The 72,089-nt window shown below is 40.2% G+C and overlaps 3 protein-coding genes and 1 pseudogene across 3 annotated transcripts; all 4 read left to right on the top strand.

Annotated features, from left to right (window-relative positions):
- Window positions 1–2,265: 2,265 nt before the first annotated feature.
- On the top strand, window positions 2,266–3,894 carry LOC135699747 (rhodopsin-like). The gene is made up of 2 exons (XM_065220064.1): window positions 2,266–3,169; window positions 3,240–3,894. Exons 1-2 carry the CDS (start codon window positions 2,444–2,446, stop codon window positions 3,645–3,647), a joined length of 1,134 nt encoding a protein of 377 aa, XP_065076136.1. The 5' UTR covers window positions 2,266–2,443; the 3' UTR covers window positions 3,648–3,894.
- Window positions 3,895–19,823: 15,929 nt separating this feature from the next.
- On the top strand, window positions 19,824–21,125 carry LOC135699722 (ceropsin-like). The gene is made up of 2 exons (XM_065220013.1): window positions 19,824–20,636; window positions 20,708–21,125. The coding sequence occupies exons 1-2, from the start codon at window positions 19,923–19,925 to the stop codon at window positions 21,113–21,115; spliced, it is 1,122 nt and encodes a 373-aa protein (XP_065076085.1). The 5' UTR covers window positions 19,824–19,922; the 3' UTR covers window positions 21,116–21,125.
- Window positions 21,126–41,984: 20,859 nt separating this feature from the next.
- LOC135699735 (uncharacterized) lies at window positions 41,985–62,174 on the top strand. The gene is made up of 5 exons (XM_065220040.1): window positions 41,985–42,656; window positions 58,133–58,928; window positions 58,986–59,102; window positions 59,169–59,639; window positions 60,383–62,174. The coding sequence occupies exons 1-5, from the start codon at window positions 42,646–42,648 to the stop codon at window positions 62,150–62,152; spliced, it is 3,165 nt and encodes a 1,054-aa protein (XP_065076112.1). The 5' UTR covers window positions 41,985–42,645; the 3' UTR covers window positions 62,153–62,174.
- A 5,657-nt stretch (window positions 62,175–67,831) lies between these two features.
- Window positions 67,832–68,911, top strand: LOC135699687 (small ribosomal subunit protein uS5m-like; annotated as a pseudogene).
- Window positions 68,912–72,089: the final 3,178 nt, after the last annotated feature.

Raw genomic sequence — 72,089 nt, 5'->3', positions numbered from 1 at the left:
TGACTCCAAATCGCGATGATAAACAAAATACGACGGCCAAAGCGCGATCCCGGAGGCTGTACACGACGATGCTGACGAAGTTTGACTGCGTGGTAATGGACGACGAAACCTACGTCAAAGCCGACTACAAGCAGCTTCCGGGACAGGAGTTTTATACGGCAAAAGGAAGGGGAAAGGTAGCAGATGTTTTCAAGCACATGAAACTGTCAAAGTTCGCAAAGAAATATCTGGTTTGGCAAGCCATCTGTACCTGTGGCTTGAAAAGCAGCATTTTCATAGCTTCCGGGACTGTCAACCAAGAAATTTACGTGAAAGAGTGTTTGAATAAACGTCTGCTGCCTTTCCTGAAGAAACACGGTTGTTCCGTACTGTTTTGGCCGGATTTGGCATCTTGCCATTACGGTAAAAAGGCCATGGAGTGGTACGCCGCCAACAACGTGCAGGTGGTTCCCAAGGACAAGAACCCTCCCAACACGCCAGAGCTCCGCCCAATTGAGAAATACTGGGCTATTGTCAAGCGGAACCTAAAGAAGACCAAACAAACTGCTAAGGGCGAGCAGCAGTTCAAGGCAAACTGGCTTTCTGCGGCGAAGAAGGTGGACAAGGTGGCTGTACAAAATCTGATGGCAGGGGTCAAGCGTAAGGCCCGGCAATTCAGATTTGGAGAAGCGGAAGCCTAACTGAATATTTTTCCTGAATTTTATACTAATTGAACTTGAAAAAGAAATTTAATTTGATTTTTTAAATAAACGATTTCACCGATTTACACGCGTTTTCCCTTGACCAAATTTTGACCGTATCACCCTTTAGTGACCAAGAATCCTCGGCTCTGTAAAGTTAATTCGGTTGAGCCTTATCAAATAAATTAATAATAAATAAAAAAACAAAATTGATTTCAACGATGTCTCCACAAAGTAACCTTTATATCTCAGCATCTATAAGAACTAGAAAGTGTTAGTCTTCAGCAAAGTTGTTCACAGTAATGTTCTCTACAGCTTCGCCGAACACAATTATTTTGTATCTCATCATACTAAAAAAATAAATTTTGCATCTCGCTTTTAGATGGATTAATCTTTAATTTTCTTTTACCATAAGAAGGAGTGTTGAAACCCGAGAAACTTCTCAGAAGACACCTAGTACCTTTAATCATCCATTTCAGCGTAAATAAAAAAGCGCGTGTTTTGATACCCTTGGCACCACTGTGCGATCCGATTGTGGTGGTGTGAATTCTACTCCAACAGTTTCAGGGAAGCAGTGAAGCTTAAAAAGTATTGCGAATTGCGTTATTCGATTTGTTGGATCGTATCGTTGGAAGGAGATTCTTTAATTCCCGTGGATTTCGCGTAAGTGCCTCTGCTAACGGGTCCACCCCTCCGTTTTTGGCCCTTCATACAATACAGCCATATTGTGAATTCAGATCGGTAGCTCAAATTGATCTGGCTATTAAGTGGAGCTGCATACAAGACAAGATCTTCGAAGGGATGGGGGCTACCTTACATACATACATACATACATAGTGATTGAATATGGAAACTTTGGTGCTAAAACGTGTCATGAATTTAACGTAAAATTATTCATGAAATCGGTGGTTGAGACAGAGACAGGCTGAAGCTCAATTTGCAGCAACCCTAACCTAACCGACAAATTATACTATTAACTTTTCGGGGGTTATACGGCCTGGCATTTTGAAGTTTGATTTATCATCCAAATCTACTGTCTCATAACGAAAATAGGATCAATGACGGTTTAGGCGTGCTGAATTGTATTTTTCTTGTATCCTAAATCTTGCCTAGAAAATAAGTATAGGAACACTGCCTAAATTGACGCAAAACATTTCTTTAAACAAATTTTCCAACAGTAGAAAAAGTTCGATCAATGCATAGTATCAGAGCACAAGTAAAACGAATAAATGCTTGCTTTCACTTACAGATGATTAAAAATGGATCGAAAATCGAAGAAGAAAACGAACCAAGAAAACTACGAAAATGGTGCTGGCATCTCCTTTTCCAAATTCCTCACAACCAGGAAGTAATCTTCCGCAGCAATGCGATCCAAGCAGGAACCAAACCATGGTTTAAGACGTAGACTGTAAACCTCGAAGAAAGTGAAACAAACCGAAGTGTTTTTCGTCTGCTTCCGCGCGCTTGCAGCCGTCTGCCCTTAGAAAACGCAACCCGAGACGACATAATCTAATTTACTCTTCTTGCGGAAGGCAACCCGCCCGCGAAAGGAGTAGCAGTATAAATAGTCTATGTATGACATGGTTGGAATCGAGTCGCCCTCGAGATTCGGTAGAGAAGACCCGAAGCATCTGGACAAGTTGTCCCGTGAACCCCGTGAAGCCAAGGATTCTATCGCGTTCCAACTTAGTGCCTCAGAAAACATCCTGAAGGATAAGAAGTTATCTCAGTTTTATTCGTAAAAAGTGAGAATACAGTGAAAGATGTTGGGAGAACCGTCAGCACCGATGGCTTTTTCGTGGAGTGCTGCTTCGGCGGCGGCGATCAGCAACTTGACCGTGGTCGATAGGGTTCCAGCGGAGATGTTACACTTGGTCGATGCCCACTGGTATCAATTTCCACCGTTGAATCCGCTGTGGTACTCAATCCTTGGGTTTGCCATTTTTGTGCTTGCATGTGTTTCGATTTGCGGTAACGGAATGGTTATGTACATCTTTATAACCACCAAATCGCTACGCAGTCCGTCGAACATGTTCGTGATCAACTTGGCATTCTCCGATTTCCTGATGATGTTCACAATGGCGCCACCGATGGTGATCAACTCCTATAACGAAACCTGGAGCTTTGGACCAATGGCTTGTCAGGTCTACGCATTGCTGGGATCATTGTTCGGTTGTGTCTCAATCTGGAGTATGACCATGATTGCCTACGATCGTTACGTCGTGATCGTGAAAGGTCTCTCAGCTAAACCAATGACTTTCAACGGATCGCTCGTGAAGATTATGCTCGTGTGGCTCAACTCGCTCTTCTGGACTTTGGCTCCTATGTTCGGTTGGAGCCGATACGTACCAGAGGGCAACATGACCGCCTGTGGAACGGATTATCTTTCCCAAGATATGGTCAGCGTTTCCTACATCATCGCGTATTCATTCTTTGTGTACTGGCTCCCACTGTTGATGATCATCTACTCCTATACATTCATCCTGAAGGTAATGCTGTAGCATAAATAACAGTCCACTAGTTTGTTGATCATCGAACTTCTTTATTTATCGTTAACAGGTCGTTGCCGAGCACGAGAAGAACATGCGAGAGCAGGCTAAGAAAATGAACGTTGCCTCACTCAGATCTTCGGATGCCGCAAAGCAGAGCGCTGAAATCAAGCTGGCCAAGGTCGCCCTCGTTACTATCTCGCTGTGGTTCATGGCATGGACTCCGTATTTAGTCATCAACTATGCCGGCATCTTCCAGACCGCTCCGATCAGCCCATTGGCCACCATCTGGGGATCGCTGTTCGCGAAGGCCAATGCCGTGTACAATCCAATCATCTATGGCATCAGTCATCCGAAGTACCGTGCTGCCCTGTACAAGAGATTCCCATCGTTGTCGTGCACGCCGGAAGTCGTAGGCGATGATCAGTCGGTCGCCTCTGGAGGTACGGTTGCATCCGACACTACGAACAATGCTTAAGTCATCCTCGAATTAGTTTTCATCAGTCAAACAACAAGACTTTGCGCGTTAACCACTTGACATGTATGTTATAAGCTCATTTTTTTTTAGTTGTTAGTTTAGTGCCATGGAAGAGACCTAATGAGAGTTAATGTCTCTTGTTCCTGTTTCCTGTAACACTGACAGATGATCTCCCGGGAAAAGACTTATGCACTGAGGTAGCAGCAGGCATAGATTGTAGTAATAAACATAGATATTTACTAACAATTGCTTGTTTTGAATTGATGTTTCAATGTGTTCCTGAGGGGTGAGTTTTAACCAGAGTTTAATGATGACGCATGGTGTAACTCCCTAGTCTGAGCATAGCATTAGGCTTGTCTTTGTTTTACGCTTCTTATGCGAGGGTTATACATGAGAGCCTGTGCCTGAGAGCTTGAATTTGTGTATTGTGTGGCAACCATAAAGATTACCGAGAAAATTTCCAATCCTAAAAGTGCTCTAGACCGGACCGGGAATCGAACCCGCCACTTCCGGCTTCGTAACACCGTGCCTAAATTGACTAGGCTTTCTGAGGTTTTACTAGGTGCCGTACACAAATTACGCAACGCTTCTAGTGGGATGGTAATATTTTCAGGATGCGTGACAACTTCATATATTCCCTTGACACTGTAGTCATAATTGCCCAGGAATTCGCATGATTCCTTTGGATTTATCCTATGAATTCCTTCTTCAAATTCCTTTGAAATGCTTATGGAAATTCCCTGAAATTCTTCTAAGATTATCATTTGAATTCCATTTCCTATGAATTTTCTTCAGAACTCGTTTAGAACCCTCTTCAGGATTCTCTTAAACACTCCTCCGATTTCCATGGACTTCCCCTCAGAATACCTCTTCACGATTCCCATGTAATTCATTCTCAATTTTTTTGTATTACTGTTTCTTATTTAGTGAAAACATTCCTGGCGAAGAAAGTTAATTCTTCGGTGCACAAGTCAGTTATATTTATATGTCATGATTATCTGGAATTTTTTAAACCATCTAAATATTATTAACCCGTGTACCGAAGAATGCGATCGTGAAAATGAGCTTTATTTAAAAAGTGCTGGAAGTTAGTTTCGATTGATGCGTCATCAATAATATGAAGAACCACCTTCTAGATCAACGTGAAAAAGGAACATAACAGGCAAACTCGAACAATGACTATAAACACTTATTAATCATGGATTAGTTTGACGTGGATATGCTTTAAATCGAGGACATGGTTTACGGAAGCCGATTATAGTTTTTATTTCACCCCTTCGTATGTTCTCGCGTACACAATCACAGGCGTCACATGGTGCCTCTGAAAGAAAATAAGTATCGCTGGAACACGCACCAACCGACAGCTTAGATTCCCCACTTTCATTTTTTTTCCGCAAGGAAACGATTCTAATTGAAAGGTCCCGTTATTTATACCTTTCGAAGAGTGAGAGCACTCTCCCAAAGGCGTGCCCCTTTTTAGTAAAAATTGGATTCCCTAGCAACAAAATTAAGTAATGACACCGATAATGACCATGTATCCGAAACCTAGTCTTAATTCACCTCAAACTAAAGTACATCGAAAAGAAGATTAACAATAACATAGATGAAGAGACTAATGCAGCGGATACACTTTCATCACAATCTATGCACATGAGCTTTATTTGTATAATAAATTATGAGCAAATCCAAACACTATACAAGTGTGACCATGGATGTTCTCATAATTTATTATACAAGTAATGCTCCTGCTCATAGTTGGTCATACAAGTGTATCCGCGGCATAACTAACTCATTTTTTTTTCCTTATTTCAAGATCATCCTCGGTCTAGGTCTAGGCTTAGATAATTAAAACATAGATTTGCCACTTCGGAAAATAAACTGGCTACAAAAATGTGGCGCCTGACTGAGAAAGGCGTTCAATGGGTGAACTATTTTTTGGCAACATACGGGGGTACAAAATTGAAAACAGTCATTTTGGATGCGTTACAAAATTGAAAGATTTTGAACGATAATAACTCAACCGTCTCTCGAAAGATTTACGAGATATTGGCATCAATCGATTGGAAATATTTCTAGCAATTTGCTGAATGTTTCAAAACTATTGAAAAAAAACCAGAATGATCTGGAAACTATTGAAAAATGGTTAAAAGTAAACCATTGTCTAAAGATGGTGAAAATCGATTGATTTTTTTATATTCTTATACTTTCTCCAACCGAGACATCAAATGCGAGTATCTGACACCTCTGATATTTTCTGTTCTACTATATAAGCGTCCAACAAGGTCGCCCGTTCCATCATTGTCTATCCGATCGTCGACCCAGCAGCAGAGCAGCAGAGCAGCAGAGCAGCAGTACCAGAGCAGCGGAAGCAGAGCAACGGCAGCAGAGCCTGGGGTACTGGGGTGTGGGAACGCTGGAAGGGGAGATGCTGTCTGTCTTCGAACTACCAACATCATTCCAAAGCTCCTCCAGGGCGACAGAGTAGAGCAAACCCAACAAAACGGCCCTTTTCAGGGCCACCAAACTTTCGCAAAAGAGTTATTAAGGAATATTCCTAAAATATAATATACAAATTAAGTACAACACATAACAGACGTTATCCAACGCCAACCCTGCGGTCGTATCTAGTATATGTACAACCCTTCCAACTTTTTTTTCTCCCTGCGCATTTATAACCTTGCACGCTAAGATTAATTTACTTAGATTGCACAAAGAAATTATCTTGATTGGGTGCATAGCGAACAAATCCAAATGGTGTTTATATATGATTTATTTTTATACAAAATTGACATAAATTTTCCCGTGTTTTGGTTCGTCCAGTTTACGCCCAATTTGAGTAAACATAATCTATATACGACTTATTTAGTCATATTGTGCAGAGTAATTTGTGATTAACGTGTATATCTACATTTGCGTGGAGTACCGATTTCTATCTGGAACAGCAGTGATTCATACTAGATATCAAAATTGGGTTTCGACGGTGGGAGTTTCAAAATTGTACCAGAGCTGCTTCCAGTTCAAGTTCAAAAATGTTTCACAAGGTTCTAGTGAAAAACAGGTATTTCCCTAGCTGTTGTTTTTTTGATGAACATTTGAATGATATTTTCTTGGGTTCCAGCTCAAGAGACTTGGAGAAATGGATTAACGTCTGTGGTGTCACAAAATTCTCGAAAGAGTCGGTTATTTGCAGCGATCACTCCCAAGATGACGACTTCATTATTTCGCTTTGCAAAACTTAGGAATTAGCAATAATTGATGTCTATTAATTCTCAATAATATATTATAAACTTTTCTTATCTGTAGACTGCTACCGACAGCGGTTGCGTCTTCAAATCGGAACGTTGCGAGCCAAATTTCACGTTTAGATGGCATTAATGGCGATGGCGATGGATGCTGACTTTCAATTTAGCGAGTCTGAATCGGAATGTATAGAGATTGATGATATTCATGACAATATAGCTGCACATTATCAATATTATTGACAATATTTCTCCACCACTTAAGATTGAACACAGCTAATAAAAAGCAAAACAAAACCGATGTGACTTATAGTATAGCATTTTGTTATCTTCTAGAATGTTACTTCAATTTTTGAGTAATTTATTTGAGTGGTGAAAATTTTTGATTAAGGGGGATATACACTCAGATTAAAAGAAAATAACTTTTTTACGTCTTGTTCAAATTGATAAACATCTATGGAAACATTGTAGATAAAGTCATTTTAAGAAAATTTGTCAAGCACGACTGTTTTCTATCGCTCAAGTGGACGAAGTTATAGGGTGAAAATGAAGTACAAACGGTAGTACCAACAATCAATACGAAACTAACTGTTTTAAATTGGCTCACTACTTGACTAGCCTATTGGTCCCAAGCAAATCGATTAACGTACCCCATTCTAGTTGAAATGCTGGTACTACACTATGTTTGTTTTGATTCTCTATGAAATTTTGACTGATAAAATGAGGGGTTCGTGGATTTTCTCATGTTTCGAGGGGTGCATCGATTAGCTTGGGACCGAAGATAGTACCAGCGCTGAGCCAAAAAGTTGAGCACGTTTCTTCGGGACCTACTAGTCTTAGAGTTAACTCTATGGTAGTACCCCCTTAAAATCTGTTTTTGACCATAACTTTTTTGTTGAATTTTCCATTTTTTTTTAAATGTTCTACAAAGTTGTAACTACTTTAACCCTCCGTTACTCGCGGATAATAGGGAAAATGTAAATGGAAACCGCGAAAACTGTGACCATACTACGTGGGATATCAAGATTCTGACAAGATAGAAAGTTACTGCCTCTGACAAAGTTGTTCAGGAGATCATAACCTAGTCGTTGGCGGACACTAGTTCAGAATTTTCTCACTACGTAGCGCTAGTATACATGTGAAATTCTCGCATGTGATATATCTCGAGATCCTGACCAGATAAAAAGCTACTGCCTTTCACAAAGTTTTTCAGGAGATGAAAGCCTATTGCTTGGTGCTCAATAGTTCAGAATTTGCTCACTACGCGACGCTAGTATACACGTGAAATTCTCATATAAAATATCTCGAGTTCACAACCAGATAGAAAGGTACTGTCTTCGGCATAGTTGTTCAGGATGTCAAGGCTTTTTCGCAGGTGGACAGTAGTTCAAAGTTTTCTCACTTTGCGGCGCTACTATAGATGTGAAACTCTTGCATATAAAATATCTCTAGATTCTGACCAGATAGAAAGTAAATGTATTCGGCAAAGTTTTTCAGAAAGTCAAGATCTTTTGGTTGGGTGACAATAGTTTAGAATTTTCTCACTATGCGGTGCTAGTATATACGTGCCTTTCTCCCATATTCAATAGCTCGAGATCTTGATCAGCTAGAAAGTTGCTGTCTTCGGCAAAGTTGTTCAGAGGGTCAAGACTTTTTGGCTGGTAAACAGTAGTTAATAATTTTCTCACCACGTGGCGTTAGTATACATGTACACTTCTCGCATATGCTATATCTCGAGATCCTGATCAGATAGAAAGTTGTTCAGGAGGTCAAGGTCTTTTGGCTGGTGGACAGTAGTTCAGAATTTTCCCACTTCATGATGCTAGTATACATGTGAAATTCTCGCATATAAAATATCTTAAAAATAACTTTGTTGTAGACAGTAACTTTCTATATGATTAGGATCTCGAGATATAGCATATTCGAGAAGTGTACATCTATGCCACGTGGTGACAAAATTCTTAACTACTGTTTACCAGCCAAAAATGCTTTGACCTTCTGAACAACTTTGTCGAAGACAGTAACTTTCTATCTGGTCAGGATCTCGAGATATTTTATATGAGAATTTCACGATTATACTAGCGACGTGTAGTGATAAAATTCTGAACTACTGTCCACCAGCCAAAACTACTTGACACTCTGAACAAGTTTGCCGAAGACAGTAACAGTAACACGTAGTGAGAATTTTCTGAACTACTCCACCAACGAAAAGATCTGGACTTCCTGAAAAACTTTGCCGAAGACAGTAACTTTTTATATGATAAGGATCTAGGAATATTTTATAGAATTTTACATGTATACTAGTGCTGCGAAGTGAGAAAACGCTGAACTACTGTCCACCAACGAAAAGGCCTTGACCTTCTGAACAACTTTGTCGACGACAGTAATTTTCTATCTGGTCATGATCTCGAGATATATCACATGCGATAATTTCACATGTGTTCTAGCGCTACGTAGTGAGGAAATTCTGAACTACTCTCCACCAGCAAAAAGATTATGATCTCTAGAACAACTTTGCCGAAGACAGTAATTTTCTATCTGGTCAGGATCTCGAGATTTTCCATGCTGTAGCCAATTAAGTCAAATCCCACGTAGTACGGACACCGTTTACGCGGTTTCCATTCACATTTTCTCTATTACCCGCATTTTTGTAGGTTAACTGTGATAAAATTTTAGCTTGTTTAGTTAAAAACAAGGTTTTTAATGAATACCCGTTGGTTTCATATCGATTGGTAGCTCGGCTGCAAAATGGCAATGGAAAACTCACACTGTTGTACAAAGTACAACACGCGATTACTCGTGTTATAAAAGTTGGCGCGAGTAACGGAGGGTTAAAAATGCACATTTTTTCCTAAAGGAAGCAAATCGCTGTCTCATCGTATAGATTCGCCATTTTGACTTTGGAAGTAAGTTTCAACAAAAGCGCTGTCCAATCCATATAAAATCATTAGTTTCCACAGTGTTTGTGAGTTGAGGATTTCTGCAAAAAAAAATGTTTCACTATCGCTTTCCCTAATCAAATTGTTATGGTCATTTTGCTTAATGACGTGTTCGGGGTATCATCCAAACCATTTGTTGAGTAGTTCTATTATTTGGGTTATTGTTATTTTTTTGTATAAAAATTTCACTGTGAAAACGAATGGGGGAAAAATATCGTGACATTTTCCCCACATCATTTCGATGACATTTACCACCTCTGCCCTAGACACCATTTTGCTATCTCTACTTACATTTTTTTTCATCTCCCTGCTAAGTGGATTAATCACGAAACAGTTAAATTTAATAGAATGAGCTAATCATGACACTGTCTAAAATAAAACACACGTTTTAGCGCTTTTAAACCAATGCACAATGGAGATTCAGGTGGCCAATAATCCAAAATTGTCTCCTCGGTGGTCAGATGGGCTGACTCTGTTGGTTTCCAGCTTTCCGCCGGCAAGAGCGTGAGCTGCCATATATGTACCACCAGGCATCGCAACAATGGACAGCCCATCATGATTAAAAATCAAGCAATATCGACCAAAAACACCGTGAGGGTCTTGGGAGTGCTCCTCGATCGGAATTTATACTTTGAGCCGCACTTCCAACAAGTAAAGGAGGACTGTCGCAGTCGGTCCAACCTAATTAAGACCATCTCCCGCCTCCACCGATCCAACAATCGCGAAATCCGCTTCCGCGTTGCTCGAGCCATCATCGACAGTCGCCTACTGTACGGTGTGGAGATTACATGCCTTGCCGCCGAGAACGCCGTCCAGATACGTTCGAACAGTCTCCGGTCGGAACCTGTTGGGCGATGGATCCCCGGCAGCAGCCGCCCTCATCACCTTCCTAAAGGAGGCGAACCTTTACCACAATATCTGAGTGTTCCTTGTTTGTATTTCCGTTTTGTTGGCCCTTTTGGCAGTTTTCTACACCTTTTCATTATAAATGTACCACAGCCAAGATTGGGAATCTCCTTCTGAGAACCCAATTTTTTTTTCTTTCTCATTTTTTCAATCTTAAGAGATGAACTAGCCATATGGCTAAAAATCTCTATAATAAAGGGAAAAAAATTGATTATCTCCGATTCGTGATTTGCGTTTGACAATCGGTAGTAAACTATTCAACGGAGAAACCCCCAGAAGATCAGTTATCTAGACAGTGATTTCCCGTTTTTGGCAACATGGCTTAATCAGCTAATTTTTTCCTAAAATGTTGTGCTTTCTGGACAATTTTTCATGAAATTCTAAGTAGTGAGGATCCCCAAAGGATGGTCAAGAAATATAGAAATAGATTAAAGCCTTAAATAGATTTTCTAGCAAGCAAAGAATACAAAAATCATGTGTTGCCAAAAATGGGAAGGAACTGTACTTACCGAGATACAGGCAATAAAGTCGGACAGTTACCGATTTATGTAAAAAATCAGTAATACATTCAATCTCATGTTTTCCCTGTGTTGAATAGATCTTTTCCTGCGTTTGAATATGTTCCTGAGAGCGTATATTATTAGCTTTTGAATAATCTACTACACAAAAAAAGTTTATCGAAGTTTATATTCGGGACAACCCTAGTAAAATACCATAAACAAACGATAACTTAAATGATAGAACTATTCTACAGATGGTTTGGATGATACCCCTAACATGTCGTTAAGCTAAATATCAAAATTATTATGTTTAAACCCTTACGATTATCCTTAGGATACCTAGATTGTTGTCTAAAATCTAGCTACAACTTTAAAAACAAACATTTAAACTGCTTCTTGGCCTTTAGTAATGTACAAAAAGGCAAAATACTTGCATTATTTAACATATGGACGGAAAGCTGAATATTTGGTCTTAAATTATTTTCGAAGTATTTCTCATCCCTGGGCATTGGGGTGCTTCATTTTACAGAAAGTATTAAATTTCATATAGGACACCCTCCAGTTCGATTCATAACCCCAAAAATAATTAAGATGGATGAAGGTCTAGAGGTCGCGCAAAATGGACCACCCTAGTGCACATCGGCCCTAGTGGTCGGAGCCTTAATCTTTTGACAGCAGTTTGTTTATTATACTTTGACGATTTACTGGTAAAGATTTCTTCAATTCAGATGCTATAGTAATTTTAATACTTTTACTAACTAGGAACCAGATCAAGAGGGATTCTTCTGGTGATCCTGCAGCATAATTTTTTTTTTTTTTTCATGTTCCATGGTCTATAACTTTGAAACGTGTTGATCAAATTTCATGAAATTTTCACCACTTGCTAGTCAAATTGTAATAAAAGAAATGTAGCCAACAATATCTGGGGCCTCCCTTAGCTCAGTCGGTAAAGGCGGAGTTACAAAGCAAGACCATGCTGGAGGTGGCTGGATTCAATTCCCGGTCCGGTCTAGGAATTTTTCGGGTTGGAAAATTTTTCGACTTCCCTGGGCATAGAAGTATGATTGGACTTGCCACACAATCATACCAATGCAAAAATGGTAGAGGCATCGAAAGCTCTCAATTAATAACTGTGGAAGTGCATCTAGAACACTAAGTTGAGAGCACGCAATAAGCTAATATGCGATATGCAATAAGCTTGAAATGTGAAGAAGAAGAAGAAGAAGAAGAAGAAGCCAACAATATCTGGCTCCGACTACTTAGTATTTTTTTTTTTTAATAAGGACATTTTACATCCCGCGATGCACTTAGTACTGGAATTTATACTAGAATGGAGTACGTTAATCGATTTGCTTGGGACCAATAGGCTAGTCAAGTAGTGAGTCAATTTAAAATCGTTAGTTTCTTATTGATTGTTGCTATTAATATCAATGAGCTTACCGAGGTGAAGCAATCGGTTAAGTTGTGTGAGTGAAACCCCTGTCCGATACAACCAGTTAGTGACGTCACTAATTGCGTTTACGTTGATTTTTTGGTTTACTAATACAACAATATTTCACGATCTGCTTCACCTCTCTCTGCACCTCATTGTATTAATATAGCGACTATATTTTGCACTACACTGCTGTAGTGAAAGTAAAATTCAAAACGATACAAATGTCCTGCGCCCCAACGCTCAACCAGCTGTTTGACATATTTATCAAGAATTCCACTTGTAGTATGCTCAAAGCTAACTACATCCTTGGAATAGCACAGACAAACATACATAACTCTCGTAGGTTGTTCATCGAATAAGTATTTAACGGTCAACTTAAATGTTTCTTAGTTGGTAGTACCGCCACCTGTAGTAAATTGTCTTGCGTTTGACGTTTACACTCTATCGCCATCTGTTGATCGTACTGCCCGTCACAGTTAGCTCAACAGATGCGCCGATGCACTATGGGCAAAAATGGGTCCAAAATTACCCAAAATTCAATATCTCAACAGCACGCTGAATTCCGGCCATGAAAAACAACTTTTCCGAAGGGAAATCGTCCGGGGAATCGATTGCACGTGGTTTCATAGACCGGAGAGCCTTGAAGGTATGTGTTTTGCACCATTTCGTCCCATTTTCCCCTACTTTTTGGAGGAAATGTTTTTTCACAGCTCTGTTTTTCGTAAAACATAAGCACTTTATGCATGGTTTTAGAATACTAGGTCTTTAAACAACAGTTCATGAGATATTAGGGGAATACGGGGTACACTTTATAGGGGAGTAAGGGATAAAAGTGAACCCTCGCTAAATTTATTTTTATTCATAAAAATGTTAAACGATGCGATTGTTTGAATGACCCAAAGGTTGCCTGCAATAATAAGTTTTTTTTTCGAAATTTTAAGGTTAATTGGGGTTAAATAAGTTTTAATTTACTGCTATCTGTTTTAAAAGAGTTTTCACTTTTTTTTGTCTGTATACAGCAAAACGATATAGTGGTTCTCAGATTTTTTTTTTTAAAGTGGTAGTTTTGTTCCTTATCGCAATATATTAGACCCGTATTATTTATTTTGTCATTAGGGTGACTATTTATATATTAGAACATTAAAAAAAACGATTCTTTTCAAAAATTTATAACTTTTGAAATGTTTGGCCGATGACGGAACTCAAAATACCAAATGAAAGTTAAAGGGTGATACGGTCAAAATTTGGTCAAGGGAAAACGCGTGTAAATCGGTGAAATCGTTTATTTAAAAAATCAAATTAAATTTCTTTTTCAAGTTCAATTAGTATAAAATTCAGGAAAAATATTCAGTTAGGCTTCCGCTTTTCCAAATCCGAATTGCCGGGCCTTACGCTTGATCCCTGCCATCAGATTTTGTACAGCCACCTTGTCCACCTTCTTCGCCGCAGAAAGCCAGTTTGCCTTGAACTGCTGCTCGTTCGTGGCAGTTTTTTTGGTCTTCTTTAGGTTCCGCTTGACAATAGCCCAGTATTTCTCAATTGGGCGGAGCTCTGGCGTGTTGGGAGGGTTCTTGTCCTTGGGAACCACCAGCACGTTGTTGGCGGCGTACCACTCCATGGCCTTTTTACCGTAATGGCAAGATGCCAAATCCGGCCAAAACAGTACGGAACAACCGTGTTTCTTCAGGAAAGGCAGCAGACGTTTATTCAAACACTCTTTCACGTAAATTTCTTGGTTGACAGTCCCGAAAGCTATGAAAATGCTACTTTTCAAGCCACAGGTACAGATGGCTTGCCAAACCAGATATTTCTTTGCGAACTTTGACAGTTTCATGAGCTTGAAAACATCTGCTACCTTTCCCCTTCCTTTTGCCATATAAAACTCCTGTCCCGGAAGCTGCTTGTAGTCGGCTTTGACGTAGGTTTCGTCGTCCATTACCACGCAGTCAAACTTCGTGAGCATCGTCGTGTACAGCCTCCGGGATCGCGCTTTGGCCGTCGTATTTTGTTTATCATCGCGATTTGGAGTCACTACCTTCTTGTAAGTCGATAGTCCGGCTCGTTTTTTGGCTCGATGCACGGTTGTAGACGATACACCCAGCTTATTTGCGGCATCTCGGAGAGAGAGGTAAGGGTTTCGCTTGAAACTACCGGCAACTCTCTTTGTCGTCTCAGCGGCTTCCGGTTTTCGATTTCCCCCCGATCCAGACTTCCTGGCTGTCGACAAACGTTCCCCAAATACTTTAATTACATTTGTAACGGTTGATTTGGCAACTTTTAGCGATTTTGCCAACTTTGCGTGCGAGTAGCTCGGATTTTCGCGATGCGCGAGCAAAATTTTGATACGCTGCTCTTCTTGCTTGGACGGCATTTTGACAACTGAAGAGTGAATTCCAAAATCAAAATAGGAGCAACATTCTACACACACACACCTTCAAAATGAGGGGTGTTCAGGTTTTTTAAATGCAAAATTAAAAGAAATACGTCAAGTTGATATTGACCAAATTTTGACCGTATCACCCTTTAATAAAAAGTATTTTTCAGAAAAAAAAATTATGATATTAAATAAAAATAAATTTAGCGAGGGTTCACTTTTACCCCTTACTCCCCTATAAAGTGTACCCCGTATTCCCCTAATATCTCATGGACTGTTGTTTAAAGACATAGTATTCTAAAACCATGCATAAAGTGCTTATGTTTTACGAAAAATAGAGCTGTGAAAAAACATTTCCTCCAAAAAGTAGGGGAAAATGGGACAAAATGGTCCAAAACACATACCTTCAAGGTCGATTGAGCCTGTACAAATAAAGTAATTAATAAAAAAAAAAAAACATACCTTCAAGGCTCTCCGGTCTATGAGACCACGTGCAATCGATTCCCCGGATGATTTCCCTTCGGAAAAGTTGTTTTTCATGACCGGAATTCAGCGTGCTGTTGAGATATTGAACTTTGGGTAATTTTGGACCCATTTTTGCCCATAGTTCGATGTTTGGTAGTGTAGTAATCATACGCAAATGGTCCGACAGATATAGGTACTTAAAACCAAAATTGTAGTGATGATAGATGATAGTGGTTTACCACCCATTCTAAGTCCAATAGCAGTGAGCTCTCTTTTCTGTTTGTCTTGATCAAGCTTAATAACCCCTGATTGTCCTCAATATGTCGCTGTATGACGGAAGAGATGAACTAGCCTATGGCTAAAAATCTCTATAATAAAGAAAAAAAAAAAAAGCAACATGATCGCACAATTGGTCAAAAAGACGAGCCCCCTAACAGGAAGATTTCCCAATGAGTGGGGAGAAGAGCCCGCCCTTTGTCCACGAAATTTTATCAACAGGGAATTGGCATTCCCACTCTCCCCGTCCAAATCCCTTCAATCGGGTGCCCTGTTGGACCGTCCCTTCCCTTTCGTATATGTATTCAAATGTTTATGTTATGTAAATGTTATATATAATGAATCATCACTTATGCGAGTCGATTGTTATGATTATTGTCAAAAATGCTTACATTTCGATGAAGATGATGCTACCTATTTTACCTTTTATGTGATACTTATCATCACAGAATCCAACTTTGAATCGTAGGCCAGGTTCATTAACAATACACTTATTCCGAGAAATGTCTCATGGTACCACTCATCCTGTATAGTCATCTTCTTCTTCTTCAGGTTCGCTCACCACCCAGAATGAACGCTCGGTGCGGTTTGTACACGGCGAATGAGAACGACCCAAATTTGAGTTTAGTTCACTCATAATCGCCAAAAGTGCAGGAACTCAGCGATGGGTAAATTTGCCTCATGTTTTCCCAGGTTTTTCCAGGGAAAAATTCCCGAATTTGAGAAAAGTAAAGATTAGGTTCACTCAGTCTATTCGTACTACTCCGAGACTGAATAAAATTTTCGTCAATTTCCTCATTTTCCGGCAGATTTTTTAGGTTTTCCACAGGAAACCATGAGACAAATTTTACTCATCGCTGAGTTCCTGCACTTTTGGCGATTATGAACGAACTAAGCTCAAATTTGGGTCGTTCTCATTCGCCGTGTAACAAGCTTGGGAAAATTCATTCACTCGCGCGAGCACCACAGAATCAAAATAGCCATCCTCACCTACAAACAGATTGCCGAACGAGTGTAAATTCTTCCTTGGTTGACTCTGCAGCTCGACTCAGAACTGACAGCAGTAGAAGGAAAGAAAGATAAACTGAAAGGCAGCCGACATTTTTTCTGTACCGAGGGAGAACCAGATTGAATGCTCAAGATCCGAATGCTAACGATTTAAATAGCCGAGTCATATTGTTTTTGGCTCACTGATTTAAATCAGTTGAATTGGCCACAGCAGTTTTACGGTATTTGCTTGACGCTTATGTTTATGTGTCACAGTATAACCGTTTTCTCCATATTAACAGTCAGTGTTGGCATAATCAGAAATCAATTGATATTTTTCCGCTCTTATGGGCTCGCAATATCACGCGTGATATTGGAACAAAATATCATGCTTGATATTGATTTTACAAGCTCCTTTGATATTGCGAGACTAGTCACAATGTGCAAACATCAAGCTGAGAGTTGACTCGACACAAAAATGATTCTATTGCACATCGTTTTCTTAGAAAGAGAAAGCATAGTTTGCTATCTGTTTTAATCTTTACCGATAGCAGACGCGAAGGGACTGCTGCTGCAAGCCGTCGTAATGGAAGTTTCGGTTGCATTCGGGTGTAAAACAAAAATCATTTAACTCAATCACACCACAGTTTGGTGAGATTTGAAGTTGGTAAGTTTTGTTAGCTTGATATTCCGAGCTGCGATATCACAGCTTGCAAAATCAACCGCAGTTGTTTGCTTGTTGATTTTTGTCTACGAAAATCAAGCGTGATCTTGGGCGTTGGTGAGATTTGATTTTTTTATATTTTCCCAACACTGTATAACAGCAATTTAAATGTGTCAATGTATGTTTAAAGCTAGAAAATAAAAAGTGATTCTTTCTGCAAAATTCTCATTCAGCTCACTCGGCAGAATGCAATCATAAAAAGCTCAGCATGGCAAAAATAATAAAAGAGAAATCTTCCACACTACTACACTCAGAATCATTCATGTTACGCTCAGCTGTCTGTTTTGGTCAATTCTGCAATGCGAATACGAACGAAATCAGTGCGGCTCGCACAAGTTGCTGTTCGTTTCTGATGTTGTATGCGTTTGAGTAAGTAGTAAATGCGAAATTAATCGATTTTTCCCATGCTTGGTTAGTAATATCAAATAGTAGTACATGCAAACGAAAAAGAAATACAACCAGGATTAGTTTTTTAAAGTATTAGTTTCATCTGAATACCCAACTAATCATATCGTATCTCAGTGACATTGACTCACTGTGAACCTACATTTAAAGTTATTTTGTAATTATATGGTTACTTTGACTCAAATGAAATGTTGTGCAAGTACCACAAGTTCAACAACGCCCAGCTATGGACAGCTCAATGCTTATCCATTTTACTCTTTGAATCAGCGAACACCAACATGATTATCTGCTAGGAAACACCAAAGAATATATAGAGGTAAAGCTCAAAAATATAGTTGTAACTGATAGGGGAAATGGCTCTAATGTTGGCCTATGGACCTAAGATTGGGCCCATCGCTAAAAATCTGCTATTTATCAATTTTATCTAGATGAGCGCGTCATTGGGACGGTCATTATCTTTATTTTTGGTCGCTATTGAAAATTTAATCGATTGCTGAATTTTCGTATGGGCCCAAATTAGGGGCATTTTGGCCGACATTACATCCATTTCCCCTAGTACTTTGCGGTAATGTGGGCCATCTGAATGGTTCATCGGTCCCTCAAGCTGAAGCGATACATTCCTCAATGTTTCAACTTTATTCTAAGGTAAACTTAATATTATCACCCATATGCCCGTACACACCCGAAACCCATTCCCCCACAAAATCGAATAAAAAGGTTAATGTATGGTAAACACGCCCGAACATTAACGAGAATATGGGTATACATCTTCACTATCGCAACTACGTTTTTTTAAGATTTATTATAGCGATTTTTAAAGTATCGCAACTACGGGTAATCATCGAAAGTCCTTGCATTTAACTCAGGCACTTTTGAGCCAACTGCAATCACCCTCTCATACTCGAAATGTGCCACGACCAACCTGGCACAACGATGCCCTATACGCTCTTTGATCAAAGCGCAGGGCTTAATACCAAAATTGTAGTAATCTAGAACCTGTTACATTTTATTCGTACATTACTACATTACTCGTACATTTATAACAATAGGTCTTATGTGCAATGCATTGGTCACCTCAATAATCAGAGAACCGGTTATAAAAATATTGCTTTAAGCTTTCGCAATTTGCTGGACATTCAGCTAACAATTTCACAAATCTTCAAACTTTAGAAATTGACTAATCGTAAGTCAGCAAAATGAAGAATAATTACTATGCAATCGTCAAATCAACAAATGCTATAATATTTCTTTACCGAACATCAAAACTGCGAAAGTGTGTATGCAAAAACAAAAGGTTAAATAATCACCGTCAAACATGCCACCGATTCCAAACAATATGATCGAAAAAAAAAAACAAAATTGGCGATAGAAAACAGGAACAGCATAATCATGACATTCTTCGTTTTCACTAGTAGAGGTATCTGGTTCGATCCGGTGTAAGATTACGCCCGTCATCACCCGAAAACCGGTTCTGTTTTCTGGATGCCCGGTGATCATCTTACGTCATTAGAACTTCAAATAAATAACCAGAACCATTCTACCACCTCAGAAGAATGCATGTTAGTTTCGTCAGAGAATTTTGCGTAGAGCTTATCAATAGACCTAATCCAAATTGATTGGTGAAACAAATGCTAGCGGCGGTAGTACCTACATGTATTCGTACAAATGCTCTCACGTGGTGAGTCCGCACATGTCTATTTACATGCAGTTATGTTTCTGAGAGGATTAACGTATGAAATTATGAACAAAAATATATCCATCCTGAATCGTTCCCTAATCGAATTACGACATTTTTCGGAGAGCTGGTTCAAGTATAAAAGACTTACATATCGTCAAGTTCCTTCGAGTTGTTCCTTGGTACAACATCAAACCATTGCTCTTTTGAGTAGATTTAGTGTCGCTAAAATCTATCACATCAGTTCGAAGTAGTTCGCCCTAAATAAGCGATTTTCTTCGGCTTCATTCAAGTTCAAGTGTGCTTATTGTTAGTGTGTCAATCGTGCTTCAAGGAAGAGAGTTGTCACCATGGCTGCATTCGCGGAACCTCATTTCCAGGCTTGGGTCCAAAGCGCGGTCGCCAATCTGACCGTGGTGGATAAAGTCCCAGCGGATATGCTGCACCTAGTAGATGCCCACTGGTATCAGTTCCCACCGTTAAACCCGCTATGGCACTCGATTCTCGGAATCGCCATCTTTATACTGTGCTTCATTTCCTTAGCCGGAAATGGTTGCGTAGTCTACGTCTTCACCTGCACCAGGACACTCCGAACCCCCTCCAACCTGCTAGTGGTCAATCTGGCCTTCTCGGATTTCCTGATGATGTTTACGATGGGACCGCCAATGGTGTTCAACTGTTACAACGAAACCTGGTTTCTGGGACCGTTCGCTTGCGAATTGTATGGCATGTTCGGATCATTGTTCGGTTGTGTCTCAATCTGGAGCATGACACTGATTGCCTTCGATCGTTACAATGTTATCGTCAAGGGTCTCTCGGCTAAGCCGTTGACCAACAATGGAGCTCTGCTGCAGATCCTCTTCGTGTGGGCATCTTCCCTTGCCTGGACACTCGCTCCATTATTCGGATGGAACCGATATGTCCCAGAAGGTAACATGACCGCTTGTGGAACTGATTATCTCACCGACACCTTGCTCAGCCGCTCATACATTCTGGTGTACTCGATTTTCTGTTACTTTGCACCATTGCTGTTGATCATCTACTCGTACATCTTTATCATCAAGGTAAATATTTCCCGTTATGGTTAACGTAATAAACTCTAATCAACGTCCCGTTTACCTTTCCGCATAAACAGGCCGTTTCTGCTCACGAGAAAAACATGCGCGAACAAGCCAAGAAGATGAACGTTGCCTCACTTCGATCACAGGAGAATCAGAGTACCAGCACTGAAATGAAGCTGGCCAAGGTAGCCCTGGTCACCATCTCACTGTGGTTCATGGCATGGACTCCGTATCTGATCATCAACTACACCGGTATCTTCAAGACTGCCCCAATCACCCCACTGGCCACCATCTGGGGATCGTTGTTTGCCAAGGCTAACGCCGTCTACAACCCGATTGTATACGGCATTAGTCATCCGAAATACCGTGCGGCTCTGTACCAGAAGTTCCCAGGACTGTCCTGTACAGATTCCACCGACGACAGCAAATCAGTGAATTCTGGCACTACGACCATGATCACAGAAGAAAAGCCATCAGCCTAAATTGCCATCAGCATATTCCTAGGTTCAGGAATTTTTAAACGAAACATTGTAAAGATCTCACTAGAGTTTCTTTCGTTAGGTTTTAGTTTATATTATTTAATAAATAAAGCAAGATCTCTTTTAAAACAAAGAGCAAAAATAAATTGAATGTTTAACATCTGACGGGTTTAAGCCAAATGCTACACAAATCACAACAACGCCTTGGAACTCACTTTCTGATACTGCTATTTATCCTTCTTTGCTAAGGGACGAGCCAGGCGTAGTGGTTAGCATCCTTGCCTTTCACAGTAAAGGTCACTAGTTCAAATCTCATTCCCGGACAAGTTACGGATGGCCTAAAATGTGATGAAGAAAATTAAAATACATCCTCGCACCTAATGGGGTCAATACACACTGGCTTTACAACCTGGTCAGGTTGGTACACGCTTGAATTGTGTGTAGGGTGGTTAAGAACTGTTAAGTATATAAAACGGACACTCTCTTTCAGCAACATCTTTTTTGTTCGTCTACTTAACTTGATGCTTTCTTGCGCAAGTATGAAGGTCTGCTTATAAGCAATATTGAAAAAATAATACACAATATATTTGAAATAGCATGCAATTTTAACGACATGTTAAATAACATGTACTCTAAAATGCAATATATTTTCTCACGACATATCATACTAGAACACCTGATTGAAGTTGGTTTTGCTTGTGAACGGACGTCAAGTTTAGCTTCCATAATTTGGTTTTTGATCCGGTTAAAATTTTCTTATTCGGCCGAGCATACGATTGCCAGTTTCAAATAGTGCGGAATTCAATCATTAGTGGAAATATGGTGAAATTATAACAGTAACTCAACGAATTCCCAAAGATATACTAAGTCTACGTCCCTGTCAATTACACGCAGCTTATGAACCGATCATCAAAACACCCACCGACCCACGATGTCCCAATTACATTTGTTACATTGCTTTAATGGGCAGTTTATTAGACGGCAGAGCCAAACCTCCAGAGCACAACAGCAAGAGATTAGAATTAGTGTTTGGTAGATCTTACACTACTGTAAGGCACCTTCGAAAAGTGAACTATCCACGTTAAAGGCCCACGCACATTAGATCCGGATCGGACGCGTTGCGGCAAAGTGACAGCTCAACGCAACGCAAACGAATCTAATATGGGTGACCTTTAAGGGTTTAATAACAAATATTATAGTATTAAGTCTGGTCAAGTAAACCTAAAGCAAGCTGACAAGGCATTTAGTATGAACATGAACTAATTCGGTTTATCTGTCTGGTAGATCTTGTATGAAGGTCCCATATGTGTTTTTGTCAGAAATTAGTTAACCATTAGAATCGATTGTAAACTACTTCAAATTTACATTGTCCACAAAAGTTCCATGTTTTGTTCAGATAATGTCGTTAAAATTACCAAAACTTGGTTGTCCCATCCATAACAGTGGATAAATATATTTTCAACAGCGTTTTTCTCGGTTTGCTTTACTCTGAGTTCCGTTTTTGCTGCGAGTAACTCAATGTACCTCAAAATTAGCGAAACAATTTTCTAGAATTTGTTCAATGCAGAGTTGTAACAGGTTGTATTGGCTATCAAAAGCACCAGCTAGCGAGTTATTAACAAAAGAGAAAATCGACGAAGAGAATCGAACATCGAGTTTACGCCCTTATGCATGCTCACTGTCGATATATTAGACGTCAGTCTTGTTAAATAAAATTCTCGCGTCACTTTTCAATAGGCCCTTTCTGTATTGATCGATTCTCTTCATCGACGTTCTCTTTGGATCATCACGGCCGTGTCAAGATATTTCCGGATATTTTGGACACCCAGATCGATGGGAAGACGCAACAATCTAGCATCTAATACGACAAAGACGACAGGAAATGTTTTTGTAGTAGAGTTATTTACGAAAGAGAGAGTCGATGAAGAGAATTGAGAATTGAGTGAATGTAGATTGGTCTATTTGAAATCGAAGTAGGTAACCTGAATGACACGACGAGAGCGGGATGATCAGCATCTAGACTGATCAGTGGCCGGTAATGCAAACGTCCATTTCGGTTAGGAAAAGTGTTTACTTGACTAAACCCGTGTAAGTAAAATCCGTCCAAAAGAGTACAGCAAGCCACCGGCATATGCAATAGCAGTGAGTCAATGAATGGTGTGCCGTAGTTGGTAAAGCGCCACTGTAAACCAGCTTGGTTGTAGTCGCAAATGGTAGTGTGGGAGATCGGGGACTCAATCGAGACCTAACTATGGTGCTCACGGATGATGTTTTGTGGAAATTTCACGACAATGCAGAGCTGTTCCAGCAGACTGGAAATGGACGAGGTACTAAGGTAGCTGGTTAGTCTAGTTGAGACAGCAGTCAGAACGCCTCCATCGCGCGATCTTTGACTGTGCAGGGGAGATCGGTCACTTGAAGACGGAATAAAGTGATCCGAAGTTGCGATGCATAGATCCGGTCATTCAGTCCCGTTTCCGTCAGTACAAATAAATCATATTCAACCTCCTCAACAGCTAAGAAACACGAGTCGATTTTAGTCCTCAGCCCACGTACGTTTTGATTTTTTTTTTATTCGTGGGCCATTCGAGGAGTGATCCCGGGAGCTGGACACCGTAGGAAATTTAGGACCGAAAGTTCAGAATCGCAACCATACTCGCCTGGAGTTGTAGGCCGGAAGTCCCGATTTTTGTTGTTGTTTTGCTTGATAACAGCTTTTAGACTTCGCACCTTCATATGTTGCTCACTGAGCAATGTGAGTTACTCGAGGTGCCTCAAAAGCAACTCTGAAATTTCTCATGATTAGGAGCTGTCTTGCCCCCTGGTTTGCTGTTCTTTCAGACGGGACTGATATGCTTTTATGCGTAGTATAGTGGGGGCACATATATGTTAAGTTTTCCAACGTTCCGGTCCTTATTGGACCTCCTTCAGGGACCGACATGTGGGTATTTTCACTGTATTGGCCTGCAGAGCAACAACGAAACGTACGGTACGAGATGCCTTCGTATCATCCATTTATCGGATTCAGAAGCATCGTGTCTACATCTCCAGTTTAAACAGACCCGATGCTTCTGAAGTATCTTGCCCCTTAACTGCCACACAGTAGGCCTGGCCATTTTGATGTGCTTTGAGCATCTATGATGTGTAACATGTATTCAATAGACAAGAAAAATTATTGAGGTATATCCATCATTTTTCAGAATGCTTTCAAGAACTGGCTGTGTTTGTGTTAGATTAGATTAGATTAGATTATAATGTTTTAAAGACAAGGATTTCATCCTGTATTCATACAAAAAAAACATGTTCAATTAAACAACAAGTGCCACCGAAATTCTTTCCGTGGAATGCAGAAATCACATGACATTTTTCATAAATAGATATGAGTTTGTATACAAGAAATGTTATGAATAAAAATTTATAAGTAGCATAGCATAGCATAAACCAGGTTGCACAATGTCGTAGGTGGTACGAGCTCCAAACTGTTGTTAAGAAGGAGACCCACCTTCATCCAATTTGTAATTAATTACTACCTCTTAGATAAAGGATGTGTCTCCCTACAACAGACCAGAGCTGTCCTGGCCACGTCCTTGCATCTGGTGGGGAAAGGGGAGGAATATTAGTCCGACATTTACTTAAGAGAAATGCAGAGAACTCTACGACCCCTCATAAGTGTCACGGGAAGAGTGGATATTTGTTAGTAGGAAGGGTAAGCCATAGGATACGCCCAGCCGGCGTTGCTGGCAATCGTTATATCAAACATTTAATAAATAGAAGCTGGTAGTAGTTTATCTGTCCGTTGTTGCTGCCCATTACCTAAACATATTATTCAAAACTTCATATTTTGGAATTAAGAAACGTTAGCAGCTCGATCGTGTTGCTCCTTTGCGCCTGAAAATGTTTGTTGATCCTAAACAGATGCACAATTCATTCTGATCGATAGGAGGTTTTCATGTGAGGTTATTAATATTATGTGGAATCATAAATTAGAATGAAGATTCGCCCTTGGCCTAACTCTCACTATCTGGCAGTGACATTATGGATAAAATCTGCCTGCAATAATTTCTTATGTAGGCAAGAAGCTTGAACCCGGGAGTTAGAAGGTGACAGCTCTACCGCAGCTACAATAGCTCATTTGAAGAACGCAAGCATTCCGAAGCTATTTTCAAACATGATAAGCCCCGCTCCAATACATTATCGATGCCAATATACACCATTGATAATGTACTGAAACTTTCAATCAAGCAGTAGTGCAATACTTGATTGACGCGTATTTAGTAAGTTTTGGAATGATCGTTTTTAATTAGATGGATATTTCCTATCGAGGACAGAGGAACGAAAAGGTATATAAACTTAGCTGAGCGTAACTACGCGTAGGTTAGAACAGTCGGCACCACATGCAACGGATAAGAATTTGAAAAATTTTACTTAATGCACTTTTCAACAACACTTCTGTTCTTTCAAATTAACACTTTTTAAAAAAGAAATTGTAAATTTATAGCATTTTCACTAGAACGAAAACGACGCAGCAAAACAAAAACACGTCATTTTTGCAGCACGGCCTACTTCGATCATCTGTTATGAATAAAAATTTATAAGTATATAAATTATAGGTTATAAATCTTAAGAAAGAAACTGCCATGATTGATCAATCAATTTCAATTATTTTAGGTCACGAGATAGAATTATTTCTAGATTTTTATTTATTGCAACATAGTCATACCCACCCCCAACCGGAAAATGTAAGATTCTACCTACTATAGATTTGCATAAAAACATGCAGAATTTGAAATGTTTCACCGCATGGACAGATTCTGTAATGTGGTCGTCGAAAGGTTTTTTAAATAATTTAATAATTTTTCGACCAAAGTTTGTTCTAAGAAAAATGCAAAGGATGTAAAAAATCCAACCTTACATTTGATGTTCATGCCATTTGTGTGCATTTACAAATTTAGTCTATATTTTCTAGAGCAGCTAAGTTTACAGTCATCGATATATCGTTCCGTTTTTCATTCCGGATTGTAAGTCACCGATCGTTTAAGTCACTTGTTTAGTTGCTCCCAGGAAAGAGCTGATTGTCATCGTTCCACGAAAATCCCGCTAACGTTGTTGCGGTAAAATCCCAACGACTGAAAACCACAATTGCACATAAATAAATCAAATCAGCTGTATCTGCATATTAAATATAAACATTAAATGAAACCGAGAACCGGATAAATAATGCAACCAATGTAAACTCTGTCAATATTTACTCCGTCTGATTTACGGCTCATAATTATTATTGGTGTTCTTCCGCTTGTTGTTACGTGTGCCAGTGCTAATTGAAAGTACAAATATTAAACAGATACGACAATTCCAAACATGCGTAAAATACCCCTACCGAATGATTCTAACAGATCGCCCAACGTAGCCAGTGAACAAATTCCCCAGCAATCAATTAATAAACGGTATTTTCCCACCACCACTGACCATCCGTCATCGTTGGTTGTTAGCACGACGACGACAACGACCGTTCAACTATTTGTTTCAATTTCAATGAATCGTAGCAACCCGTGTGGGAGGGATGCATGCATGCATTGCCTTGACGGCGATCATCAACACTTCACAGCGCATGCATTGCCGTAGTCGAGGCCGCAGCAGGCTGAACTGAAATGCTTTTTTGCATGCTGATTATGGTCCATCATACATCAACCGAAAAAATAAACACGAGTCTTTTGTTTTGCATTATGGTGGTAATCTCTAATGCGTGTATTAATTCCGGATCGAGTTTGATACGCCGAAGTCATGTTCACTTCGGAGTGAATCAAGCCGATTCTGGGCATTCATTTGGTGTAATGTACATACAGGGCCGGTATTGTACGTTAAAACCGGTTGGAGCTTACAATACCTTCATGGTCCATGGGCTGATGGTAAACTGGAACAGTGTGGGAGCAGTACTGATGCTGCTGTCTATATTGGTAAGTAGGAATACGTAACGTGTTTATCGTTATCTATCAGCAATTTTCGGTGAAATCTTACCTGTTATGATGGCAGCAACACATGTTCCAAAGGTCGCGTGAGGGCTAGTTCAAAAAATTGTCAGGGGTTGTAGATTTTATCACTTTTGCGGACAACTCATATTGTGGCTCTGAAAAATTGTATTTAAACAATGAAGTGCAACTTTACTAGTTTTTGAAATAAATGATATGTAAATGCATGGAAATAAAACATTTTATAAAAATCATGTGAGTTATAATTTAGTAAAAGTGAGCATTTTAGAATTAAACTGAAATGGCTGAATACACTTATAACTGGTATTCTGTCATTTCAGTGTTCACGTTTACCACTCGAACCGAGGATCAAACGGATCAAACTCACAATGTTTTTATGTTAGTTGACGTTTTGTGTGACAAATGCACATCTTTTACCGTTTAATGAATAACTGTTGCTCCTTTGTGGGTCACACCTACTTATTAATGGGTACTTTTTTACTCATTGAATTATTTAAGACATTTTTCTTATAAATTGGTGAAATTCTACTCATTAATGCATTATTTTGTGATTCGAGCTCGGATTTAAATACAATATGAATTCACGCATTTTGTTCGAATTCGGCATAATAAAAATACACGATAATTCGACATTGCATGAAAAATTCGGAAAATATGTACAATAAGTACATATTTTCGAATTTTTTATGCAATTTTAAATTATTGTGTATTTTTATTATTCGTCGAATATTTGTGTATTTTTTCTGAATTTTGTATGTTTTTAGCATTAAATATGTTTAATGCTTAATTTGTTTTAGTAATGACGAGTAATGTTAATGTTTGTGTATTTTTTTTTTCATTCACGTATTTTCGATTCATTACTCGAGGGCAGTGAATTGCCTCTCGACTGTGTATACATATACAGTGTTTCTTTTGGACTTCATTGGCAAATCCAGTATGAAATTTGAGTAAGTTTATTTAAAAGAATCGATTTGTTATGTTCTTTAACTATTTGTTTGTCTTGCTTCTGCGTAAAGTTTACGATTTACATAGTTGAAGACGCTAATTTTAAATAACAGACTAAAGTGGTAATTTGTATACGATAGATGAGGAGATGAAAGTATATAGTTGATAGTTCCGTTAGAGTACGACAGTGTTATAATTATATATATAGAGAGTAGAACGCGAGCAAGGAGAACTTTGAGGAAGGTACAAATCGGGTTGATCTCTCTTTACCAAACTACCCCGTTGGAGAGAGATGGTGAGGGGTATCCCCCCAAAAAATCCCCCGCCCCGCCACCACTGGCAAAAAGAGATGATCATCGATTTGCTAATGTACCGACGATGTGTTTCTATCTATTTTACCGCACTCAAGTTGTTATGAAATTACAGCTATTGTTACCTCTACCACGGTATGTGCTCCTGTCATCGTCGACTTGACGATCTCGAGGAGACACGGGTAGGGTAGGTGCTTTTTGCCAGTGGTGGCGGGGAATGGATAACGGACTGGTTGAAGTCATACCTGACTGGTCGTAAAGCATTCGTCCAGGTAAACTCTGCACGTTCCAAAGCATTCGAAATATCTGGAGATCCTCAGGGTAGCTTGTTAGGCCCTCTTATCTTCGTCCTCTTCATAAACGATCTGTGCCTTCGTATGTCGTCCGGGAAAGCTGTTCATAGTAATCAAGTCCACACAGGATTGTGCGGCTCTACAAATGGACATCGACATGCTTTCACAATAATGGTATAGGCGTAAACATCAACAAGTGCCAGGTAATCACGTCCAGTCGTGGCTGGTCGCCCATTTTTCACGTTTACTCCATCGATACAACCCCTCTGGAACGTGTTCAGTCCATTCGCGATTTGGGTGTTATAATTGACCACAAACTGAGGTTCAATGATCATATTGCTACCATAACAGCTTAAACTTTCTCTGTTCTCGGATTCATCCGTGACAACGCTTCGCAATTCACTGACGTTTATGCGTTGAAAGCACTGTTCTGCGCGTTGGTGCGTAGTATTCTCCGATTTGGGCACCTTATCATACAGCTCAAGTGATCCGTATTAAACGGGTACAAAAACAATTCGTGCGATTCGCTCTGCGTCATCTTCCGTGGAACGATCCTGTTCATCTTCCTAAGTATGCAGGACGCTGTCAACTTATTGACCTTCAGTTGCTATCAGCAAGACGCTTCCAGACACAGCGGATGTTCATATTTGACCTTATAAAGAACAACTTCGATTGCTCGGACCTACTTCAGCAAGTTTCCTTCAATGTGCTCCATCGTCAAACATAGAAATTCGGTCTTAATTACTGTTCCACGACATAGGACTAGTTACGGGTACAACAGCCCATTTAGCTCCTGCCTCAAGGCTTTTAGCAACATTAATGACTGTTTTGACTTTAGTGTTACTGAAAATTATTTGAAAAATAGCATTAGGAACGTAGGTTAGGGGCTGTTCATAAACTACGTAGACAGTTTAGGGGGGGGGGGACTGACGATAACCCATGGCCCATACAAATTTTATTTTTTTTATGGACAATTGTCTACGCAGGGGGAGGTCTCCGTAGTTTATGAACAGCCCCTTAGTAGTAGTCTATGCGACATAGTCGAAGGCGAATGACAATAAATATTTATAATCTGACATCGTGGTCTTAATGAAACATTCTTAATCCTAGTTCAATTAAATATATGCAGGGATCGTAAACGTTGTTTAAAAGTGTGTATAGACATATTTAAATCAAAAACATGATACCCTTCCTAGTATTCCTCAGAGTTGGTTGGATTAGTTGTCGTGACCGCAATATTCGTTTCATCCATCTTACGACGATTCGCCAGCGGTTCGATACTCAGCAATGCACAACGATGCTCAGGCGGTAGGTTTACTGGGTCACGCCAATGTAGACGTCGTAGTGCAGACCGGACAAATTTACGGTGCAGAGATTCGACCATATAACCGATGAAAATTCTAGTATTGATAAAACTAGAAAGCAATAAAGAGCACGCAAGCAAATTGGACCATTGAAGTCTATCCCTATCGGTTATCTTAGTCAACAACAGCTGAATATTGCATCTTGAACGTGATCCAACAACACTCCACTCAAGTTCCTGTCCATCGATCGTGTGGAGTTGTACAGGCTTTTTGCGCCGCCAATACGATATGATGCAACACTTAGATACACTCACTCTGCTGAAAACGCCTAATCGAAGTAACTTGGAAAGAAGAATATCGTGGTTTACGGTGTCAAAAGCAGCCTTTATGTCGGTGTATCAGCCTGAGCTCCATCGTTCATTGTGCCGTTGCAAAAAGACGTAAATTCACACAGATTGCTGTCCACGGATCGTTTGGGGTAGAATCCGTGTTGAGAGGCACTGTACTGTACTAGGAACAGTACTTCATTGACGATGATTACGAGGCACTAAGATCCAGTTGTCAAGGAAGTTATCCCACGGTAGTTCAAAATATCTGACTTACCGCCTTTCTTGTGCACTGAATGCATATGGGGAATCTTCCAAGCAGAAGGAAACCATTGTTGCTGCAATGATTGATTGAAAATTACTTGAAGAGGAGCTACCAAAAGTGCACTACACTTTTTGAATACACGCAAAGGAATACCATCCGAGCCAGGTTGATAAGACTGCTTGAGTTTCTGCAGACCTGATTTAACCGTCGATGTGTTGATGTTGAATACATCAAGATCCACCGCGTCTCTTGGTACCAGATCAGCTACAACTATCTCCTCCATCGTTGGCATGCGATTCTCAAACACGGTAGCAAATTGTTGAGAGAAAAGTTCGCACTTTGCTTCTGCAACGAGCATAAACATCTCCTAAGTACATCGAAGTCGACAATCCGCTCTCCTTACGTTTTGAATTCACAAAGCTCCAAAACCGTTTCGGGTTTCGCCGAAGATTATCTTGTCTCCGTCTAAAGTACATTTTGTGCAAAAAACGACTGTAGCCACGGTAGATTCGACTAGCTTTGTCAAACTGGTGCTTTAGATACAAACATCGTTGACGACAATATCGCTGCGCCGTCGACGCAGGGTGCGAAGATGCGCATTGGACCAGGCATAATTCCTTGGGTGCCTTTTATGCGGTACAGTTTGAATGATTCAATTGTGCAGAATACGATTGAAGGAGCTGACGGTACTATCGACGTGATGGCTTTGGTATACTTCAGACAGGCTTCCAGTGCGCGTATCATCGCTTGTGAGACGCACGAACAATAATCTCGCATTCATGGTCGAGTCGTGCACATGAGATGTATTTTTCTCTATATCACGATCATCCAATACGTCGCATCTCACATGCTCATAAAAGTTGTGCGACACACGACTTGGTAGCGCAATACATTTCCTAAAGGGTGTGTTTCATTGTACTAAATCGCATGCGACGTCTCATGAGACGAAGCTCATGAGATTATCTCACAAGATCTTCTCATGTACGTAGTTGTGCGTTGTGCTTTTAGATTTATATGCGAGAACAGTTTTACTTGGGTATGCTGATGGCACTATCATTTCTGATGCGATATTTCATATCTGATACATGATAAGATATCTGATACATGATCGCGTACAACTAAATAGTGGGTCATGTTTGTGTCCCGATATTATGTTATTTCGATTTATTTTGAGGTCCCCAATGAATGTGCCTAATTTCATGGATTCATGGAAAAATACATGAGAATCAGAATGAAAATAAACTTTTTTTTTATCAACAACTTAAAAATCAGGTAGGTATATATTGGGAAAACCACGTAAACAAATTTTTTTTTTTACTCTAAAAAAAGGTTATGATTCATAAAATAAGCAATATTTTCTTCTTCTTCTTTGGCATTAACATCCCAATCTCAAATGAAGTTACACCTTCTTTGACCAAGCTCTCTACAAATAAATAAGTAAGTGCTTCCTTATTTATTTGTAGAGAGCTTTCTATACCTGTAGGGTAGAACAGGGGATAAATGTACCCCGGGGAAAGCACCCGATTTAGTTTTTCATAGCTATTCCACTCTTAATTCTGGGATTGTTAGTGCAAAAAAAACCAGTTTAAGCACTAATATAGCACTGTGACTTGTCAAATTTATGAATTAAAAATTGCCCCGGTGTGCATGTTGGGCTTTTTCCCCGACCATTTTTGCATGCGTATATTGTGTCGTGTGACAGATATATGATATGCTGATACTCTATGCCTGGGAGTCGGGAAATTTTCCAACCCCGAAAAAATCCAAATAAAATTGATCATAGTTCGCCACAATTTGAGTTGTCAGATTGCAGTTTTGTGAAATGGAAGTGGAAAAATGTGCACTCATTGTTTTAAAAGTTTTGTTATTTTCCAACGCTAACGGTTTTTTGAAGATTAAACCAAAAATTAAGATTCTTTTGGGACCAGTACAACGAGAAATGAAAGTTCAGTTTAAAATAGGATAAGAGTAAGTTACAGTCGTTTCCCAAACTAATGTTAAATTTTATAGCTTAAGTGATTTTAAATAATGACAAGCGACATTTGAAGATTCACGTTTTCCAAGGATTAAAATATTGCATCAGCTGCCCATAAACTGCGAAGACTCCTTTTTTTGCTGTCCTAAACCATCCCTTGCCTCGCGTAGGCAGTTTTTTCGATACCCCATAGTTTTTAGTTTATTAATAGGCCTATACCGTACTCGGGTAAACAAGCCTTTACCCGTGAGACTAGTCCATAAAAAAGCAAAAAATCTCAGTGAATACCTTGTATCTGCAGCCACTTAAGCAGTATTATACGCTCGTCATTGTGTCCGACTTGGATTTAATTTCCCAGGAGTAAAGAACCTATCATCATCGTGGCAAGGGCGTAGCCAGGTTTCGAGCTAGGGAGGGGCGAAAAAAAAATTACCATGGAAAATTTGGCCGAATGCCATTTCACCGCACGCCATTTCCTCGAAAGCCTTTGTGTTGCCGAGTTTAGGGGGGGCAGTCGACCCCCCCCCCCTGCCCCTATCTGGCTACGCCTATGCATCGCGGTAAATAAAAATCCGATTATAATGGTGGAAGAGCAGCCGACAACAACGAAAAATTCATTGAAGAACTTTTTTCTAACGTGACTCCTTTGGGCAATAGGTATACGCCAGACCTTTACTCCATTGAACCGCAGGATTCAAAATCTTTAGAAGCTCCATCATGCTACACACTTTGATTTTTTGCCGAGATGGGCAACACCGAGCAGCTCGGTATTTTATTTTGCTGGATCTCAGCGAAAAACTTGCCGAGATTCAGCAAAATTTATCTTTGTTTGCTCAGATCTCGGAAAAATTCCCGTTTGTTAGCTGAATCTCTGAGATCCAGCGAAATAAAATGCCAAGCTACTCGGTAGTGCCCATCTCGGCGAAAAAATCTAAGTCTGTAGTATCATGCATTTGGTATTTGCCTCATACGATGTGCAATACGTGACGTGATTCGAGTAACTATCAATAAGTACTTGAATTACCGTTTTCATTGCAGCAACCAAGCAACTTAATTTGTTTTTGACTGCTTTCTAGTACAGGAATCTCCCAAACGGTGGATTGTGCAGTTCCCCCAGTCAATCGAGTACATTTTATTGTTTGTGATTAGTTTCAATCATGCTGATACTAGTATCCTACAAAAATCCGCTCAATATGTTGGATGACTGCCGAGACATAGCGGTGGGTAGACTGCACTTCTCACCGTGCTATTCAGGGGATTTAATAGATAGGGTTAGGGAACTACTCTCAGACCTGAGTTATATTGCCACAGAGTACCTATGAATGGGAAACAGCCACGGTAGCAAAAATTCTTCAAATGCAGTACTGCCAACAGGATAACACCACCATGATGCCACCATGGATTGGATTGCAAGATAGAATTTATATTTGTTTTAATAGTTAGTCATACGATTATTATATGCACAAAAGAGCACAAGGTTATTTGTCACGAAGGGTCACTGTGATCAACCGGTATTCAAAGAGCCACTTTCGGTAACATACAATTATATTTGATTCAACGTAGAGAGTTCAAATAGTTATCCCTAAATACTTAATAATCAGAGTGACAAGCCTGCAAACTATGTACCAATGTTGTGACACAGCACGACTGTTCCTTTTTCCGAGACGCGAGTGCTGTGCACAAAAGCATTAACTATAAGTTTGCAGGTTTGGTACTCTGATAGTTAAATGGGAGTTTGGTAAAACGGATCACTGCAAAGAGCCAATGACCTCTTCTGCCACGCTTAAACAGGGATCTCTAAACCAAATGACGCAATAAAAAAAAAGAAGAGTTGCATTGCTCTCTGTTTCATAACTGTTTAAAAATTAGTTTGGCAAATAGGGATATAGAGTAGAATTTTTTAAATCAAACCTCTGAATGCAATCGGTTTTGTTCATCATCATGAGTCTCATATCTTTGTAACTGTTTAAGCCAGTGGTAGGTATTTGGGTTATTTTGAATTATCGTGTTGTTTATACGCAGAATGGAATAAAAATATAAGGGAGGGTGACGTTGGTGGGTGGTGTATTTGCCTTATTTTTATTGAAAATGAAGCACATATTAAACGCATGGGGCGTTAACTTTAGATTATCAATATCCCAAACAGCTCTCAAAACTTAGTTATATGCATGTATGTATTTTGCCTCTCTGATTCCTGATAAGGCCTTTATTAAAAAAAAAACATTTCATTTGAAGTATAACATTCAGATCATGACACTCATTCAAAGATACGTTTCTTATTAAGTTTTACTAAAATCAACCTTCTTCAAAAGGTCAGAGTTAAGCCGAATGAGTACACACTTAGATTTTTTGGCCGGTATTTTATTTTGCTGGATCTCAGTGAAATACTTGCCGAGATTCAGCTAACAAATGGGAATTTTGCCGAGATATCAGCTAACAAACAATTTTTTTCCTGAATCTCGGCAAGTTTTTCACTAAAATCCAGTAAAATAAAATACCGAGCTGCTCGGTGGTGCCCATCTGGGCAAAAAAAATCTAAGTGTGTAGAATATTGTTCAGTGTCTCCTCCTTTAATTGAGCTCTAAACTAAGTTAGCACCATCGGCAGAGCACTGAAAGTGTGTTCAACGCTAACTTGCGAGCACGGGATCGCAAGCATGGTGGAAACTAAGGAAAACAAACTTGGTTTGTTAGCTTTCGATCCAAATAAGATAAATCGTTCAGCTCGTCGATTACTTCGGATTCCTCTTTATTGTTGATTGCATCATCCAAGGATTGCAAATATGCCTCAAATGCATCGTTTGCAACATCTCTCTGTTGAGATGTTGATGCTAATGGAGTTCTACCGGAAAGATCTTGTAAATTGGACCAGGTTTGCATCAAGAAATCCTATTGAATTGACAAAAGAGCATATTAATCGCAATTAACGTATAATCACATTTCACTTACCACACATAATTTGGGATTAATTTGCTTGGATTAGCATTAGCATTAGCATAAGCATCGAAAAAGTTGCACAATATCGTAAGTGGTACGAATTCAAAACTATTAAGAGCAAGACGGATATCTATTACTGGACAGATAGTTAGTAGGAAATAATTACTATCTCCCAGATAAAGACATATCCCGCTCCCATAGTTACTGATTGTCCTGGCCACGTCCTAACAACTGGGATAGGAAATGTATGTTAGTCTAACATTTACTTAAGAGAGATGCAGAGAACTCTACGACCCCTCATAAATGTAATAAATGTCGGGAATTTAGGCATTATGTTAATAGGGAAGGTAAGCCATAGGATCCATCCAGTCAGTGTTGCTGGCAAATGTAGTTTTTATTTTAATAAATGTTGAAATTGCTGCCCAGAGCGTCTGCTGGAAGATAAAGTATTGCGTTCGAAATTCCTACACAAAAATTTTTTTTTTGTATGAGAATTTCGTTTTGAACGAAATACAGGATTGGGGTGAAGGTTGCTGAAATAAAATGAAGATATAACATAATGAAGTCACCATCGTTGTCACACCCGTAGCTAATTAAAAGGAAGGAATTATGTAGATGTTTTATCATTTTTTTATGGATTGAGGGGAAGAGGAGTGAAAATAATTTTACTTCCTCTTCTCCCTGCTTGGATGTGTAAATATTCATTCCCAGGAAATTGAAACTGATTCAGTAACACACATTTTTTTCAAATGGTAGCCTTGCTGTTTATTTTATTTTATTTGTCATTTCAAAGCCGTATAGAGACGTCGCATTGAGATGTCTCATTTGGATGTCTCACTGAGACGTCTCATATATTTATCTCACTATATTCCACATGCATACATTGCGAGGGAAAAGAGATGAGACAAAAACTTGTGAGGTGCACGACAAAAATATGTGCGTGTGACGTGTCCCTCTCACAATAACAGTGTCGCGTCACCTCAGCTTGTGTTGCTCCTGGCGAGACAAAGAGAAATGTGACAACCAGTTTCACAGCTCACTGTCGCATATATGTGTGCATGAGATTTTCGGAAGCCTGCTTCAGATCAATCAACTTGCGACAGCAGTTACATCAAGTCAAGACCAACAATTGAAATGGCCTTAACTCCATTTTGTAAACAAACCTTGTAAGGCCATTTTCTCGCGAACCGAAGTCCGCAAAGGCAAACCAACATAATGAACAGGTAGGAGAAATTCTCCTCTACCCGATTGTGGTTTAGGTTTGCGAATGAAGGTTTCGGTTCGCGAGAAAATGGCCTTACAAGGTTTGTTTACAAAATGGAGTTAAGGCAATTTCAATTGTTGGTCTTGAAGTTATCATAGTCCCCTCGATGAAAGTCACGCTCAGAAAGGTCAACATCTTCATGAAATTACATAGGAGGCACACAAACCACAGAGAAAGAGAGAGCTGGATGATAGCGATCGATTGGCACAACTTCTTCAGCAGCTAATGTTACGATACCGTTAGTCATAATTGATCTAGTACTTGGTCAGAACAGTCTCGAATTAAATTACGCTGCCTCAATCCAAGAAATGCCATACTACCTATCTAGAAGAATTTGACTGGCCATTGAAGTCTGTGATCAGCGAAGGCGTATCCACTGCACTAACTTTTATCTGGCGGCATGTACAGTGCACCAACTTCCATTCTTCACTTTTCCAGACAACACGCTGCGGACAAAAATGTGACTAGCAAGTATTACACAAGAAAAGATCAATTTTAAATCGGAGTTGGTTGGAAAAGCTAACATGAAGCTTTAGTGTGAAAATTTATTAGCTAGAGAATGATCTTTAGAAGAGTGTAGGTGGATAGTTCCGTTAGAGTACGGCAGTATGAAAATTGAATAGAAGTTGAAAATGAGCGAAGGGCCATTAATGCGACAGTTTTTGAGGTTAGACGCACATCTTTTGCCTAACCCGTACGATGTACGCGGAGACTTGAAGTATGTCTTCAAGTCTACACTGCCGGTAATCGCAACTCAGTCCCATCTGTAAATAGCGAAAATGAGAAAACAGCGCGCAAAGATTTTACATGTTTTCTCGTTTTACGCTTATTTCGGATGGATAACTTTGACAACGAGCTTTCTTATAGAATCCATCTATATTTAATCAAACACATTAAAAAAAAGCAAAAGAAACATTTTGGATGCCCAAAATCTGACTGGGACCGACTTGCGGTTACATTGCATATAAATCAGAAAAGTAACCGCAAGTCAGTCACATCGCTATAGCGACGCTGTTTCAGTTCAACATGAGCGACGATTTTTGAGCGTGTTCTGACAGCGACTGTATCTTTTGATTATTCGTGGCGTTTGAAAAGTTTGAAAAATGTCAGTGCTCAATTATCTTTCGATGTACGGAACGGATGAAAGCTCGTCTAGTGAATTGTCTGATGAAGAGTTTTATGGTTTTGGTGACCGTAAAGAAAAATTTGTGGATAAATCCAGAGCTTCCGTTGTTGCACTTGCAGCTTCGGCGGAACACAAAGCCAGTGGCTTTGAAAATCCATCCGAGCTTCGAGAAGCCATCTTAGATAGCTACCCGAATGAGTTCATTGATTCAGATGGAAGTTTTTTTGATGGAGAGGAATCTTCGACAGGGGCTACGAAAGTTAAAAAGCGAACGAAGAAAGAAATCCAGAAGGAAGATTCTGCTAAGAAGAGGCGCAAGTCTCATGGCATAAAACCAATAGACTGCAAATGCCAAAAATAATGCGCAAAGAAAATCGGCAAGGATGACAGGATCCAAATTCATGGACGATTCTGGGATTTGGATGCTTCTGAACAAGCTGCATTTCTTAGAGAGACAGTTCAGCTGGCGCCTTTGAAACGACGAGTTAAAAATCAGTTCATTCTGGAGGAACCAAAGAAGAAAAAAAGCTTCATATTCCATTTAACGGATAGCAATATCGAGCGTGTTGAAGTTTGCCGAAAGTTCTATTTAAACACAATCGGGTACAGCGATAATTGCGGGTAAGAAATATAGTTTTTTAACGTAGACATTTGTATCTATGATATATTTATTTATTTTAGAAATGTCGTGTACCGATGCGTCGATGGTGATGAGGATGGAAACCGAAGATTGTCACAGCGAGGGAAGCACAGCCGGGATACGACTAAGAGAGATTCGGTAGTGGCGCACATCAACTCCTTCAACCCAACCATTTCACATTACAGACGTGAGCATGCACCCAACAGACTCTATTTACCGTCCGACTTGACTGAAAAAGCAATGTTCGAGCACTACCTCAATACAGAAAACTTTCCAAAAGTTAGCTACCCATTCTATTGCCGTATGTTGAAGGAGATGAACATTTCCTTGGTCAAGTTGGGTCACGAAGAATGTGAGCTATGCACTACTGCTACTCAGCATCAAAAAACATCAGAACATGTCCCATCAGCCACTCTTGAATCCTCGGCCGAAACTAAGTCTTGTTCGATTTGCGAAAGATATATCCAGCACTTGCGTTCGGCAGCTATGTCGCGAGATGCGTACCGAAAAGATGGCGATGATGTGAAACCCGGTTGCGCCGTGCTTTCTGTTGATTTACAAAAGGTGAGTAAAATATGATCGACAAATAAAATTATACATTTCAGTATATTAACCACAGTAAATGTGTTTTCTAGGTGATACAACTACCAAGGCTTGATGGATTTAAGAGCATTGTATTTTCTCAACGTTTGTTGGCTTACAACGAAACTTTTGCATCGGTGGGAAAATACGCAAAGATTCTTCCTGTGATAACATGTCTATGGGATTAGTCGACTGCAGGACGTCACGCTACCGATATAACTAGCTGTTTCCACCAAGTAATCGAGCGATTCAACAACTATGAGGAAATAATTTTCTGGCTGGACAACTGCAGCGCCCAAAACAAAAATTGGAATATGTTCCAACACATGATACTTTTGCTGAATTCTAATGCTGTTAGTGTTAGAAAAGTTTCCTTCAAGTTTTTCGAAACTGGACATACGTTTATGGCTGCAGATAGCGTACATGCTGCCATCGAAAAAAGCATGCGCAATAGTAAACCAGCTCAAACATTTCCAGATTTTTCAGCATTGGTCGAAAAGGCCAAAAAAAAAACGTGGAGGTAATGAACATGAAGTTCAGCGACTTTTTCTGCACGACCATAAACACCAGCCAGTACGTAATTAATCAGTGCAAACCTCGACCGTATATTGAAAATATAAAATACATTATTTTCAAGAAAGGAAGCTTCGAGCTTTCTTACAGCAATGCTGTCGACGGAAGCAAACCGATGAATCGATGTACCCTATTCTCGAAAAAGCAAATGAAGCAGATTCAGTGTGACGGATTTCTTTTGGAAAACACCTTGAAACGGCAGGCTTCGCCCAAAGGAATAGCTGCAGACAGAAAAGCTGCTTTGCTTAAAGTTATTGCACCACTCATCAACGCCGACAGCAAATCGTACTGGACTGATTTGCCAGAGCAGCATTCTTCTTAACCGGATATATGACAACTAGTCGTAAATGCATAGAAACGCTTCGAAAACTTTCAGCGGAGATGCTTTTCTATTCAATTGTTATCAAACATTATCATTACTTAATAAACAAACCTAAAAACAAAGTTATGACGTTGTTCTCTTGATTATTTCGTGAAATTCGTTTTTTTTTTTCCAATGGGACTGACTTGCGGTTACTTTCCACTATGGGACAGTTTGATTTGGTGTTGTTTTCCACTTTTCTAGAACAAACTTACTTTTTTGAATAGCATAGCTGAAAATACATGAAAAGTTAAGCTAAATGACGACCCTAACTCAAAATTGATAAAAATGCAGATGGGACTGACTTGCGGTTGCCGGCAGTAACAGGTAAAAGATGTGCGTCCTCCTTCTGCTCATAACTGACTGCGGCTGTGGAATAGTTCTAGCGACGTTTCATCACTACCTAAAGCCCCACGTTTGCGAGAAACGTCGCTAGAACTATTCCACAGCCGCAGTCAGTTATGAGCAGAAGGAGGACGCACATCTTTTGCCTGTAGACTTGAAGACATATTTCAAGTCTCCGCGTACATCGTACGGGTTAGGCAAAAGATGTGCGTCTAACTTCAAAAACTGTCGCATTAATGGCCCTTCGCTCATTTTCAACTTCTATTCAATTTTCATACTACCGTACTCTAACGGAACTATCCACCTACACTCTTCTAAAGATCATTCTCTAGCTAATAAATTTTCACACTAAAGCTTCATGTTAGCATTTCCAACCAACTCTGAAAACGCTAACTTCACATATGAAGACACATAAAAACACTTTGTATTTTAAATCGTTTGTAACGGCGTTAAAAGCTGAATTAAATACAACATTCTAACTATTTACAAATGCTGCAGTAATCAGTTTAGAGCTAAACGCAAATCGCACTTATTTTAAATTCACTCTTGGTCCAACATTACCACTGATCTGGTAACACTAGTGTCCATCTTTCCAATGATGTAAAGATTCAGACCAGCCCTGGGACCTGGTAGCCTAATCCAACTACCTCAAGGTTTCACCAGTGCCCAGGGATGTGCTCATAATTTATTATGCACATAATGCTCATGTTCATAGTTTGTGATACAAATGTAATCGCGGCATAAATTAAACACTTGACACGTGACTTTCCGCGATAACATTTGAACTCGTGATCTTCTCCGTGAGACACATGGGTTCTAACCATTACGCGAGTTCGTATTCAACATTATTGAACGGCAAAAACCAATTTTTGCCGGCGCCGGTGGTTGAGTAGAAAGTGTTACTGCTTTCCCACCCCAGTAGGTCTAGGTTCAATCTCAGCCGAGGTCGTTTGGAGTTTTCTGGGGCCAAACATCTTTAGTCACGTCTTCCTTTAGAAGGGAAGTAAAGCCATTGGTCCCAGCCCATGTGCTGATAGGTTCGATATATAGGGTCCAGGTGTGGAGTCGCCACCCTGGCTTCGGTGGTTGAACTCGTTTACGGAGCAAAAACTGACGGAAAATAAACAAAATAAAAAATTGAAGATTTATTGGAAAACGACGGGACAATCCCAAACACCCGAAAAAAACAGTAGTGTCTCCTTCAGTGTGATACGTTTGGTCAGCCTAGCCAGTCATAAGCACCACAGAGCACTAGTAAAGGGTTGGTGGAGCACAAAGTGCAATTCTGAGCACGAAATGACGAGCGTTATTTTTGAAAAGGCCGCATTTTTCTTGTAACTGATGTTTAGCGCTAAGTGCTTCTACAATGCAACTTACATTTCCGATAAAACATCGACAATAGCATGACCATCTGAGTCAACATGAAATCCCACTTTTCTATCCCGCAACAAGCACGTCATCATTATATTTTGTCATCATCCAACCGTTACGCCGGACATCAGCGGCACGATCTGTACCCACACATGAGAGTAGGTTTTATTCGCATAATCCACGCCAATTGCTATCCATCCACCGATCGAGCGATGTTTATACCCAAAAGCAATCGCGCTAAAGAGAACAACAAACATTCAGCAAAGTTAGCGCAGTGGAACAAGATCACATTTACGGTTTTCCTTCCCTTAGCTACGGTTAGTTTTATCCATACCGGGTCGATCGTCTTTCGTACAGACAGATAACAGATAAGTGCACGCGCATAATTTCTAAATGTTATTGCAGAAACACTCTAAGGTCGATTGGATCGTTATCGGGCTTAAATGCGGGGGTGGCTAAGCAGCTCGACATATACCCAGAGGGGCTCGTTACTTGCCACCGAACTAGTGTTGTGGAGATCCGTTTGTTTACATTGGAAATTGGCAACGTCGGCCGGTGGTCTTCACCAAAATCGTTTGAAATCGGCGACTTCCTTATAGTCGGCCGATTTCGGCCAATCGCGCAATGAGAATAATTGATTATTTCTACACGAATGGGGGTACACGAAAAGTGTTAACCAAACATAGGACAAAACTCATCTCACCACGGTGAGATTGGGAGGATACAGTTGAAGTGCGTCCGAGAATCAGTATCATTCGAACAGCCGTCGAGGCGAAAAGGAACTGCTTGCTGCACCAACCTGAGAACATACCGGAAGAAATTCAAAAAAACCAAACCGAAGAGAAGCACTTGCTAGACGTTATATTACATTAACCCAAATTCGAACTCACACGAGGACGGTGAAATGTGCAAGGAGTTTTGCTAGCGACATGGAAGCCAAGTAAGTACTTGAAGGGATCCACCAAGGTCAACCGAGTGTTGATGGGGTGTAGTAAACCACTTTCGGAAAAAGTCGTTAAGGATGTTCAACTTGTAAGCGAAAGGAAACACGTGAACGAGTCAATTGAGGAAATCTATAATCCAATTATTACGAAGTGCCAAGTTGTGTGGAATATTAATGTTTACTTTTTTTGTCATGTGCCATGCAATGGCGATGTGCGGCCAAAAACTAATGAACATGCAGAAATGGTCGAGCGCTGTTGGGTTGTTGTATATGTAGTAGAAATCCTACTGTAGGATGCAAATGAATGTATGGGAAAAAAGTGACCATCGAATATATAAACTGTTTATTGGCTCGAAAAAGATCCAAAAATTGCAAAATTGCTCAATCGGACATGATTTAGAGGTGTGCCGGAAAGCGGTCGAAGAATGAACTTTTTTCATCTGAAAAATCTCCCAAGGTACATTAAATTTCAGTAATCGATCATTTTTTGTTGATGCCAAAATACTCGAGATCTGGTGATTTCGGCAAAAAACAAGTTTGACAAAAATCAACTTTCTGTGACTTAGAATTTTTCGTGAATTTGATACGTGATATGGAGGAACATTGATGAATTGGTTAATAAAATGGTTCATAATTATTTCCAAACTTCTTGTATATTAGCCCTGTTCATTTTAACAGAAATATTCGGTATGCACCGGGTCAACCGTGATTTCTATTTGTCCTGTTAATTTGAACTTATGTTCAAATTTTCAGCAAAATCGGTGATGATTTAGAGGTATTTTAAGGTATTTTCAAGGTAATTTTATGTTTTTAAGGTAATTTACGGCTTATAATATTTGTATCTCGAGACTCAAACAACGAAAACTTCTGTAACAATAGCAAAGCTTATTGTGTTATCTACAAACTTTGTGACCAAAGGTTGACTATTCAAAGTGATTTTATTGAAGTTTGACTTAGTTTTATGCTCGAAGATATCTTAAAACGTGAAGAATTTTAAAATATTTGTTCTACGAACTTTCCACCCTTATGATATAAAAATGTGTAGTCTACGTCATAATGCTTCTTATACTGTTCTAGAAATTTCGTTCAAACATAGTTTTCGTGTAGATTCCATAGATTGAGAGATAAAAAATTCAGAAAAGAGGCCGTTATAGCTAAAATTCACAAGACAACAGAGCCAATAAAAGTTTCAACTAGATTGACAGAACAAAGTTGCATTGCTTTTCAATGACGACCGATGACTGTTTCATTGATAGATGATATTTTTAGAAATATGAATCCTCAGTAGACGTGTTTTTTTGTCAAAGACAAGTGTCACTCGAGCCATCCAAAATGTTCGTTATTTTATAAATTGCTGTTATGCGTCGTGTGACACTTGCCTTTGGTTACAAAGTTTGTAGATAACACAATAAGCTTTGCTATGAAAGTTGTTACAGTAGTTTTCGTTGTTTCAGTACAGATAAACAGACGTAACTCTTCATTGTGTATCTTCGTTCACGGATTTAACGGTTGATTTGAATATTACCAGTTCCGCGAACTACTCGCCGTAGCGCTGGCTTTGGATCACTTTGACGTATCTATATATTCTATTGCACTTTCATGCAATATTGTTTGCGAGTTAGCGAGCAAGCTTGTTTTCCGCGAGAAGCCCGAGAGATGTCGTTATCGAGGTCCTATGTTTGAGATACTATGCTTCCAAGAAAAACTTTTTCAAAGAGTTACGTTTCAGTCTCGAGATACATATTTTAATAACCGTAAATAATAAACCGTAAATTACCTTAAAAACATAAAATTAACTTGAAGCACCAAAACCAAAACCAAACACATAGCTGATCTTGTGATATAATGTGTAAAAAAGTCTAAAATTTCAAGGAAAAATATGAAAACATATTGCGGCCTCTATCAAACCATAAAAAAAAACAAATACAATCAATGTTTTTCAATACAAAATCTCGTATTTTTTAATATAATTATATTTTTTCCTAAAAATTATTTTTAATTACCTTTCATTTGATATTTTGATCTTTGGAATCAGCCAGTGGGCTACCCTAACATGGATATGGTCACCCTAATGACAAAATTAAAAAAACGTGTCTAACAAAACTACCTATTTTTACGAAAATCTGAGAACCACTTTATCGTTTTGCTTTGGAATGACTGATATAGTATATTATATTAGAAATATTGAGATAATTGTGAACAATTATCAATTTATCAATATTCCATATTCTCGATCCTACTCACGAAAAAATCCTAAGATCGAGAAAGTCAATTTTAGCAATAAAAAAAATTCAGAGCGGCACCAGATCTCGACTTCCATGCAATTTGATGTCAGTTGGCATCGAAAAACAATTTCCAAAATTTCATATATTCCCTGCCTTGTAATATTTTTCAGATGAAAAAAGTACAATCTTTGACCGCACCGCAAATCATGCCAGATTGAGCCCAAATTTCGCATAGGGTTTATTTTTTTCGAGCCAATAAACATGTTGTACATGGTTCAATTGTAAAATTCAACATTACCGTTTTCATTGGTACCCTAACAGGTAGTCTGTGATGGATAACGATTTTCGACAATTCGCAATCGTCAACAGTGCGCTTACATAACAAAGTTCATAATGTAAAACTGCGAAAATAGAAAATCATACGAGCATACGCGCACCACTTTCGAGACTTCATGTCGCAATCGTGTCGTTAAGGTTTTGGGTAAATACTGTGGCGTGATCTTACTCAAGATAAAACAAAGATCCCATCTAGAAAGTGAAGGTGGTGCTGGAAAATTAGTACATTCATAATTCTGAAACCGAGGGCGACCGGATTTTTTGATCAAACAGCACGCGTAGCGAAAAAAGTTCCATCAGACTATGGTATCCGATTGTGTTTCTTAACAATTAGATCGATTGCTATTTATAGCGGTCAGCCATCAACGGCTCAGAATATTGATCCGCTCTAACTGAGGGTGAATTTCCTATAGCTGAAACTGGAAAAACCCAACAACTTTACTTTACATGCATGAAGCTTATTTTAATTGGAAATACATTACGACGTACGGAGGGATATTTGTTCTACGCTAGCTGTCCACGGGCCTCCCTTAGCTCAGTCGGTAAAGCAAGACCATGCTGGAGGTGGCTGGGTTCGATTCCCAGTCCGGTCAGGAATTTTTCGGGTTTGAAAATTTCTCGACTTCCCTGGGCATAGAAGTATGATTGGACTTGCCACACAATTATACCAATTCCAAAAATGGTACAGGCATCGAAAGCTCTCAATTAATAACTGTGAAAGTGCATCTAGAACGCACTAAGTTGACAGCACGCAATAAGCTAAAAAATGCTATAAGCATTAAGCTTGAAATGCGAAGAAGAAGAAGAAGCTGTCCAAAAGTCGATTTCTCAAAATAAGCCAAAACAGATTCTGAATGCATTTCATAATACCTTATTATTATTTCATAATAGCGTACCTTACTCCAAAACATGACTCCGCCCATTTTTGACCAAACTATTTTGTTATCCTTGAATAATAAGATGTATGTGACAAGTTAGCGTGGTTAAATATTTTTGGCCAGTTAGAATTAATAAATACCCCACTGTGCGACACTGGGTAAAGCCCCAGTTTGGGATTTGATATTTCAAGATAGAGCTGGAATACGGGCGTTACAGCTTTTGTAAACAATGACTTCTTTCGATGATTTCTTGAAAGTCAAGACTCGCCCACTCAAATAACCATCACCATCAGGTTGGGGAAGACTTCCCCTACCCGGCGATAATGTTGGTTTGCGTGGGCGTTGAATTCCTAGAAATCTCGCGTAACATTTGAATAGGGCCTATGATCAAAATGTAAACAAACCGATTTTTGATACCATTCTGTAGCACTGGTAAATAGCTACCAGTCGTATAGGAATGTTCCGCATTATCGATAAAAATCATTAAAAATAACTTGATTTTAAAAACGGCCGATCCACGAAATTTTTCCAATAATTTATGCTAAAACGGCCTAAGGGCCTGTTCATAAACTACGTAGACAGTTTTTTGGGATTATTGACCCCCCCCCCCTCCCCCTGCGTAGACAATTGTCCATACAAAAAAATTAAAATTTGTATGGGCCGTGGATAATTGTCAACCCCCCCCCCTAAACTGTCTACGTAGTTTATGGACAGCCCCTAACCTCGGGCCTAACATATTTTTTTTTCGTTCGATGAGGTTCCATTCATAAGCCTAGCGACGTAGAAGGGCCGATGATTGAAAAATTTCAAATCAAAGCTAGGCCCTACTGCATGAGGCAGGGCTGATGATTTATTTGACGTTAAGAAAAGGCTTAGCAAAGGGCCTACAATTTATGATGACAAGTACAATGGCTTAACAAAAAGGGCCTAACCATTTAAAGATTCACAAAAAGGCTTATTACTGTGATATTAAATTTTTATCGATTTTCATGTATTTTTGAAAACGTTTCGCATGTTTTGGATGTTGTGTACTGAGATATAGTTACTATTGTTATTGTGAACAATATAAATGCCTAAAATACTTCAATTTATTTATATAGGAATTAAATACTGGCAGAAAAATTTACAATTCATTTTCTGGATTGTTTACATTTTGGACATAGGCCCTTTTCAAATGTTACGCGAGAAATCATCGAGAGAAGTAATTGTTTACAAAAGCTGTTACGCCCCTATTCAAGCTCTATCTAGATTTGTTTCTTTATTGTTGATGCAACCTGTTTGATCTTGGATCGACTTATGACGCAAAGTTTGCTTGAGAATCAGCTGGATGATATGCCGCCATGTTATTGAAACTAGAGTCGGTGTATAATGAGTCACGCCAAGAGAAAAACAGTTGAACTCGCATCACGGTTTTCGAAAGAATCCCTTTCTTTTAACTTGGCAACAGAGGACTTCTGCATCAACTTCAAATGACTTCTAGCAAGGAAAAAAAATTAACGGCTGTAGTAAATCATTATATCAGTGATTTTGTCGAATTATCTTAAGGCAAAATAGTAGAAATTGTCATTACTGATCATTACAAAACGTATCGCATGACAAATGTAATGCTCACTGCGTGTATATGAGCATTTCTTCGGTTATATTTAATATTTAATTGCAATACCTTTCGTGGACCTTTCATAGCATCGTAATGCTTGTTTACTTTGCACGATAGGTAGCCGGTTTGACAGTTCAATAGGTAGACTTGGCTTCACTCTTGGCGTGACTCATTATACACCGACTCTAATTGAAACCAACATCTGAAACGTCACAATTCAAGTGTGACCTGCAAAAATGGCGTGACTGGATTGTCTTATTTTTATCAAATGAAATTATTTTCTCTTTTATGCCATATAAATGGTTCAATTTGTGGTAGAAAATCAGAAAATAATGCTTTATGAATTCTAAGCTTATTTTTCACAAAATGTAAAGCAAAAATATTAAGAAAAATCTGAGAGAAATTCTGACTTGAATCTTCTATTGGTTTACAAATTATGAGCTGTAAGTGGGGCCAACAATTCGCGGGCCCGCGGCTATGTTAGCTCTTGTCAAGGCAAGGCAAACAAGATAGGGTTGCCACCTACACAGCAAAAAAATAATTTTGATATCACATCAAAGTGGATGCACTACAATCATGTCGAAAATTTCATGTAATTTTTATGACCATATAAATAAACAAATGCAGTAAAAGCAGCGTAATGTCAGTTCATGCATTGTATTAATGATAATTTTGTCCTTTTTAGCAAGTAATATTACACCATATTTTCGACATGATTGTAGTGCATCCACTTTGACCTGATATCAAAATTATTTTTTTGCTGTGTAGCTGTTGAGAAAACACTGAAAATATGACGTTCTTTTGTGCGGTCGTGTGATATGAGAACGCATAAAAATATAGAAATTAGTGACGTTTAAAGCACGCACACTACCGGGTGCATCGCCGTGTAAAGTTGTTTATTGTTTTCCTCTGACTAACCATAAAAATGTATGAAATTAGATCTGACAAAATGAGTTTGACAGCGATTTGTTATGTATTTTCCTCGGATTTTAACTAATACGCTCTCCCATATCGCACTAATACAACCGGACATGAAAATCTATATAGAACCTAAGCCCGTTTCGGTCTGTACTTTTGGCTGAAACAATGTACCAAATTAAATCAAGCTGAACATTGCATTAGGTCCTAAGTAACATTGATCGATTCTCTTCGTCAACTTTCTCTTTCGTTAATAACTTGAGCTCATAACCGTTTCTTGTTGTGTTTGTTGTATTAGATCAAGAGCAAATTTTCATTATGTCGTAAGTAACATTCGCACCGATCCGAGAAAAATAAAGTTTTGTTTTGATGACCGAAAAGTTATTCCTATTTCCAATTAAACACATATAATCTCATAGTGACAGCAATGTTTAACATATTTAGCCGGGTTTTAATCATACAAAGGCAAATCGCTAGCTTTCATGCTAAGAAATACTGGTTTTTGAGTCAAAAGTTATTATACGTCGTTTGGTGGCCCCTATTGTTACTTAAGTCAAAGTGTATTTACCAGGATATTCGGGAGAATTATCAATTACGTCTCCTTACGTGCAGCCCATTCATCATTTTAGGACCACCAAAATCATCTTAGCAACAAACAGTTCGATTTATTCACTTTAATAATGAGAAAGCGAAACGACGAAAGCACACTTTTCACGGGTTTCTCAGCGCTGTTACTTAAGTCAAACGGCATCTCCATAGAAATTGGGTGACTTAAGTAACATCGAAAACTATTTTGATCGGAAGGTGATTACGTCAAAAAGCAATTTGACTGGTAAATAAATTTAAAAATGGGATTTGATCCTATATTCGGACAGTATATAGTGTAATAGCAGGAGAATCGATTGACACAGATAGTGAATTTTATGCTATGAACCATGCCCAAACACTATGGATTTGAATTGTGACACACTTGGATTCTATGTGCCTCATATGGTGATATCAATATTTTTATCGACTTCTACTTCTATAAACAAAACTGCCAGAGGCCAGATCTGTCACATCTTTTTTTAATGGATCTGATTTGGGTTTCGATCATGGACTGTTGGAGTGTGCTGCTGCCTGAGTCTTTGTTCGATTTGTTCTCATATATGAGGCGGGTTGATAGGATAAAGTCAAAACTCTTGATTTCTATGTTTAACTTTCTGAGCAAGCAATTCACATCGTATTGAAATGCAAAACACTTTAAATCCATCTGTTTTGAACAGTAGTGTGATTCAATGTGCTATACACTTGAATAGATAGTGATTGATTTTCAACATTTCAAAGTTTGAAACACCAGAAATTAACGTGTATAACACATTGAACCAAGGTGAAATACACTTAAAGGAAATGTGATTGTGCATTTAAAAAATCAAGTGTTTAAACACTTCGATCAAACGTGTGCAATTTTTCGAGTGTAAAATCTGCGTACACTGAACGAAAACATCCGCAATACTTCGACTGATTATTGTATTGCTCGAGCCCTTTAACAATACGCTGTCGAATTTCGGATGATTTCCTTATGGTTGAATTCGTCATCAACTGATGAGCATCCATATGACTGTCCTCCAAATGAAGGATGATTTTTATTTGAAAACATACAGGGCTCAGAGGACAACAATTTAAGGATAGGATGACTTGCAAATGCTTTAGATTAGATTAATTAAATCCATTGTTTACATTTCCCTATTGAACAGCCATAAACAACCATTCATCATGGATACAAAAATTACTTGTTGGTAGAGGAAACATCCTCCGCGACGAAATAGATAATCTATACGGTTTCCACGCTTTACCATTGTTCATACCACCTCTGATAGCGATGGCTATGCTTCCAGCTCGTTTGTCTGCTCAGAGCAGCAAATGACGTACGATAGAATTATTTACATCATCGTTTTGAATGATTTGCCTTAAGGGGCTGAACCAATACCAAATGCATTTCAATTTAAGATGAATATCATTTTGCAGAAAGCATTACGCACTCCAACAGAAGGCCCTATTCCTTCTCGTAACAATTTTCATTCTGTATTCGAGAGGAAAATCATCTGATTTCAAAACAACCGTCATCCGGTTCCAGCTATCATTCGAAAAGGCGATTTCAATGTTTCGATTTGAATGGTCTGAGGTTTCATTCGAACAGAGGACGGTGGTTTGGTACATTGTAGCATAGCAGCAGCCACACGATGATTGATGAGTGAGGAGACGGAAGTGTGAAGATCGTTCTCGAGTTAGATTTGGTGCGTACGGGGGTTTGATATCCTACACGTCATTAGCCAAATACTTCATGCCACTTATACCTCATACAGACTATGGCTTATATCATGTACATAATATAGACTGTCTTGCAATGATCTAGTTTTCTCGGGGAATCCTATGTATGAGTGCTCATTGCAAGACACCCTATATTACATGATATAAGCCGTAGTCTGTACGGGGTATTAGAGAAGATGCATAAATGACGTAGCATTTTAGGGTAACCAGCCATATATAAACATACGCTACAAGGGAGAGGGGGACCAAAGTTGGTGCTTCGTGAAACGTAAACAAACGTTAAACGTGGTCCCCGTAGTATAATTGGTAATGCGTTCGTGTACTGAGCGGGATAATGTGGATTCAAATACCACCGGTTATTTTAATTTTTACAATAAATTACTAAGACATTTTGGGTATTTTATCCATAAAAAAAAACCTTTTTTTTTCTCTTTAACTATTTGTTTTACATTACTTCTGCGTGAAGTCAGCGATTTACATAGTTGAAGATGCTAATTGCAAATAACAGACTAGAGTCGTAATTTTTTTTTTATTGTTTATTGTTTATTGAAAAATTCAACTGACAAATACTGTATAAATGAATAAAACTTAAACTAAATAGTTACGGTCAACGGTACGGAAAAGGCCAAGTAGCCGATGACGAAACACGTCAGCTGATACATTGAAGTCGAACATATAAAAAAAGTTGTTGAATTGCCGGCTGATTGCTCGAATTGGCTCGTGTTGTGTATAATTCCGGCTCCGTGGTTCCAAAAACAGAAAGTCGCGTTGACGAAGAGACCTCTCAGGGGCATACATATTTAGTTGTGACAGCAGTGTTGGGCAGTCAATGTCACCTGTAAGCAGCTTTCCAGCGAACATAGCTTGAGCGACCGTCCGTCTCACCTCTAATGGCTCGATTCCCAGGAGACGGCAACGCTCCTCGTACGGTGGCAAGTTCGTTGGGTCACGCCAGTTGAGGAAACGAAGAGCATATCTCACAAACTTGCGTTGAACGGATTCAATTCTAGTGATCCAGCTAGCATGGAAAGGGCACCAAACAACTGAACTTGACTCCAATAAGGATCGCACAAGCGAGCAGTAAAGTGACCTGAGACATAGCGGGTCACGAAACTCGTCGGCAATTTTGAAAATAAAGCCCAATTGTCGATTAGCTCTGGAGATGATGTCAGTGTAGTGGATTCTGAAAGTGAGTCTGCAGTCCAAGGTAACTCCGAGATCCTTTATGTGCTCTACACGAGCAAGACAGCGTCCGTAGAGAACATAGTCAAACATGATTGGTTCAATTTTTCGGTGATATGAAATAATGTTACATTTTTCTATGCTTAGACTCATCAAATTTCTTGAGCACCAGTCAGCAAAAATACCTAACATATTCTGGAGATCCCAGCAGTCCGAGAGGCTTTTAATAATTTTGTAGATTTTCGTATCGTCTGCATAGAAAACGCGGCATCCTAATGGTATCAGCAAGGCGACATCGTTTAAAAAGATCGAAAATAGTAGCGGTCCTAGGTTACTGCCTTGCGGGACTCCCGAGTTGTTTGAGAAAACATCCGATTCCGACGCGCCATTTATGCATCTTCCCTAATTTATACGATAGATGAGGAGATTAAAGTATAGAGTTGAGAGATCGTCAAGTCGACGATGACAGGAGCACATATCGTGGTAGAGGTAACATTAGCTGCAATTTCCAAACCTATGACTGGATGCCTTCCTTCATATAACAACTTGAGTGCGGTAAAAATCGATAGAACTGTTTCAAACACATCGTCGGTACTTGAGCGTGTCGATGATCATCTCTTTTTGCCAGTGGTGGCGGGAGGAGGGAGAATACCCCTCACCATCCCTCTCCAACGGGGGAGTTTGGTAAAGATAGATGATCAAACCGATTTGTACCTTCCTAAAGTTGTCCTTGCTTGCTTTCTACTCTCTATATAAACAATTTCACACTGCCGTACTCGTACGGAACTATCAACTTAATACTTTCATCTCCTCATCTATCGTATAAAAATTACCACTCTAGTCTGTTATTTGAAATTAGCATAATCAACTATATATTTTTCTCAACAACTTTGCCTCAGACGCCATTACGATCAAAAGAGCCGTTTCCATGCAATATTTTTTTGAACAATTTCAATTTTACAAGATCCAAAAAGGCCGAATTTGAGCAAAATTATAAATCATTGTCCATAACAAGCCATTATGAAAAGTTTCATGCAAATCGGAGAAGGTAGATTTTTTTCCGATTCGTCATTTTGCGTTGAACTGCTCCAATGATGGATTACGTCACGTGTGTAAAAAAGTTACGGAGCCTTGGAAGCTATCCAGACTTCAAGAACCCCTTGATGGTTTCAGAAGTTATTGTAGTTTTGAATGTTACAAATTCTTTGACTTCCGGCAGTTTCAGAAATGATTCAGTATAGTAGACAGAGTTAATTGTGAAATAACTAATAGAATTTCCCGCCGTTTCTAGGGAAAGTTAAAGGAATCAATTAGCTTAGTTAGTTCTTATTAACGCAAACATTCTTTCGCATTTATACATGTATATTAGACAAGTTTATACCCCCGGGTAAACTTGATGCATTAATATGCTAAAGAAAGATGCATAAATGACGTAGCATTTTAGGGTGCCCTGTGAAAATAGTAAACATTTAGTTAGGGGAGGTGCATAAATGGCGTCTCATTTTAGAGTGACCAGTAATGAAGAAAATACCGCTTCAAGTTTTTGTTTTAATAACTTTATTATTGAGTATTTTAGCACTTGGCTAGTTCATCTCATATACGCTACAAGGGTGCTTCATGAAAAACGTTTGTTTACGTTTGATGAAACACCAACGTTTAACGTTTGTTAACGTTTCATGAAGCACCAACTTTGGTTCCCATCCTTGTAGCGTATTTTTCTACATGGCTGGTCACTCTAAAATGAGACGTCATTTATGCATGTTCCCCAAATCAATTTGCACTACTCACTCAGTCTCTTATCACTCATTTACTTCTCATCCATCCACTTCTCACGTCCTGGCCTATAATTTACTTACTCATATAGCGAACTTGTTTTTAATTCAGTTCCAGCTTGGATCGTCAAACGTCAGTGTGAACGTTTGTCTTTGTAAGCTGGCTCGGGGTAAGATTGGCACTGACAATATGCTCGGGTTCGCACGGGTTGGAACTGGTTCCACTCTGGATAATAAACAAATTCGCTAATAGTCTCATTATCTCACTTTCCTTTTGCCATTCTCAGTCAGTCAATCCAAGAGAAAAAGAACTAGATCAGCTTTACACGTTTATAAATATCTGGATCAACAATAGACGAGGGCCCATCAGCATTTATAAACAAACCGTTCCAAAGCCCATTCCTCACAAATCGAAGGCCGCCCACACAAACCAACACCATCATCGTGTAGGTAGAAGTTTCCCCTATCCGATGATGGTTTGGTTTGGGAGGGGGTGTCTTCGCTTTGTAAGTAAAGGGCTTTGGAACGGTTTGTTTACAAATGCTGATAGGCCCTTTTCTATTGTTGATCCAGATATATTCCTAGTTGAATATCCCTGAAGGGAGACGTGCTGTCAAATCCGCCTACTGATCATTTATGTAAACAAACCGTGTATCCATCCTCTTCTCACTTCCTGGCGCATAATTCACTTACCTAAACACTACACGATAACCGCCAAAACCTCTTTTATAACTATAAAGTACGCAATGGTGAAGGAAAACGGAACTACTCATAAAATGATTAAAATGTATGCATTTATGAGTAATTGCTAGTACAAAACTAATAAAAGTTTTTAATTTATGATACTCATAAAAGGAGTAAACAATACACATATTTTATGGGTAGTTCCTTTTTCCCTCGAACATGAATACTTTATAGCCTAAATTAAGTTCTTCGTTTGCGTATTTTGCGGTTTCCGCGGAGGGTGGTTTTTCGGTATTTTTGGCGTTGGCAGAAGTTTTGTTTAAAACACAAATCTAAAAAGTCTTAAACATACAAATCTTGCGTCACTTTTCAAATAGACTAATAATGTAACATATCCACCATTTTGAGAAAATCGAAGTTGAAGTTCGACAGATTATTATTTAACCTGTTTAGAAACAATACATTTTGCAATACTATTTTTAATATAGTCAGTGAATAATAACGTTGAAAATTCAGTAGAAACGTTAAAATCGCAATTTTGATTTGAATTTCATGCTACAATATAGCAAAAACCACAGAGAACGTTTTGACTAGTCAAGTTGTACATCGGGCACGTTACATTGGACGATTTTTCTCAATGACATAATCAATTAGTGTTACATTGGACGATTTGTTCTACATGATACTAGATTCCCTTTCACAGATGTCATAGTAGAGTACCTAACTTTAGATTGGCCCCGCCTTTAGAAAATGAGCACCAATCATGTTAGGCAGTCCGAATGACCGAAGTAACAAACATGTATCCATCATTTCAAACTGTATATTGGACAATTTTTGACCTATGATTATCTTAAATAAATGAAAGTAAATTTGGATGGATGTTTTTGTATCACATACAATGATATAAGAGCAATAGTTTGTATCGCTTAACTCGATTTGTTTACATTTGTTACATTGGTCTATTTGAAAAGTGACGCGAGAAATGTGATAGAGAGTAAGAGTGATAGATAAAGTGAACTATGGGCCTTATTATGTAAGCCGAATCGAGCGTTAGTTCTGATCACTGGTTTAATTTAATATTACCTCTGTGACCAGAAGTGACGCTTGACTCAACATTCATAATAAGGTTCTATGTCAAATGGATCTGTTGTTAGCTGTGAAAAACTGTATTATTTTTTACAAACCTGAGCTTAAAGAGCATTAAAGTACAATACAATGCAAAGCGAACAATCGACAAGAATAAAAATATCATCTTGTTTAATCCCAACAAGTTCGTGCCTAAAAATAGGAAGATTTGCGCATCATCCTCCCTGCTCCATCGAGGTGAAGTGTTGGTGCAATCACAGACAAACAGACGTAACTCTTCATTGTGTATCTTCGTTCATGCATTTAACGGTTGATTTGAATATTATCAGTTCCGCGAACTACTCGCCGCAGCGCTGGCATCGGATCACTTTGACGTTTCTATAAATTCATAGAACTTTTATGCAATATTGTTTACGAGTTAGCGAGCAAGCTTGATTTCCACGAGAAGCCAGAGAGATGTCGTTACTGAGGTTATATGTTTTGAGATACTATGTTTTCAAGAGCAAGTTTTTCAAAGAGTTACGTCTGTTTGTCTGTGGTGCAATTGCCAATGGCACTTTTTATATGGCTCTCTTCTTCCCGCGATTCGACGTTCGATTACGATTACACTTTTAGCAGCCTTCTACACCTTTCAAGGGCAAACTGCACGTAAGCACTCAGCGCGCATATCCACGTCGCAAAATCCCTCAGCAGAACTGGGACCTGCATCAATGAATATAAGTAATCAATATATAATCATCATAAAGCGACTGAACTTGGATTAGACCAAGGCAAAGCAAATAAAAACACTCATAATAAACCGATGTCACAAGTTGATTTGTATATTTATTGCCCGGAAGGATCGATACCTCGCTACGATGCAACCGGTCGGCGCATCGGCTAGTAAGTTGGTATGTGTCCACAATAGCCATCCATCGACTGCATGCATACCGTTTAAAAATGTGTCGCGCCTTTTCGCTCAATGGACACAAGTTTAAGGTCGTTCACTATCCACATGGCGGCGCATGCTACCGAAGCTATTAATGCGTGATCAATCTGTAGGTAGGTAATAAGGATGAACACTGCCGCAGAATAACGGAACGTGCATGCCATTTAAATGTTATAGATTCGAATTTTCAATTGTTGAATTTGGAGCATTTCCGATCGTCATCATAACGCTCGCTAAATGCCCACACAAACAGTACCAAGTGATACATTCCTTATTATGTTCGCTGAACTCACCACAATCAAATTAGCACCCGACCTGATGGATCATAGGTGTGAAGATCATTTGCCGTCATCGTCGGTGGTTCCTCGAAAACTAAATCAATCACCGTCAAAGTGATCACATGTTTCCCCTCGGGGGAATTTGTTTAAAATATGAAATACCGATTTCTCGATTACTTTCTCGAAGGGACGTATCAGCTTTTGTAAACAGTGCATTTGATAGTCGGTTTGGCGTAACTGATTGGTCGGGTGAATGTATAGAAACGTGAGAATTTTTACAACAGAGAATCTAATTTCTTGTATTTTGACCGTCGACTGCGTCGCCCATAGTGAAATAGTTTTTGCACGGTCGTTTTCGCGAGAAAAGAACACGTCACAGACAAAAAGAAGCCAGTTCTCTCCTCTTCCTCTTTGATTAAAGCTGGGTTTAGACAGGGCAAGTCAATTGATCAAGTCAGTTGAATTCAACTGACTTGAACGCGAATTGAACGTGTAAACCATGCCATTCAACTGACTTGATCAACTCACTTGAATTGAAAAAAGTTGAACCAGGCTCAACTTTTCAAGTCAATTGAATTCAACTGAGTTGATCATTTGACTTGCCTAGTCTAAACCCAGCATTATGCTGGGTTTAGACTAGGCAAGTCAAATGATCAAGTCAGTTGAATTCAACTGACTTGAACGCGAATTGAACGTGTAAACCATGCCATTCAACTGACTTGATCAACTCACTTGAATTGAAAAAAGTTGAACCAGGCTCAACTTTTCAAGCCAATTGAATTCAACTGAGTTGATCATTTGACTTGCCCTGTCTAAACCCAGCTTAATTCCAACTCTTCCAGTCGAAGTAGACAGCAGCCAACGTTTGCTTTTTCAAAGGGACGTATTTTGTAAACAAAGATTCAAACGCCAATTTGTCAAAACTCTAAGTACCCCCACGCAAACTAACAACGCTATCTTGTTGAGGAAACATTACCCTCTCTGATGTAGGTGCTAAGAGTTTCGACAAATCTATATTTGAATCTTGGTCTACAAAAGCACATACGTCCCTTTGAGAACGTAATCGAGAAATATTTAGAAAAAAATGGAATGAGGGATGAACTAGGCCAGATCGCTTCATTTTAATCATTGCGGCAAGGAACTGTTCAAATATGACGTCCATTCTTGAGGGATGGGTTTAAGAATTTGGGACAGTTTTGTCCGGTACTGTACACGTCTGTGAATTGCTTGTTGAGTGCAACTGCTTGATATAATTCATTTAAATCTTTTTCCTTTGCAGGAAAGAACATCTGCATAACCCGGAACTGACTGACAGTTTCGGTGACTATTGGAAGTTGGGTAAATCAAAACATGATAAGAAATATAACGATTTCCACGAACTGCAGGCCGACTTCAAGGAACTGCGCTTTAAGAATAAAGCTAAAACCAAGAAAATGATGAGCAAAGGCCGCAGAAGAAAGAGACGCAAGAAATCGAAATTCCACTTTGAAGGAGAAACATTCAAAGATCCGGATCCGTATCAGCTGGCGGTCCGGAAAACGCAGTATGGAAAACAAAGTAACAAATTTGTTTTCGAAGGCGAAACATTTAAAGATCCAGACCCGTACGGTTTGGCCATTCGGAAGAGCTCTGGCAGCAGCATTAGTGACAAGGATGTACGGTCCGAATACATGACCCAGTTGCATCACGCACATCCTGGCCTGGTTCATGGTAGTACAGAGTATTGCAACAGGACTGCGTATGTTGGAAAGCTGACCGATGACGAAGACGAAGCGGATAGCTGCAATTACGACGATGAGGGCGGATGCTTTAATCGGGCAGCTTTGGCACAATTTCTGGCAGTTGGGGTGAAGAACGTGCTGCTTCTTGGGTACGGAATGACCTTGGGCTTTCCAACCATCGTCATTCCGGCCATTCAAGGAGGTGAAGGTCGTGGACCTAGTATGGAAAAGGGTTTTACACTCAGTAAAGAGGAAATATCCTGGCTCAGTTCGATTAATCTCATCTGCGTACCGTTGGGATGTGTGTTCTCCGGAATGCTAACTCAACCGATTGGAAGACGACGAGCTATGCAGGTTTGTACGTTTGATTGATCCGAGTAAGTTTCGTACTAAACAAAACGATCATTGCAGATAGTTAACATTCCGATGTTCATTGCATGGATTCTATTCCACCTGGCTGAAGACGTACATTTCCTGTATTGCGGTCTGGCTCTGGCCGGCTTCAGTGGCGGCCTGTCCGAAGCACCGGTATATACAACTGATAACGCAAATGTATTAATATTATAAATCACTTAAAGATTCCCTTTTCTGCAGGTTCTCACTTACGTAGCTGAAATCACTCAACCACGATTCCGAGGTATGCTAGCCGCTACGGGATCAACGTGCGTTATTCTCGGTGTACTGATTCAGTTCCTCATGGGCAGTTTCCTACGGTGGCGAACCGTAGCCCTGTGCAGTGCCTGTCTTCCGATTATCTCGTTCACTCTGCTGTTCATCGTTCCCGAAAGTCCCGTATGGTTGGCCGGAAAGGGCAAACTTCAGGAAGCTAAGCAGGCACTGGCCTGGCTTCGGGGATGGGTGCCGGAGGAACGTATAGAGCAAGAATTCAAAGAATTACAGACACACCTAGAGAAAAATGTAGAACTTCATAAGCATGACACTCTAGTGAAAAAGGTGAAACTGTACACTAGCCGACCGTTCCTGAAACCGTTTGCTCTCATCAGTCTGTGTTTCTTCATAGGGCACTTCTCCGGGATGACAACGCTGCAAACCTACGCTGTACAGGTAAGCTTTGTGGCGGACCATGGGGGGAACACCAAACTTCGACTTCAATTCATCGTTTGCAATCACCGACTTCTAGTTGTCTAGGATCTGATATGGTAGTTGCATCAGTGTTAGATATAGTAAACAACCGTTGCTATGTTAAGTAATCGCATTTATTTTACAAAGCAGTAGTGCAGCGGGACCCACTAAAAACTGGTGCATTATATGTTCAAAAACGCGATAGCATCTATGAAATTAATTGGAGTTTGACTGAAAAATTCAAATACAGTCAACTCTCTATAACTTGTTATTGGAAGGGACCGTCGAGTTGTAGAATTATCAATTTATAGCATATGATAACAAATTTTATTCATCCATAATTTCAAGAATAATCGCGAAATATTCCATCTACTGTAATAACTGGCCTCAAGGGGGAGAGGGTCCCAAGTTGGTGCTTCATCAAATGTAATTACACGTTTAACGCATCTTCCCTAAGCTTCCGGCCTCCACGCTCTTTATTGCTGGAATGCTAACTTTTCATCTAACACACTATCTAAGTGACATACACTACCCATAATCGCTTATCAGTCCCATCTTTGCTTGATTTCCTATCCATATGGGACTGATGTGCGATTATCGGCAGTACACTACGTGATCAACTGCTAATTGAGTTTCCCGATACATTCTAATACAACCTAATAATATCATCAACTATCTTTATCGAAATACGTATGTTTAATTCATATCTCATTTTCAAACCACAGATTTTCCACACGCTGAAGGCACCCATCGACAAGTACTACGCAACGACACTGCTAGGAGCAGCAGAACTGCTCGGGACCCTGTTCTGCGTTGGCCTAGTGCGATACAGTGGCAAACGTCCGCTGGTGTTCGTATCAACCATCGGTTGCGCCATCTGCTTTTTCTCAGTGGCAAGCTATGCCTATGTCCTACACATGATTCCCGGACCTTCGGTGAACAACGTTGTGGCCAATGTTTCAGCCATCAAAACAGATACCCGGGTTATACCGTTGAACCATACGGAAGTCCTTTCGATCATACAGGATGACCACTTGGCTGCCTTGGTTCAAAACTTCACCAACGACACTTCCAGCATGCAAGATCGCAACGGCTCCGCCGTTATCAGATACAACAACCTAAACTTTACACCCTTTTACATAAACGGTTCGTATGACGATACCGTCAACAAAGACATCCGCTACGGCGAATACGTCCGGACAGTATTTCCCAAAGATGTTCTAGTCAAAATTCCAAATGCCAACGAAAACAAGTATCTATGGTTACCGCTGACGCTCCTGTTGGGAAGTGCTTTCCTAACTCACATGGGAATACGATTGATACCATGGATGCTGATTGGTGAACTGTTTGCACCGTCCATTCGAAGTGGAGCTTCTGGAATTGCCGGTGGAACGGGATACATTTTTGGATTCCTCGCAAATAAATTTTTCCTAAGGATGCTAGCTGCTTTCACCCTGCCTGGCACATTTTGGATGTATTCCGCAATCACTATCATCGGTGCCATAATACTGTACTACTATCTTCCGGAGACGGAGGGAAAGAGCCTTATCGAAATAGAGCAATACTTTGCAGTGAAACGAAAGGACAGCATTCATTTAGATTTGGAAGCAGAATTAAGTCCTCCAAAACCGAAATCGAGATACTCGGTGGCTTCAATTGCCATGCCACCTCCACCTCTTCCACCACGATCGCATCCTTTGAAAGACGACCTGGGACGAATTCGTAAAACCTCTCACATTGCACAAACGCGGAAGATTTCCGAAACGTCGGCCCATGCACGTAAAATATCGGATGTATCCAGGAAGATATCAACTACCTCTTCAATACACTCGGCTCAATCTTACACGATGACTGAAGGTCCGAAGCCAATCTCGGCGATGATCGAATACTACCGTCAAATTTCTGCTGGAAGGAACCCCCTTTCATTACCTCCCGTTGCAGCATCCGTCGACCAATCGACGCTGATTTCAGCTCCTCAATCAAAAACCATAGCGATAACACAGCCGGCAAAACCTCAATCCACGGATCATAGCTCATCAACTCAGCAGCGGTACAGAAAAATATCGGAAACGAAACGCAAAATTAGCAGCATACTCAACCCAGTACTGGAAGTTCCATCACATATAACACCCGTAGAGCAAGCGTCCAAACCCATGCACTACAACCCGCGCCCAATACGTAAACCTGTACTAGCGTTGGATGGTTTCGACGTTCGGAACTGGGAGAGCAATATTAAGTTCGAGGAAATGCTCCGCAAGCGACGGAAGAACGATGATTGGAATGATGTAGAGCCACAGCAATCGGGCACTTCCGTCAGTCAACATGACCTGAGGCAGTTGGAACAGCACATTCAGCAGCGCGATGCTCATATTATGGCTATGGATCGACGAAAGAGTAGACAGAAGTCGGGAAGTTTGAAAAAGCTAACCAACGGGTATTCCAATCCGGCTTTCGAAGGCAGCAATGAGGATGATGTGCATGAAACTAAAATGTAACGGGAGAGCTTCCTGTGGGGTAGAGTTGTTGATATGTTTATAGAATCTGAATAAAGAGGAGAGTATTAATTAATGGTTATTTATCTTGAAGAAATAAAAGAACTAACTTATTTGAACAAATGATCTTCTGGATGTTGGGATCATGCTAATAAAACATCACAATACGTAAAACAAACGTGAACAAACAGTGACTTTCATTGATTGGAAACATATAGCTGCAATTTTTCGTTGATTGCGGTTACCACTTCGAGAAACTTTATAAGCTCACAAACAATCATGCTTCTTGAAAATAAAACAAATAATGAAAATGATCCTATAAATTTATTCTCGAAAAATATGTATGAATTGAATAAGCAAAGCAAGGATCAAATCTAACCTCCATTTCCTCACTCTGTATTCTTTTGTCTACCATGATTTTTTTAAACAAATATTATTTACTAAAGTTGATATTAGATGCAGATCGCAAAATGGTGATAAGAACGAAAAAAATTCAAAGTCACGGGAAATTGACAGGTTTTATAAGTCAAACACCAGGTCAAACACATACTTTTCAAACTCAACAAAACTTCTTTTTATAGCAAGTGAGAGGAAGTAAACCTGGTAATAAGTACACGATAGTAGTGAAACTTTGAGAAACGATTCTATAGGGAATGTACTTTTCTATTTTAGAGCAAAACATGAAAATTAGTCACATCAAAATATCGAATTTCGACCAACCTGTACTCCACTGTGCACACTGGCACAATTCCCCCACGTATTTAAGGTTATTTGAGTTCACCTTCCATAAACAAACTATGGCTCATTCACAACATCTGAAAATCCCTGCTCATAAATTCCACGATCTTTCATCTCAAAGCGCCATCTGAGCTTCATTGATAACGAGTCAATCGGGAAAACAATCTGTCTGGGGATTGCTGAAGCAGATTGAAAATCCGATAGGATTAACCAAAGACCTGCGCTTGCACATTGACAACGAATAGATTGCGTTTGAGCGACTATAAAATGGAACAAACTTTCTAGCTAGAGCATCAAAGTCAATCACGACTCAGTGCATTCCACAGTTAACACACTAAGTGATAGTTTCAAAACTATAAAACCAAACAAAATGAAATTCTTTGCTGTTTTCGCTCTTATCGCCAGCGCCATCGCTGCCGTGAGTTGTGCGCCGCAGTTTGGATTTGGAGCATCCGGTGCAGGAGCCCAAGCAGCATCCCAAGGAATGGGAATGGGAGGCTTTCCCGGCATGGGCATGGGAGGCGGCATGAGTGCTTCGAACGCTAACGCTGGTGCTCAAAGCGTGGGCATGGGAGGATTCCCCGGTATGGGCGGTGGCATGAGTTCTTCAAACGCCAACGCTGGTGCCCAAGGCGTGGGCATGGGAGGACCTTTTGGCGGAATGGGATCATCGATGGCGAATGCAGGAGCCCAAGGAATGGGTCAAGGATTCGGCGGATAAACCTTCGTTGGTTTGGTAGAGACCCCCCCAGGTGTTCAAGTCTAACAACTTCTGCAAAAGCTACTCTAGTCATCGAATGGAGACGTTGTAGATGAAAAATCGAAAACTAATTTATACAGACAGTCTAGAAATCACATTCAATTATAACTCTTAAGTCAAATAAAAAAAATATATTACTATAGAAAACGGCTTTCTAACTTGACGATAATTCTTCGAAATAAATCAATCAAGAAATGCTACAAATTAGACAAGACTTAATTGAATATCGATGAATCTACAAAACCTCTTGGAATTATGAACTCGCATGAATCCAAATATTTTTTCTACGTATGAAGACCCTAAATATTGTATCTTTATGTTTGAAAAAGTATATATAACAATATATCAATACCAGAGACCTAAGCCGAATAAACTCACTTAATCTCACTCATATATCTTACGCACCCCTAGTGATGCATAGGGCCAACGTGAAAGATTTCCATCCTGGACGGTTGCTCGCTTATGCCTTGACCTGGGCACAGGTACGATTCCCGTCGATTTCCTTTGTTTGCTTGTTGAGGCTCCGCCACCATGCACCCCTGGGTCTGTCCCTGCTGCGATGTCCTGACGGGTTCCAATCCAGCGCTTGCTTGCAGATTTCGTTTCCGCTCCTTCGAAGTGTGGCCGACCCACCTCCACTTACGATCTCGAATTAATGTTGATATCTGCTTCTGATAACATCGAGGATGGAGCTCAACATTCGAGATCCAGTTGTTAGGCCATCAGGCACGAATTATATGACGGAGGCATCGGTTGATGAAGAGCTGCAGTTTTTGAGTGTACTCCGCTGATGCACACCAAGTCTCGATGGCGCATACCTTCACAGATTACACGTTTGAATTGAATTTTGGAGCGTTGACTTATCTGGTAAGATCTCCATACATTCCATAATATAATAGGATAACATTATTATAAAAAAAAATCAATATCGCTCCACCCGGATCACCCCTATCGGATGTGATTTACACTGAAAAATACGAAAAAAGTTAAAGCAGGGAGGTAGGGTAGGGAGACCCGACGACGAGAAAGAAGCGTTCTATGCGCAGCTGGAGCAGGTGTACGACGGCTGTTCGCAACGGGACGTCAAAATCGTCATCGGTGACATGAAGACTCAGGTAGGACGGGAGGCAATGTATAGACCGGCAATCGTGCCAAACAGCCTGCATGCCGTATCGAACGACAACGGCCAACGATGCGTGAACTTTGCAGCCTCCCGGGGTATGGTAGTTCGAAGTACCTTTTTCCCTCGCAAGGATATCCACAAAGCCACCTGGAGATCACCTGACCAACACACAGAAAACCAAATCGATCACGTTCTAATCGACGGGAAATTCTTCTCCGACATTATCAACGTCCGCACGTACCGCAGTGCGAACATAGATTCGGACCACTACCTAGTTGCAGTATGCATGCGCTAAAAACTCTCGACGGTGCATAACACCCGTCGAAGTCGAACGCTGCGACCCAACATTGAGCAACTACGGGACGTCGGAGCTGCCCAGAACTACGCGCAGCAGCTGGAAGTTGCACTACCCACGGAAGAGCAGCTTGGCGCAGCTTCTCTTGAAGATGGCTGGAGGGACATCCGTTGAGCCATAGGTCGTACTGCTGCAGCGGCACTAGGTTCTGCAATCCCGGACCGAAGAAATGACTGGTTTTTACGGCGAATGCAAACTGTTAGTAGAGGAGAAGAATGCAGCACGGGCGAGAATGCTGCAACACCGCACGAGATTGAATGTGGAGCGATACAGACAAGCGCGGAACAGACAAAACTCGGTTTTCCGAAGGAAGAAGCGTCAGCAGGAAGATCGAGATCGCGAGGCGATGGAAAATCTGTACCGCGTAAACGACACACGGAAGTTCTACGAGAAGCTAAATAGTTCGCGCAAAGGCTACGTGCCGCAAGCCGATATGTGCAAGGACTTGGACGGTAACCTTCTCACGAACGAGTGTGAGGTGATTGAGAGGTGGAAGCAGTACTATGACGAGCACCTCAACGGTGAAGCAGCAGAAAACGAAGGTGGCACGGCAACAGACCTTGGAGCACGCACAGAAGACGACAGGCTACCGGCCCCTGATCTTCAAGAAGTTGAGGAGGAGATCGGTCGGCTGAAGAACAACAAAGCAACTGGTGTAGATCAACTACCAAGTGAGCTATTGAAATACGGTGGTGAAGCACTGGCTAGAGCGCTGCACTGGGTAATTGCCAAGATTTGGGAGGAGATATTACCGGAGGAGGAGATATTACCGGAGGAGTGGATGGAAGGTGTCGTATGCCCAATCTACAAAAAGAGCGACAAGTTGGATTGCTGCAACTACCGCGCGATCACACTGCTGAGCACCGCCTACAAGGTACTCTCCCAAATTCTATGCCGCCGTCTGTCACCATATGCAAGAGAGTTCGTGGGGCAATACCAGGCGGGATTCATGAGTGCCCGCGCTACCACGGACCAAATTTTCGCGATTCGGCAGGTTCTGCAGAAATGCCGCGAATACAACGTGCCCACACATCATTTGTTCATCGATTTCAAATCCGCATACGACACAATCGATCGAGATCAGCTATGGCAGATTATGAACGAGTACGGATTTCCGGATAAACTGACGCGATTGGTCAAGGCGACGATGGATCGAGTGATGTGCGTTGTTCGAGTATCGGGGACACTCTCGAGTTCCTTTGAATCTCGAAGGGGGTTACGGCAGGGTGATGGACTTTCGTGTCTGCTGTTCAACATCGCGTTAGAAGGTGTGATCAGAAGAGCTGGGATAGACACGAGTGGCACTATATTCAGGAAGTCCATCCAGCTCCTTGGTTTCGCCGATGGCATTGACATTATGGCACGGAACTTTGAGATGATGGTGGAAACGTACATCAGACTGAAGGCTGAAGCTAGACGGATTGGACTTGCCATCAACGCATCAAAGACAAAATACATGAAAGCAAGAGGTTCTAGGGAAGACAATGTTAGCCTCCCACCCCGAGTTCAGATTGACGGTGACGAAATCGAGGTGGTCGATGAGTTCGTGTATTTGGGCTCACTGGTGACCGCCGAAAATGATACCAGCAGAGAAATTCAAAGACGCATTATGGCAGGGAATCGTGCCTACTTTGGACTCCGGAGGACGCTCCGGTCGAAGAAAATTCGCCGCCGCACGAAGTTGACTGTCTACAAGACGCTGATTAGACCGGTGGTCCTTTACGGCCACGAGACCTGGACTATGCTCGTGGAGGACCAACGCGCCCTTGGTGTTTTCGAACGGAAGGTGTTGCGTACCATCTACGGTGGAGTGCAGATGGATGACGGAACGTGGAGGAGGCGAATGAACCACGAATTGCACCAGCTGCTGGGAGAACCATCCATCGTCCACATTGCAAAAATTGGGTGACTACGGTGGGCTGGGCACGTCGTAAGAATGCCGCACGATGACCCAGTAAAAATGGTTCTAGAAAGCGACCTAACAGGAACAAGAAGAAGAGGCGCACAGCGGGCAAGGTGGATCGACCAAGTAGAAGGTGACCTGCGGACCCTTCGCAGACTACGAGGCTGGCAAACTGTGGCCATGGATCGAGTAGAGTGGAGACGACTTCTTCGGACAGCAGAGGACAACAAGGCCTTAGCCTGATTGGTAAGGTAAGGTATCTCTTGATTGTGAACAACATAGAAAAAGTCACAAGGTTCTAGGACATTTTTTATAATGTGGCCACTTTATCGGTCGTTCCAGATCCTCCTTTAGGCTAGTAAAGTTTCCCTGAGGGCGTATATAGTGTCTTTACACGATATATACTTAGTACTATCAATTTACAATAATATACGTTAAGTAAAGTGTAAAATTATGTCGATAGATAGTGGCATTTCCTACTTTACCGAGAACTCGGATTGATCCCGGCCCTCTATCTCGGTACGCAAAAGTCTCCACCAATCGATTCAGCAGAGTTTTTCCTTTGAGAATATGTATAACATGTTGACTGAAACCATTTGGCAGCCGAGATATTCAATTTAGTCGCGGTTTTGTCAATGTTTGCCCACTGTGCGACGGCTAGAACACTTCACGCTATTTTGAGGCTACTCAGTGACTGGGTGGTTTTTGCATGCTGTATGGAGTTGTCAAAAAATGAGTAAACTGATTTTGCTCTGATGAGTGATATCTACCCAGATTCTGGGTAAATGGTTCTGATATAAATCATTTCGGTTAGTAATGCCAGCAAGAAACGAAGACGAGGCAAGGGATCCGGACGTATTACTCCCAAGGATTTGAACAAAGGACAGGTGCCTGGTTTCGGTAAGGCCAACATTGTATGGCCAGGATTGTCAGCGCCGATTATTCGAGGTCGCGAGCTTGTCCAACAGCAGCAGCTTCCGGAAGATAAGGAGCGGGAAGCCAAGCTCAAGAAGATTCGCGATGAGATGGTGAACGTCAAACGGATGAAGCTCAGTCCCCTTGAGCGAGGTTGGCCTGGATATAAAATGCCTAGCCGTAGTATAAGACCGCCGTATGCAGTTGGAGAGGACCAGTTTGAAGGATTCGACACCAAATGTTTAGAACTGAAGACCGTTGACAATATGAAGGGCAATCTTAGTCGGAAGAGACGCGTTTCAGCAATGACAGTGACAGGAAACGACGACGGTTTGGCAGGATTCGGATTCATCAAGACCATCGATATTAAGGCAGCGTTGCGACAGGCAAAAAATCGTGCCGGTCAGAAATTGATGTATTTCGAGCTGTGCAATGGTCATACTGTTTTCCACGACTTCTATAGTGCTTTTGGTACGACAGATATTTTCGTCGAGCGTAAACCGGCGTAAAGGCCGTTTGCGAAGTGATAGAAATGAAGGATCTTCGGACAAAATGCGAGGGCTCGACTAATGTGATCAAGGCATTCTTCATTGGTTTGTTGCAAAAAAGGAATCATCAGCAAATTGCAGAATCCAAATGCACGTCGTTGACCTTCGTCCGGAGAATGGTATTTTTCCGAAAATGGTCGCAAGTCCAACCGCTTGCCGAACCCAGGATGAATTATAGAAAGCAATAAAATCCTTGCCTTTACACAATTCTGCATGGATGGCAAGGTTCAACTGAAGAAGAAGAAGTTGCCTCCACACCAAGTACCGATCCTACGAAATTTATCTGAAAAAGGGGGAGTATATGCGGAATCAAGATAAGGTGCGACAGAGACTGCTGAGACGAGAGAGATCCGCAGTTTCTTAACCAACAAGAACAAGTATGCGGAGTACAAGATGGAACCAGCACCGGAGGACAAATAGAAATTATTGTTGTAAGGTTGCGATTAGGAGCGCATGTGAAGAAATGGTTTTCGATTGCAAAAGGAATTATAATATTCATAATTTAATTTTTTTTTAATTTTCTTCCCGGTCGAAAAAATGTAGGGTAAATGTTGGCTTCGGCACCCATTGACTGTTTTCGGTAACCTAAATTTAAACGTTAATTTCACTATGTTTTCCCATCAACGCACTTCCCTGAATGTGTCCAAACGATTGTTTAGCCTTTCAGCTTCAATCTGATTATATTTGAACGATCGAGCAATCCAGTAATGCTACATTTTTCTTCAAATAAAGCATACGCACTACAAAGTGGGGTTGATTTCGAGTTGCCGATAATAGAACAGCTGGTTAACACGCAGTTCTAATGGGAAGGTTGCCGAAGAAAAAGAGGCTGCCGACAATAGTCACACTCACCTGAGAAGTTTGGAGCGTTGTAAAAACGCTTTCAAAACGTTTTGAAAAATTCTGCCGATTGGAATGGATAGAGAAGCAAGCAGCAGATGAATGTAAACAAACAGACACATCATATATGTGCGTGACGCTGAGAAAATGCTAGTAGAAGTGCAGACGCTGCTTAGATTGACGAGAATACGTAAATTCCCCTATATGCAAAGCATTCATTAGGGCGTTGAGTAAAAGCATGTTTACTCATTTTTGAGTAACTTCCATTTTGGCTGAACTGAGTGATTTTCGACTCAAAAATGAGTAGCATCGAAATAGCGTGCGACGCAACTATGACGTCCAGCCGGAAACGAGCCGGAAACGACCGATGACATGATGTCTGAAGTGATTTCTTGGGCCAGTGAGCAACATGTGTCAGTATCCAGACAGGTGAGTAACCTCATTAGACTCCGCAACACCATTCGTAAGCAGTACCAGCGTACGGGGCTGCCTAACCTGACGACCAATTGCAACCGTTTAAACAAAATCATCCAAGCCAGGATGGTGGATCTCAGAAATAACGATTTTGCAAACAAGATTCGCTCTCTCCCAGATTGTACTAAGCCGTTCTGGAAAATTTCAAAGATTTAAAAAATAAGCCTCCCCTTTCCTCTCTTGATCAGAATCCATCCTTACTCATAATCCCAGTTGATAAGGCCAATGCTCTTGGTCAACACTTTGTGAATTCACATAGCCTTGGCCAAGCCATGGTGAGTCCCCACGAGCCTGCAGTATCGGAGGCAATGTCTAGAGTCACTGCCACCCCCGTAGTTGTCCTTGAAGAAAGTAGAATATCGGCTGTTGAGGTGATAGCAGCTATTAAATCAAGCAAGTCTATGGAGTGGTCAACCTCGAGTTGAAAAACTTGAGTGTTGACTTCTTCGAGCACCTTACAAGGGTCTCCAATAAGTGTTTGGAGCTTGGCTACTTCCCTGCATGCTGGAAGTTAGCCAAAGTCATTCCAATTCACAATCCTGGCAAAGACCCTATCAGTGCCAAAAGGTATCGCCCCATCAGCCTCTTGTCATCCATCTCGAAGCTATTCGAAAAGTTGATACTCAGCCGTCTGCTGGTTTTTTTCAAATCATAATAACATCTTTCTCAAAGAGCAATTCGGATTTAGGAAAGGCCACTATCCACCAACTCGCACGGGTTACTAACGTCATCAAGCGGAACAAGTCCGTTTCCAATACATCTGCCATGGCATTGTTGAACGTTTAGAAGCCGTTCGACAATGTCTGGTATGATGACCTAGTGTACAAGATGCATCGATACAACTACCCGATCTTCCTTGTTAAGATCATCAAAGACTACTTTGCGGGCAGATCATTCCAGGTCTTCTTGAACAATTCTCCTTCTGATACGTTCAACGTTGATGCTGGGGTTCCCCAGGGTAGCCTCCTTGGTTCTATCCTATTCAACATCTTCACGTCAAATGTTCCTTCCCTTCCGGGTGGGTGGTATTTTGTCAATTGGGTCGAACGATCCGTGCTCTGACGAGAAAACTTTAATCAGGCCTTGATGTTCTGTCCGACTATCTCAAAAGCTGGAAGATTTGTATCAATGCAGCTAAAACACAGACCTTAATATTTCCGCAGCTCCAATTCACCTCGGCTTGTCCCGCTTGGTAACTTGAAAGTCCCCCTTAATAATACTCCCATTGAAGTCGTCTACCTTGATAACAACTTGCTGTCCCGTGCCCATGTGGACAAAACATCCACCAAGTGCAACATCTTCATTAGGTCGCTCTACCCACTTATCAACAGAAAGTCCACGCTTTACCTTAAAAAACAAGCATGAGTACGGAACGCAAATCTGGGAGAGCTGTGCTAAGTGCCATCACCTTAAACTTCAAAGGATCCAGAATAAGATCCTTAGGATGGTCCTCCACCGCCTGGCTGGTCTCGAAAGGTTTAGAGACGCCTGTCAAAGATCAAATCACCAGATCATACGCGATCTTGTGAATTGGGTTAAGTTATTAGTAGTTAGGTAGGATATCAAATTCTTTTTTTTTAATTCAAACAAAACGCAACTCAAAGAGGTATCCTGTAAACTATTTGAAAAACGTAAACACGTAAATTAGAATAACAAATCAAACAAAGATGAAGAGCCGTTCAGGTTAATTAATTAGAATGTACGGACAATGTAAAATCATAATCAATGTAAAATAAACGTAATTTTACTACAAGAATAAATCGAATGTTTTCGTCAGTCTTCAATCGCCTGTCGATCTCTGAAGATCCGAACTCCTTTAAAGCTAGTGCTTTCATCAAGTTGAAACTTAGATTCACCGAAATGACTAGATCTACGATTTAGAGAGAAAATCAGTCCTCGATCTTAATCACAAGTTTAAACTTGATGCTAAAGGCACTCCTTTTTATCCTATTAAGATGCTAAACCGCGCTATTGTAAATGGCTCTCGATTTAGAGCAATCCAACTAAAATGCTTAAAACTAATTTCACTCTCTTGAAGGTAACTCATTCTTTGAAACACGAGCACTATTAAACAATCTTACTGAAATACTCGTAAGTTTGGCCATTCGGTCTAATGACATTCAACCTAATGAGCCAGCATCACGGGGAATATAATTAATAATAATCAAATAGATTCAAATATCTCAATCTACAATCAAGCCTAGGGGCAACCCTAATAAAAATTGTATGGTTAATTTGCTTAACGACGTGTTCTGGGTATCATCCAAACCATTTGTGGAATAGT

This window comes from Ochlerotatus camptorhynchus, unplaced genomic scaffold (genome assembly GCF_037179485.1).
Source record: "Ochlerotatus camptorhynchus isolate MF236.1 unplaced genomic scaffold, CSIRO-AGI_Acam_v1.1 ptg000114l, whole genome shotgun sequence".
In the NCBI taxonomy this organism is placed as follows: domain Eukaryota; kingdom Metazoa; phylum Arthropoda; class Insecta; order Diptera; family Culicidae; genus Ochlerotatus; species Ochlerotatus camptorhynchus.
The sequence above is the reverse complement of the archived record's forward strand: the minus strand, read 5'-3'. Positions and strand labels throughout refer to the sequence as shown.

Coding starts and splice junctions, on each gene's coding strand:
- LOC135699747 (XM_065220064.1), top strand. CDS start 2,444: ATGTTGGGAGAACCGTCAGCACCGATGGCTTTTTCGTGGAGTGCTGCT. Junction 3,170..3,239: donor CCTATACATTCATCCTGAAG/GTAATGCTGTAG, acceptor TATCGTTAACAG/GTCGTTGCCGAGCACGAGAA.
- LOC135699722 (XM_065220013.1), top strand. CDS start 19,923: ATGGCTGCATTCGCGGAACCTCATTTCCAGGCTTGGGTCCAAAGCGCG. Junction 20,637..20,707: donor CGTACATCTTTATCATCAAG/GTAAATATTTCC, acceptor CCGCATAAACAG/GCCGTTTCTGCTCACGAGAA.
- LOC135699735 (XM_065220040.1), top strand. Junction 58,929..58,985: donor GAAGACGACGAGCTATGCAG/GTTTGTACGTTT, acceptor CGATCATTGCAG/ATAGTTAACATTCCGATGTT. Junction 59,640..60,382: donor TGCAAACCTACGCTGTACAG/GTAAGCTTTGTG, acceptor TTCAAACCACAG/ATTTTCCACACGCTGAAGGC.